Source organism: Camellia sinensis, chromosome 8 (assembly GCF_055761805.1).
Source record: "Camellia sinensis isolate YWXY chromosome 8, ASM5576180v1, whole genome shotgun sequence".
Lineage (NCBI taxonomy): Eukaryota > Viridiplantae > Streptophyta > Magnoliopsida > Ericales > Theaceae > Camellia > Camellia sinensis.
The window spans coordinates 39,463,101-39,535,189 of NC_138968.1; the positions used below are offsets into that span (position 1 = coordinate 39,463,101).

Here is a 72,089-nt window from a genome sequence, read left to right on the forward strand (position 1 = left end):
CCAATTGGTTTTATTTGATTTGGTTGGGATGAATCACTATTTAGAATTAATTATACCCAAACATATTGTTTTCTGCACATTTTTGAAGAAATTGACGATTCTCTTAGTATAGAAACTAGAATTGTTATCAGTTCTAATGACGCTGATTTGTTAATTTTCGGATTTATGCCTAAAGAGAACAACACTTCCGAAATTACTGTGTAACACCAGTTTTCCATACAGATTTGAATGCACCACTTTTCTGGACAGATTTGAATGCACCATGATATTCATAAACATTGCTGGCCAAGTACTCTTACGTAACCCACGTTTCACTCACAAGATTCACCATTCTTTTAAAGTTGATTTCAAAAGTTGAGATTGTAAATGTTTCTCAAAATATTACAAATCGAATATTCAAAAGTTGATTTTAAAATAATTCCAAATGACAACAGAAATTCAAATAGTCATACTTTTCCCGTTGATAGAAATAGTAGGTCGTAACAACGAATGATGCATAGCTAAGTGAAACACAACATTGCCTACATAAGCTTCATTTTTTAAAACATTGAGTAGTCAAATCGTGGAGAGACTTGTCATTGCGAAGTCATGTGACCTGGTGCATAGGCTTTGGTTTTCTCGCTATTTTGCTCGATTATTTGATACACAGTGACAACTCATCTCTTATTGATATATGTGGGATTCTCAATTCAGAAAGTCACATGGCAACAGTGAATTCACTGATTTACCTTACAGTGAGCATGCCCTTATTTTGTCCGTATATGCAGATGGATTGTCAAGTCATGTGACTTGGTGCACAGGCTTTGGTCAAGTTGATGTTTTGCTTGATTTTTTAATTACAGTGACAACTCATCTCTTATTGATATATGTGGGATTCTCAATTCAGAATGTCACATGGCAACAGTGAATTCACTGATTTACCTTACAGTCAGCATGCCTTTATTTTGTCCGTATATGCAGATGGATTGTCAAGTCACGTGACTTCGTACACAGTATTTGCTTTTCTCTATTTTTTTAGTCTAGTGACACTCATACCTTGTTCATATATGTGGGATTGTGATGCAGAGGCATCTTTCTAAAGCCGTTCATAACCAACTATATAAACGGCTAAAGGTGAAGACACAACCTCACAACTCATTTCGCTCTACGAAATTATCATTTATTTGTTTTAAAAAATTTGCATGGCTACATGGTTCATGGGAGGGAGTGAGAATCGCAGAGGTGGTAGGAACTTACAAAGGGGTGACAGTTCACGACGAGGAGGGGGAAGGAGAAGTGGCAATGCTGAAGATGAAACACCATTTTCTTTGTTAGATGCCTCTTGTGCTTATCATGATAGGTTTGGGAAGCGACATTTTGTCATGCCCAAATACTATCGAGATCCATGTGGTTTGGTGGAGGAGCCATCAGATAATCAAACAGGATATGGTTTAGCAAAAGCTAGACTTCTGAAGTGGCCTGCACTATTTATAGAGCGAGTGCAAATGGAAAGATTATGTCGGGAAAATCGACTGAAGGTGCCAAAAGCACGTTCTGTTGAGATCCAAAAGAAAGATCCTGATAATGTTGATCGACTATGTGAAAGACTACAACGTGAGATTTCTCAAATGTGCCGTAGGTTAGCCCGCGAGATGCAGCTATATATAGTTAAGAAGGATGCCCAGAAGAACAGAACAGAACCAAATGTTGCGGCTATCAACGGTATCATGGAGGATCCTGAGCTTGTCGTTGATGCTGAGCTTTCGGATTATTCAGACTCTGAGCCACCTGCCGATTTAAGCGCGAATTAGGTGTTAATGTCTACACTTCGGCAATATTAGGTTATGCATTAATATGTAATGTCTGTGTTAGAGTAAGTATAACTGTTATGTTATGTTTATGTTTATGTTTATATTTATGTATTGTGTCTGTCAAATGTTGCGGCTATTAATATGCAATATTAGGTCATGAATTAGGTGTTTGTCTGTCTAACTGTTATGTTTATGTATTGTGTGTTAAGTTTAGGATGTCTAGGATGTATGTAATGTGTGTTCAGTTCATGGTGTCCAGAATGTATTTTTGTGGGAGAATTATGTCTGTACTACCTATGTAACTGAAAACTATTACATTTGCAACTTCAGTTATGTTGTTTTCATGCTTGTATGAGTATTTAGTAAATTAGTGACTTCGTATATTATGTATTAAGATTTATTACAAAAATGTTGACAAAATTTATTTTAAGAGCTCTCGTTGTGGCCTTCGTCTTCTTGGCTTACTCCGCGGTGGTCTTCGCGTCTCACCCTTCGTTGTTGCTCGTCGAGCTGCACAGTGTGTAGGTGTGCTTCGGACTGTAGAGCATGTATATCACCTTCTAACCCATAACAAAGACGAAACAAAAAAACAAACTTTTTTAATGAAAACGGGCACAAAACGATTTTACTAAACTGGTTTTCTGAATTACATTATCACCTTCTAACCCAAAACAAAGACAAAAGGATTAATATATATGTATATTTAAATGAAAACAGCTTTCGTAACGGCAAAATAATTTTCTGAATAACACCTTCTAACTCAAAACAAAGACAAAAGAAAAAAAAAAAAAATTTACATGAAAAACGACTTTAATAAAGCAAAAAAAAAAAAATTATTAATTACATTATCACCTTCTAACCCAAAACAAACACAAAACAATAAACAAAAAAAATTTACATGAAAACGGCTTTAGTAAAGACCAAAAAAATTTTTGAATTACATTTTCTAAACCAAAACAAAGACAAAAGAAAAAATAAAAAATTTAACATGAGAACGGCTTCAGTACAGCCAAACAAAATTTATAAATTACATTATCACCGAAACAATGACAACAGAAAAAAAATATTTACAAAAAAAAAAATTAAATCTAATTTAAATGAACAGTGAAAGTGTGGTTTCAATCCATGCTTACAATAGTGAACAGTGAAACCATGACTTTTGTAAATGAACTTGATTTGCTTAATAATATCTAAATGAATATGATTTTAAAATTATATATATGAAAAATATTATGTAAAATAAATATATGAAAAGAGGTTTTTCTTATATTATGTAAAATTTTTGAATTACACCCTCTAAACCAAAACAAAAACAAAAACAAAAGAAAAAAAAATAAATTTTAACATGACAATGGCTTTAAAGCCAATAAAATTTTATGAATCACATTATCACCAAAACAATGACACCAGGAAAGGAATTGGCACTGAAACAGTTTAAACGCTATTCTAAATAGCGTTTTATTCAGAAGTGAACTCGCTATTTGCAATAGCGTTTTCTTTATAAAACCAATCCGCAAAAATCAGCAAATGAAGCGCTATTCAAAATAGCATTTTATAATTGAGGTTAACATCGCTATTCGGAACAGCGTTTTCTTAATTAAAATCACGATTCACAATAGTACCTTAACTATTCATCAAATTTTGGCCTCCAAACAGTTAAAGCGCGATTTGTAATAGTGCTTTAGCTTAGTTTGGGTATTTTGTCAAAACTAGGCCTAGTTTGGGAAATAGAAGGCAAAAGAGGCTTAGTTTGAGAAAAGACCCGTTTTTTCCACCTTGATTAAGAAGTAGGATGGGAATGAGTTTTGCTTTCCCGTTCTGTTTTACTTGAAACCTGTCCCGATTATATTTAATAAAATATAAATTATTTTAGTATAAATTATTTTATACTAAAATATAAATAAATTTAATAATTATAAAATTATTAAAATATTATAATTATTTTAGTATAAATTATTTTATTTTAGTATAATAAAATTACAATACTGAAATATTATATTTAATATTAATTTTTACTCATTTATTTGCTATTAAATATAAATTATTATTCATAATATACTATATTATCTATAATTTTTATTAATATTCTTATTCTTCAACTTACAAAATTAACTCATCTCCCATCTCGTTCCCGTCAACCCCTATCTCAAATATGTTATAAAGTGGGGACGGATTATAAACTCGTCCTGTGACCATCCTTAAGTTTGAAGTAGTTAATTGTTGAGTTTTAAAATTCAGAACGATAAAATGAAAATGATTCATAGTTTAAAGAGGTTTATTGTAATTTATCAAAAAATAAATGGCCAAATGTAATTTGACGAAAGAAATTGTTGCAATGGGACTCCCTCTTCGTTTGGAACCTCTCTCCGATCTACTTCTCTCTCTCTCTCCATACATATACACCCAAATCGAAGATGTATATGGCATATGGATGGCCAGAGGTCATCCCTCTCGAATCTGGTCCCTGTCCTTCTTCCGAGCGGATCATCTATCTCAAACTCACCGATCGCCTCTTGCTCGTTGTCGCTCCTTCTCATTTGGAGCTCTGGAGCTCTTCCCAGGTCTCTCTCTGTCTCGCTCTCTCTCTCTGTCTCTCTCTCTCTCTCTCTCTCTCTCTATCTCTATTCGATATCACTTAATTGATCTGCGTTGGTTATTGTGGTGAATTTGAATTTTTGGATTTGAAGTTGATGTTGTTTGGCGAGTAGTTTTGAATTTTGATATTTTATGATTTGAATTCAGCACAAGGTGAAACTGGGGTAGTACAAGAGAGATTCGGACTCGATTCAGAGAGGAGGAGAGAATATACAGGCCATTTGGAGTCTGTATGCCAAATTGATTGCTGTTCTTGTAGGCGGTGATCTTTGTCCCTTGCATTGTACTCCTATATGTTTTTTTTTTTTTTTTTCTTAATTATTATGGATTACATTATAATCTTTATGATTTGTTGTGAATTGTGATAATTCTTGTGCTGCTAATGTAGATACATGTTGAAAAATGTTAAAATGTGGATTAGGACTAGTGAGTTGATATCTTGAAATAATGTTAAGATGGATGAAGTGGATGAGAATTTAGCTTTATTGATCACTGCTAGTGGAAAGACTACCTTTGAAACTTACCTAATGGAAGTCGAAATTTATTTCCCATATTTTTGGGTCTTAAATTGAATGGTAATGGAGTGAATGCCATTAGCAGGTTATTGTTCATTCTTTGGCCAGTGCAATTTGGTTTGACTTTTCTTTGTCATAAATGTTTCATATTGGTCCAAATGACAATTGTATGTCAAAAAGCGCAATCCATGAGTGTTGTAACACTTGTGATTATTGAATTCGAATGTACTTCATAATCTAAAATTATAGACATTCAATTTTAAAAGATGTGACGATGCCTTTTCGTTGCTTGCCTAATTTTTGTAGACCTCTTCTTCCTATCTTCACATATTTAAGGTCCAGTTCACGGAAGAAAGAATACAAATTGGAGGGAAGCAACCATGTGGGTTGTTTCTTGCAACTATTTCTATACTCCTCAGTGAGCAGGTGTCATTCTCAAATAAGGAATTAGCAACTTAATCCATAAGTCGTTTAATTGCTGATTGTTGCATATGTTCAGTCTCTGTTTTGAGTTCAACTATCTGCTATAGTTATTATTTTCGCAAAGCACCACCCAATCATCAAAAAAGGAATGGCACAGTTGCAAGCTCTGTGTTTCATCAGGGATTGTTCATTTTCAGGGTGGATGGATGGATGGATGGATGGATGGATGGATGGGTGGGTGGGTGGGTGTGTTTGGAGATCTTCGAGTGACTTCTGAAACTAGCTCTAATGATTCCTAGCCCCAATAGATTAATCTATTTGAAGGATTTTTTCGTTCCTTTCAAAACATCTCTCTGTTCTATTTCATATGGACTGATGCTTTTGGATTTTTGTGGGATTTGATAATTTATAAAAAGTCGTCCTTTAGGGTGTCAAATCCTGAATTCAGTAGAGACAGTCTTTTGCTAGCTTTTAGGGCAGCAATTTCCGTAGGTCTATCTTGAAGGGGCGGAGGGTGCTGTTCTTTAGTTAATAAGGTTAGATTGGTTGGAGAGCTGTTTCAAGAATAGGAGCAGGTAAACTATTTGTGGAAGGGATTAGGACAAAGTGATGAGTACAAATGGATTTACAATTAGGACTGGGGGAATTTGAGGGAGAACTTGTTTGAGAAATTTGAGCAATGTACATAAACTCGAGGATTTATCTCTTAGCCTTCTCTGTGATTTCTATGTGGTCATTGACTCATTGCCAATTTTGTTGCTAGAGATTTGTGGTATTCTCAAAAACTACTTACAAGGTTGAGCAGTTGAGAAAGCTTAGGAATGGTGTTGATATGAGGGTTCAAAAACCACTCACCGTGTGCCAGCTCGGTACCTCTGAGAGTGTCAGCCCAGCACAAAATTAGCCCATTTTGGTTCGTTTTTTGGGTCTAATTTCAGGGAAGCATCTTGGGCACATTCAAACTCTGTTTATGCCATCCAGATATCAAAAAGCTTGGAGACTTTACTTTATTCTCCAGCTGGTTTCAACATCAAATATGTAGTCTTTTTTGAGTAATGGCCATTTTACCACCTCAGGAGGTAAACCAGTCATTTTCATAAAATGCTCAAACTCTTATTTGAAATCGGATTGAAGCTCATTTTTTATGCACGGAAAGCTATTTCAAGGTACTAAAGAATAATTTTTAAAAGTGAGTAGTTTTGCACATAAAATAATGGCCAAAAAGTAGATCTTTTTGGAAGGCACCTTGGGGTATTTTATCATTTTGCATGTTTCACTTTTTTAGCCAATTTCTAGCCTAGGGAACTGTTCCAAAGGGCATTATGATTTAGTTTTTGTGGCTGTAGGTTGGTGAGTTTGTTTGGATGCACAGAAAGAGTAACAGTTTTTAGTTATAATTAAGCAAAGAAAAGCAAAGTTTTGGGAACTGTGAATAGTAACAACCGTGTTTAAGTCTTGGTGTTCTGCCGGTGCCTAGATTAAGTGGTTGAAGGACAGATATTGGCATTGTTTTGGAGGTGTTTGGTGTGTGAGAGTTTAGGAATATGGTTCTGGGACTTTTGTGAAGTGCTGTCTTTAAGGTTTTAATTGTTAGAGAGAAGGAGAGTTGTTGTGCAGGGAAAGTACTAGGGCTATGAAAGATGAGGCTTACGGTGTAGGACAGTGTTTTTAAAGGCTTAAGGCGTACTAAGGCGCTGAAGGTCTCTCGGGGCCTAGGCACAAGGTGCAAGGTGAGGCTTGGGCTTTATTGAAGCAAGGAGCACAATCTTAGTAAAAAAATAGATAAATTAATATAGACTAATCATTCATAATACTAAGACAAATTTTTTTTTTTTTTAAAATAAAAAGTAATTAGATAAATTATAGAATAATTCTCAAAGCCATAAAAGTGCATATTACATAGCATTCCAATTTTCAAAGATAAAATAATTCACATTCAAAAAAAAAAAGAAAAAAAGAAAAAAAGAAAAAAAGAAAAAAAGAAAAAAAGAAAAAAAAAACATAAACACTTATCCAAAACATAAATATCCAACAAATACTAATGTATGTCTTAACACTTCAAAACATCAATATCGTAAGAAAGGGTAGGTTAGGTCAGTCAATCATCATCCTCAACATCAATGGCAAGCAAACCATCATCTTCTTCTTCTCCATCAGTTGATTTATATCTCTTAACATCTTTCTACTCTGTGTCATCTGTGCCCGCCTCCTCCTCATCTATTAATTGAAGTGGAGTTAATCTTGATGATTTAGATATTCTCGGTTGTGCGTTTGAGCATGAACTTCTTGTTTTACTTGCATGATTACTTTCTTCTACTCCAGAATCTCTAGCAACAGTGGCCCACGTCAAGCCATCATCATCATCATCATCATCAAACACTGGCTCATTATTTTCATCTGATTCTCCATCATCCTCCCAAGTAACCACTCATTGCTTTCATCAATATTTTGCAAAGATATGGGATCAAGAGTGTTGCGGATGTCATACCTAGATCTCAATGTTCTATTATATTTGACAAACACTAAATCATTGAGACGTTGTTCCAATCTATTTCTTTTTCTTGCTATGAAGCTGCAAGTATTAAAAAGATATCAAATTCTATATAATGAGAATAAAAAATATTTGAATTCACCAAAAATTATTTAGAATGTTAAATATTCACATGTTCAAAAACACTCCAATTTTGTTCACAACCCGATGAACTACATGTTAGGCTAAGGACTTTTATGGCAAAAATATGCAAGTTTGGGGTTTTAGAACTATATGATGCCCACCAATCAGCTGCAATAATCACTAGTTAGAAATAATTGTTACCAAGTATTGAGTTTTGCTAAAAGTATTACTAAAAATAAACTCTATGAGTGTGTAATATATTACTTGGTGCCCTTGTATTTCTTTGCCTAATTGCAACAGGCTTGCCAAAAAGGCTCTCAGCCTTCGTATAAATACTCATCTCACTAGTGATCAAATCTTGAACAGTGACATTTGGGACCAACCCATTCATAAAACCCATTCATCACTTCATGATCTTTTTGCACCTCTAATGCTTTTGGGTAAAAGAATTCGGGGTTAAGAAAGTGCGCAGCTACGTGTAAAGGCCGATGCAATTGGATATTCCACCTTTTGTCAATGATTTTGAAGATTTCATCATATTTCTCTTCTTTATGATCAAACGAACTTGCAATGCATTCTTTTGCCCTATCCATTGCTTCATAAATGTATCCTATGGGAGGTTTCTTTTCGGTATCAACCAATCTAAGCACTTTGACGAGAGGACCCGAGACCTTAAGGGCAAACACAACATTATTCCAAAATGAAGGCATCAACAAAGTTTGTGCCATTCTTTTACCTTGTGGCTCCTTTGCCCATTTGCCTGAGGTCCAGTTTTTGGAGGTGACCGTCTTTCTCAAATTGTTTTTTTGTTGCATCCTAGACAAAGTCAGAAAGGCGGTTGCAAATCTAGTTTTTGTAGGCTTGATCAAATTCTTTAGATTTGTATAGCGCCTCATCATGTTTAGCAACGTAGGCTAGTTGTAAATGTAGCCATGTACTGCAATGCCTCTTTCAAATGTCTTTTTCAGTCGGGGTATCTTGAAAATTTCTAACATCAAGTCCAAGCAATGAGCAGCATATGGTGTCCAATACAAGTGTTCATACTTGGCTTCCAAAAACCTCCCTATAATGTAACAATTACAAAGAATTATTATTTTCAAGTTTTTAAATTTTAACTACAAAAAAAACTATGAGTAAACAATTTTGAAATAAGGAAGGAGGAAAAATTCTTACTCGCCAACACATTAGCTGCAGGCTAGCCTATAGTACTATCAGTAATAACTTGCACCACATTCTCTTTTCCAACTTTTTCCATAAACTTGTCTAGTAATTCAAATAACTTCTGCCAATCCTTTGAATAGCTAGAAGCATCAACCGACTCAACAAACATGGTTCCTCTGGGACAATTTACTAAAACGTTAATCAATGTCCTCCCTCTCTTATCAGTCCAGCCATCAGCCATTACGGAACACCCGTATTTTGTACAATCCTCTTTATGATTCTTCATCAAATCTTCAGTATGTTTCACCTCTTTTTTGAGTTGGGTAACCCGCACTTCATGGTAAGTTGGTGGCTTCATACCGGGACCATATTGTCTAATGGCTTCAATCATTGGTCCAAAACTCTTATAATATGCAGCATTGAAAGGGATATCAGCATCATACATCCACCTTGCAAATCTTTGCATTGCCCTAGCTCTCATTTCTTTTTTGTAAGGGTCATTCTCATTAATTTCTGTTTACTTCCCTTTTGCTTGGTCTCTTTGATTTTTCACCAGGATTGGGTGTGAAGTAAACATCCATAGGCCCTTTTCTTTTTGGCATTTTTTATTTGGATTTGAATAAATCTTGGTTGCTACTTGTCAACTTACGGCGTTGATTGACATTGATCTCAACATCTTCATCTTCCTTGTCCATGTCATCGAAATCAGGCAACATGTTCATTTCTTCTTTTTGCGTCTTCTTTTTTGACATGAACTCTCTAATCTCTTCTCTTACATGAGTTGGACACTTCAGGCAAGCAGTGACATTCCTATAACCTCATGCGAGGTGTTTCGCCCGATAAACACCTCCATTTGATGCTTTACCACAAAAATTACACTCAAAACTTGTTTAAATTATTGGGCTCTACCAAATGGGCATGTTGCCACGCCGGATCTCTTCTATTACTTTCAGATGTCATTTTCTACACAACAAATTTAATAAATGGAAAATAATTTCAGTGTAATGTAATGTGTGATTAATTAATTATTTGTAATTTTTTTTCCTAACAGAGAAAGGAAAAAAACAGACCAACAGCATAGCAAAGGAAAAAAATAAATACTAACAGAGACTAATATAAGTCTTATTTGTATTTTTTCCCCCCTCTAACAGAGACTCTACTCAAAGAAGAAGAAGAAGAAGAAGAAGAAGAAGAGGGGAGAGAGTAGTCGAAGTCGAAGTTCGAAGAAGCAGTTGAAGTCAAACTTTGAAGAACCAGTCGAAGTTGAAAAAAAAAAAAAAAAAAGAAGAAAAGAAGAAAAAAAGAACAGTGAAGCAGCAAAGAAGAAGCAATCAGTGAAGCAGCGAAGAAGAAAAAACAGGAAAAAAAAAAAAAAAGCAGCTAGCGAAGCAGAAGAGAAGGAGAAGAAAAAGAAGGAGAAGAAAAAGACGCACTAACCTGATGAATCGAAGTTGAAGTCAAAGTCGAGAGAGGAGCCCAGAGAAAGAGACGACATAGATTTCTTTTTCGATAGATTAGGGATTTGAGTCGTATATTGATTTCGGTTGGGTTGTGTTGTACTGTATGAGTTGTAATCCTATGTGGTTGGAGCCTCTCCCACACAGATCACAGCTGTTAGATCAGAATCAAGAAGAAAAAAAAGCCTCTTAGGCTTGCGCCTTGAGCCTCGCTGCGCTTAGTCTAAGTTGCGTCCAAGGCGCTTGACTCATCAAATGCGCCTCGCCTTGGTTCGCTTCAGGCGCGCTCCTTGCGCCTCGCTGCGCCTTGCGCCTAGGCGCGCTTTTCACAGCACTGGTGTAGGGAAAGGACAAGGGCTATGAAAGAAGTATTTTTGGTTGAAAAATTGATGAAATTAGTGGATGCTAGCGATTGAATTAGAAAATTTTGCTTTTAGAGAAGAATTAGAAAATTTTGCTTTCAGAGAGTAGGGGAAGGAGGACAATTTTCATTTATGAGATTCGCTTCAGGCGTCGCACCTAGGGTTAAAATTGCATTGAATGATGCCCCATGGCTTCAAAAATATATTTCACTAATACTCATTCTTGGTAATCCAAACACAAATATGGTTTAGACTCCAGTTTGGTAACAGTAAAACATTTATTGACCAATAAAAAATCCAAAACCATAATGTAGACATCCCATGTTGACTGACTCTAAGACTTTGGACACTTGTAAGCCTCCCGATGATGAAATGGTAAATTACTTCATCTTTGGAATGTTTAAGGACTTTTGTAGTTGCTATGTAAACTTGTTTTTAGCCAAAAAATCAACTTTTTAACCCCAAGAAACAGAGAAGAGTCCGATAAAATGTATTTCCCAAAATTAGTGACTGGTTTTATCAAAAACATTTATCAGAAGACAATTCGGACTTACTTGGGCCACAGGCAAGCCAAGAACATGAAATACATGTAGGGATGACACGTGTACCATGGCAAAAGGGTGCGTGTGCACAAGAATAGTGTGTGTGCACATCCAAGTGCAGCAAAGCCAAGTATGAAAACTCAATCTTGGTGTATTTTTGGTGAGAGGTGGAGGGAGAAAGCGATGGAACCCTAGAAAGGGTTCTAGAACCTTCCCCCTTGCCTATGAATAAAGCCCTTCCCCTCCCTTTCAAAAGGGTTAAGAAATCTTGAGCTTTTAGAGAGTTTTAAAAACCAAACACTCCCATCCTTCTCTCCCTTAGCCTTGGCCCCAAAATTCCTCCACTCACAGCAACTCTGAACTTTTGTAAATCATCCTAAGGTGTGAAGAACCCGAACTACTTCAGAAACCGAAGCTTGAGGGAGGCTTGCAAGCAAGAAACTTGACTTTTCTTGCTATTTCTTGGTGTGCTCTTTGGTTTAATCAAACCAACATGCAAAACTCTTTTACCTTTCTGTATTCCAGTATTTTCTTACTTTATTTTTCAATACTTATCCATGCTAGGTTGTTAGTTCATCATTCCATCTTGTAGTTCTTTTATTTCATTAACTTTCTTGCCTCTTTCTATGCATGTTTCTTCTATGTCATTAGAACATGTTTTAGGTCTTATTTAGACATAATAATTATGCATGGTTCGGTTTGATTATCATGTAGTTTAGTTTATATTTATGCTTTTTTATTTTTTTCAATACATATCCATGCTAGGTTGTTGGTTCATCATTCCATCATGTAGTTCTTTTATTTCATTGACTTTCTCGCCTCTTCCTATGCGTGTTTCTTCTCTGTCATTAGAACATGTTTTAGGTCTTATTTAGACATAATAATTATGCATGGTTTGGTTTGATTATCATGTAGGTTAGTTTATATTTATGCTTTTTTATTTGTTAGTTGTATCTTTGTGCATATTCATCATTAGTAGCCTCAATCTGTGCCTAGGACCATCATTGTGTGTATTAGTTGCATATGAGGACATTTATTTTATGCATGCATGTAAGACATTGAAAGTGCGCGATTGGGTTAAGTCATCTTTTCCTCCTTGGCATATGCTTGTTTCTTGTATTGTTTTTAAATTATGCAATTTTATTGCTTTTCTATACAAAATTGTGTGTTTTGTATGTTTTTATGAATATTGTTCATTTTAGATTGAGTTTATGGCCACGTTATGTTAAAAAATCTTTTTTTATTTTATTTTATGAAAAATCATTATTTTATAAGGAACGTGGCTTTATTCTTTAAATTTAAAATAGACGGTATTTATTTTCTTCAAATCACATAGTCTAGGTTAGTTAAAGGTTTTAGATCTAAAAATGAATTTATGCGAATAATTAGCCACTAAAATCATAAAATAGGAAATTAGTAGAGGCCAATTTTCGGATTGGGCAAAAGGGGGTGCTTCCATGTAGCTGGCCTTCTCCTTTTCTACCTAAGCTTCTGAACCCGAAATTTTCTTGATTATGATGAACTAGGCCTTAATTTAGTTTTCATCGTTAAAGGTTTTTTAATTCCTTTTTAAAAATTAAGTAGCGACTCTTTGTTGGTCAAAGTAAGTCGGTGTGGGAAGCAATGTCTTAGACTCGAAAAAGGCACCGTGCCTACAGTTGGCGACTCTATTGGGGAATTAAGTTAGCATGACTTGAAAATTTCTATTTCATGAAATTAGTGGTTAATTGTTAATTGCATTGCATCATTTTAGATTAAGGAAACTTGCTTTGTTGCATAATATCCCGGACACTATTCGCAGATTATGTTATGTCAACAAGGCAATTGTCAGATTATGCTATTAGTACCGTTTGATCATTCCCTTGTGGGATGAGAGGTATATTGATAGTAATAAGTAATGTACTCTTTTTTAACCAAACCTACCTTTTGAATATAGAGAGCATTAACACCTTCCAAACTAGGACATGATACCCTCCTTTCTAGGATTGTATTGTTGCCTTTATGTAATCCTAGATCTCATTTCCAAATTAGGATACGACAACCCTATCCCCAAATAGACATGAATGCAAATTATGTGCTTATGGAATATTTTGGAAATGATTTGATTCTGGAGATCAACAATCAGAAAGGCAATGATTACATTCCAAAAAAAAGTCTGGAGTGTCTGATATGGCAGTAATTTGATTTTGGAGCAATCTGAGTTATTTGGGGCAGTGATCCAATTACAAAATTTGGGGCTACAAAATTTGGGGCTTCAATTTAGGCAGTGATTCAAATTTTGATTATGAATTGAGCAATCAGTGGGAAATTAGGGGGTAGTTTCCCAATTTAAAGGTGAGTTTAAATTTGAATTCTTGCCTTAGTGATTAATTGAGAATGATTGCCTTTCCAAAATTTAAATCCCCAAGCAAATATGTGATCAAAGAGTAACTTCTAAAAAGAAAAAAACTTTCCAACTTAAGTAGAGCATTGGAGATTATGGAATGCAAAACTCTTTTACCTTTCTGTATTTCAGTATTTTCTTACTTTATTTTTCAGTACTTATCCATGCTAGGTTGTTAGTTCATCATTCCATCATGTAGTTCTTTTATTTCATTAACTTTCTCGCCTCTTTCTATGCATGTTTCTTCTATGTCATTAGAACATGTTTTGGGTCTTATTTAGATATAATAATCATGCATGGTTCGGTTTGATTATCATGTATTTTAGTTTATATTTATGTTTTTTATTTGTTATATTTATGCTTTTTTATTTGTTAGTTTTATCTTTGTGCATATTCATCATTAGTAGCCTGAAACCGGCCCTAGGACCATCATTGTGTGTATTAGTTGCATATTAGGACATATTTACTTTATGCATCATGCATTCTAAGAGGCTGAAAGTGGGCAATTGGGTAAGTCCTCTTTTCCTCCTTGGCATATGCTTGTTTCTTGTATTGTTTTTCAATTATGCAATTTAATTGATTTTCTATGCAAAATCGCGGGTTTTGTTTGTTTTTATGAATATTGTTTATTTTGGATTAAGTTTATGGCCACTTTATGTTAAAAATCTTTTTTTTTTAAAATTTTATGAAAAATCATTATTTTATAAGGAGCGTGGCTTTATTTTTTTAAATTTAAAGTAGACGGTATCTATTTTCTTCAAATCACATAGTCAAAACTTGGTTGGTATGCATAATGTTTTGAAAATAAAAACTAGTAAACATGCTTGGTGATCGGCAGTGGGGGTGCCGAAGTTGTTGGGCAAAGTGTTGCCAATGATCATAAGACAGTGACCGTTCAATCACCGGAGCTCATAGGAGGGTGGTGGCAGGCAATTAAAACATATTATTTTTTTGAAGAAATTAAATCACATGAACAATTATAAATATTTAAATATGTAACTTCATCCTAGCTCTAGCAATTAATTTAGTTTCGCATACTTCGTACTAAAAGCAATAATTAAAAGAAACTTACTTGAATGCATTAAATAAACCATGTACAAAATATAATCCGTTCTTCTCCTTTGATACTTAGTATACACAAGAAAGTTTCAAAGTTGTAAAAGACTTTAAGAGTTACATATTGATTGGAAGTTAGACATATCTATAAACTGTTGGATGCTACCTAATCTCTTCGGATAGAAACCTAATTTCTATGCTTGCTATTACATATATAATGGAAGTTTGTTGGATGTTGCGTAGTCACTCTAGATAGAACTTCCACGCTTGTTGTGATCAATGCATTACCACCTGGCTCCTTTCGTTAAACAATAAAATGCTTCGAATGTTGTAATCTATGATACCTGAGAAATTGTAGAAATGCTACATCCTAAAAGGCTTGAAACCACCTAAGAAAATTGCTGCTAAAAAATTGAAATTGTAGAACACTTGAAAAGCATGAAATTGTAGAAGCGCCACTGGAGAAATTGAAATTTGTAGAAACTTGTTAGAAATCACTTAAGAAATTAAAATTGTAGAATAAAAGCTTTAATCAATGACCCTAGTGAAATGAGGTACAAAGCTGCACTAATTACGCTAGGCACCGTGGTATGATTTGTTGTGCCTATTCAATTATAAGAATAAATGCGATAAGACTAAATAAAATATAAATTAAGAGTAGAAAATACACACTATATTGCGGCAAGACCAATACTTGTCTTAACTCTTAACATGCTACTTAAGACTAAGCGACAACACATTCTCCTAACATAATTTGTCAATATAATTGAGGCATGACCACTTGAGACTTTCAAGCAAGCAAAGGTTGCTTCTAACAAATGTGTACAACAATGTATTTTGCACGTGGTAGCTGCGTGCAATTGTATTTGAGTAAAATCCTGAAAAGCAAAGGCTTTGTTCTATTTCTCTTTTTGTCAATTCAAGAAAGGAGGCAAAGAATAAGCCAAGATGGAAGCTTATCAGTAAGGCACGATATTGATGATTAATTACATCTCAAATTCCAGAGCTCTTGTTTTTTATTTTTTTATTCCAGTAAACAACCAAAGACAATAAACATGTTTATCATGCTTTTGAATAAGAGCATTAATCAAGTTGCAGCGCATGAAAATTGTAAACAATCCAATATGTAATGGAACAATATGAGAGAGAAAAATCAGAACAAAGAGATGAATTCAAAATGAGGAAGTCTCGAAAGTTTACATTATAAAAAAAAAAAAAACTGTGAAATTGTACACAATTGTATTACCTTATAATTTGAGCCATTTGAATCCATAGGATCCATGTCTCAGAAGTTTTGGCAAGTCAGCGCCAAATTTTTTATTGCAAAAACAATCATTATAAAAATGGTTGACCAATAGGGAGCCCTTTGAACCCATAGGGTCCATGTCTCAGAAGTTTTGGTAAGTCAGCGCCAAATTTCCGATTGCAAAAATGATCATTATAAAAATGGTTGACCAATAGGTAGTGAATCTTCGCCAAAGCGTCAGGGAAGATCTCATGTAATTCTTTCACCGTTCTACCCAGCCAAATTGCCTGGGGTTGATGGTCATCGCAATGGGCTAAAACAATCCGCAAATAAAGAGTCACTCTATAGGCTGGCTGATATGTGAACCTTATCGGAAGTGGAGACGTTGGTACTATTGGATTATTGCGGTAGTAAAGCACATGACGGAGGGGTGACTGATGTGGATCATAATCTGGAAGGTGAGCGTTAAGGGGAATTCTTGTCTTTCAACCTGTCATAGCAACCGGATGGAAATCCAACCTTACATGACGATCGAAATCTCCATCATTTTTCTTCCTTATCTCATGTATTTTGAATATTAATTTTGCCATGCCGACGCTATCAAAGAAAACAGGATGAGTATAATTGAATAGAGCAACTTTCTTCATATCTCTCACAATCTTGGGTCAAAAGTATTGAGGAGTATACCTGTAATTCAAGAATAAATTCCACACTGGTGGATACTGGTCTTGTTGAAATCTCGTACCCGCCATTCTTATCATGCTACGAAGATCCAATATATCTTGCCTTATTCCATCTCTTACTACTGTTGGATCATGGGATACATTTTTAGGTCTATCAATCTTGAACGACAATTTAAGACCCACAGAAATAAATGTGATTTGCATGGTAGTCAACAATTTACCATTATACTTATCCCCTTCATGCATACTCTTCAGATAGTTTATAATAGCACCCGGCAAATCAATAAAAACATTACCCATTCCAATAATTATTTGACCATGTCGTTTCCAAATCTCATCTTTTGTTCGTGAAGCATAATATATCCATTGATTGAAATCCTATAAAAATAAATAAATAAATAATAATAATAATAATAAATCTATCTATTATTACTATAAATTAAAGTACCCAAATATATATATATATATATATATATATGTAATATATAGAAAAGTAAATAAATTTAAATATTATAAAAACAATGCAAATATAGTGTATTACCGTAGTAATTCTCATAAAAGTCTGCGTAGAACTAGGTGGAAGGAATGTGATATAAATCGAGACAACAGAGATGACGGAGACAAATTTGGAGTGGAAGGAATGTGATATGAATCAAGGCTACAGAGACGACAGAGATAAATTCGGAGTCGATGAAAGATACAAGGGCTTAGCAACCCGGATTAGCCTCCTCTCCTGCCTTCTACTGTCCAACGGCTTCCAGCTAAATCTACTGACGCCGGAAGCCTTCCATTGTTGTTGTTGTTCCACTAGGTTTGTTGATGGAGAGAAAGGAGGCACAAGTGTAGGAAGAGAGAGAGAGGGGGATTGTGTTATGAGTTTCTAAAAAAGGCGTGAGACAAAGGGGTGAAAGCATCTGGGTATTTATTTCAAAATAAAATAAAATAAAAATTTTTTGTTGCTTACCTCCGTTTTGCCAAAATGACAGAAATCGGCGTCGTTTGGCTAGTCTGTTGAACTCCACAGATGTGGCTCCCTCTTCGCTGTTGTCTTCATGCGTCTCTATCTGGTAGATATGGCTGGAAACTGTTGGACAATAAATGGCAGGAGGGGATTTTTGTTGGCGAAACGGAGGTAAGTAACGGAAATTATTTTATTTTATTTTGAAATACATACCCAGATGCTTTTACCCCTTGTCTCATGCCTTTTTGAGAAACTCACAACCCAATCTCTCTCTCTCTCTAGACCTATATGCTTGTTCCTCCTCTCCATCAGCAACCTAGCGACGACGGTGGAACATTGATGATGGTGGAAGGCTTCCGGCGTATGCATTCCGGCGTCCTTGGTAGATATGGCTGGAAGCTGTTGGACAGTAAAAGGCAGGAGAGGAGGCTAATCCGGGTTGTTGAGTCCTTGTATCTTTCATCGACTCTGAATTTATCTCCGTAGGCTCTGGAGCCTCGATTCATATCACATTCCTTCCCCTTCGAATTTGTCTCCGTTGTCTCTGTAGCCTCGATTCATATCACATTCCTTCCACCTAGTTCTACGCTGACTTTCACGCGAATTACTATGATAATACACTATATTTGCATTGTTTTTATAATATTTAAATTTATTTACTTTTATATATTATATATATGTATATTTGGGTACATTAATTTATGGTAATAATAGATAGATTTATTATTATTATTATTATTATTTATTTATTTATTTTTGAAATGATTTCAATCAATGGATTTATGATGTTTCACGAACAGAGGATGAGATATGGAAACGACATGGTCAAATAGTTATTGGAATGAGTTAAGTTTTTATTGAATTGTCGGGTGCTATTATAAATTATCTGAAGAGTATGCATGAAAGGGATAAGTATAATGGTAAACTGTTGGCTACCGTGCAAATTACATCTATTTTTGTGGGTCTTAAATTGTCGTTCAAGATTGATGGACCTGTAAATGTATCCCATGATCCAGCAGTAGTAAGAGATGGAGTAAGGCAAGATGTACTGGATATTTGTAGCATGGTAAGAATGGCGGGTACGAGATTTCGACAAAACCAGTATCCACCAGTGTGGAATTTATTCTGGAATTACCGGTATACTCCTCAATACTTCCCACCCAAGACTGTGAGAGATTTGAAGAAAGTTGCTTTATTCAATTATACTCATCCTGTTTTCTTTGTTATCGTCGGCATGGCAAAATTCATATTCAAAATACATGAGATAAGGAAGAAAAATGATAGAGATTTGGATCGTCATGTAAGGTTGGATTTCCATCCGGTTGATATGACGGGTTGGGAGACAAGAATTCCCCTTAACGCTCACCTTCTAGATTATGATCCACATCAGTCACCCCTCCTTCATGTGCTTTACTACCACAATAATCCAACAGTACCAACGCCTCCACTTCAGATAAGGTTCACATATCCGCCAGCCTGTAGAGTGACTCCTTATTTGTGGATTGTTTTAGCCCATTGTGATGTCAATCAACCCCAAGCAATTTGGCTGGGTAGAACACTAAAAGAATTGCATGAGATCTTCCCCAATGTTTTGGCGAAGATTCACTACCTATTGGTCAACCATTTTTATAATGATCATTTTTGCAATTAGAAATTTGGCGCTGACTTGCCAAATCTTCTAAGACATGGACCCTATGGGTTTAGAGGGCTCCCTATTGGTCAACCATTTTTATAATGATCGTTTTTGCAATCAGAAATTTGGGGCTAACTTGCCAAAACTTCTAAGACAAGGATCCTATGGGTTCAAAGGGCTCAAATTATAAGGCAATACAATTGTGTACAATTTCACAGTTTTATTTTTTATTTTTTATAATGTAAGCTTTCAAGACTTCCTCATTTTAGATTCATCTCTTTTTTTTGGTTTTTCTCTCTCATATTGTTCCATTACATATTGGATTGTTTACAATTTTGATGTGCTACAACTTGATTAATGCTCTTATTCAAAAGCATGATAAACATGTTTATTGTCTTTGGTTTTTTACTGGAATAAAAAAAATAAATAAAAAACTCTTGAACTTAGATTTCTTGATGTGTGTTTGACATCTTGGCTTATTCTTTGCCTCCTTTCTTGAATTGACGAAAAGAGAAATGGAACGAAGCCTTTGTTTTTCAATATTTTCTTCAAATGTAATTGCACGCAACTACCACCTGCAGAATACACTATTGTACACATTTGCTAGAAGCAACCTTTGCTTGCTTGAAAGTCTCAAGTGGTCATGCCTCAATTATATTGACAAATCACGTTAGGAGAATGTGTTGTTGCTTAGTCTTAAGTAGCATGTTAAGAGTTAAGACAAGTATTGGTCTTGCCGCAATATAGTGTGTATTTTGTACTTTTAATTTATATTTTATTTAGTCTTATTGCATTTATTTTTATAATTGAATAGGCGCAACAAATCATATCACGGTGCCTAGCGTAGTTAGTGGAGCTTTGTACCTTATTTCATTGATTAAAGCTTTTTATTCTACAATTTTAATTTCTCAGGTAGTTTCTAACAAGTTTCTACAAATTTCAATTTCTCCGGTGGCGCTTCTTTAATTTCATGTTTTTCAAGTGTTCTACAATTTCAATTTTTAGCAGCAATTTTCTCAGGTGGTTTCAAGCCTTTTAGGATGTAGTGTTTCTACAATTTCTCAGGTGGTAATGCAACCATCAATCACAACATTCGAAGCGTTTTATGTTTTTAACAAAAGGAGCCAGGTGGTAATGCATTGATCACAACAAGCGTGGAAGTTTTATCCGAAGTGACTAGGCAACATCCAACAAACTTCCATTATATATGTAATAGCAAGAATAGAGATTAGGTTTCTATCCGAAGAGATTAGGTAGCATCCAACAGTTTATAGATATGTCTAATTTACATTCAATATGTAACTCTTAAAGTCTTTTACAACTTTGAAACTTTCTTTTTTATATCTATGAGCATCTCCAATGCTAATAGGCGTTTTACCTATCTAAATGTTGCTATAAAGTATAAATTTTACTTTGCCTATTAACTGTTTCATATTTCTACTCCAATCATACTTTTTATTTTAGCTATTCATTTATATACTATTAACTTTATAGAATGCCACGTTAACAATAAAGATGGAGGGAGATGATCATCATGATTAAATACAATTTGTCTAACCTTTGAATGCAGCTAGTGATTGTGAGTTGAGCTAAAATACCTAATCATATGCCTAGTGTATTGTAGTTTAAAAAAGTAAATTATGCTGGGCATTTTAACTAACAAGCATATATGCCTAGTGGATTGGAGATACTCTAAGCATAGAAGGAGAAGAATGGATTATATTTTATACGTGGTTTATTTAATGCATTCAAGTAAGTTTGTTTTAATTATTGCTTTTAGTATGAAGCATGCGAAACTAAATTAATTACTAGGGCTAGGATGAAGTTACATATTTATAATTGTTCATGTGATTTAATTTCTTCAAAAAAATAATATGTTTTAATTGCCTGCCACCACTACCAACCCTCTATGAGCTCCGGTGACTGAACGGTCACTTTCTTATGATCATTGGCAACACTTTGCCCAACAACTTCGGCACCCCCACTGCCGATCACCAAGCATGTTTATTAGTTTTTATTTTCAAAACATTATGCACACCAACCAAGTTTTGGGTTTTTCTTTCTTGTTTTTCTATTTTATAAAAAATAAACTAAAATTGAAACATAAAACAGGCAACTGACAACGTTATCCAATGAGTGAACTTGTTCTTTTTTCCTCCCTTTATTCTCTTTCTTATAAGATGGGGCCATACAGAAAACAAAAATACTCTTGTAACTATCCTTTCAAATTCTTTTAATTTTCCTTTCATTTGATCTTTATAAGCCTAGTCCTGATCTTTATAAGCCTAGTCCTAATCAGTTACAGGTCTTGTTTGACGTATGCCAAAACGATCAACATATAGAGTTCTATTGTGCTGGACAATGACACTTGCTTAGTGTCATGGTCGCATATGTTTATGTATAAGCATATAATAACTCTTGCAATTCCTTTCCAGTGTTTTTGAACACAAACGTTCCCAATAATGAAGATGATATTTCCTATGTTATTTAAAAGAGAAGCAGTAGTTGATTGTAGGTCAAATTTTAGTATTCGTCTTGGTTTCTCTATTCACATTTTTAGCATTCTTTTCCCACTGCAACCAGTTAACTTACAATGTGTCCCCATAACTGATTGGTTCCTTACCTGTGGAGGATTATATAACTCTTTTAGTTATGAGCTGAGAAGATGAAGACTATAATTTGAAACTACAAAATGTACTGCATGTTGGGCATTCTATATTGAGTGACCATTGCTATTTCCTTTTCTCTTGACCAGGTTAAGCTTTCAGACAAGTTATCACATGGGCAGTTTCTCTGTATTCATGAGATGACAGTACAGGCTTTTAAATGCGTTCTGCGGGCAGTGGTTGCTGCTACATTAGATCTGATGCTTGGAGAGCCTGAAAACGGGCCAATTAAATCAATCCTGTAAAAAGTTTAGTCTCTCGTCTGGAGGCAGCTGGACATAGTTTTAAAGAAGAAATATGAATGGAATCTCTGCAGCTTAAAAAAATAAAAAGAAAGCGAGGAAATTTGCAATTCTCTCTGGCTTATGCCATAAAGGTACTTGATGTTGGCTTCTGAGTTCCAAACTTTTGGCAATGGCCTGCATTTTTAAAAGAAGTTATCCTCACCCATTTTTGTACACATGAATCTGTTTTATATGAGTATCAATAACCATGACTAGTGCCTAGTAAAGAAACACATTTTGGATGGTTTGAAGCTGGAGAAATGAAGGCTGCCATTGAACTGGTTAAGTTGATAATTGTCTCATTTTTTATTTTTGAGCTAAGCGACCTTCTAATTATGTGTTAAAATTTTCACACGACATTGAATACTTGCAAATCGGATGCTTTTGTGAAGCAAACTCCCACATTGCCTAGGCACAAAAAAAGAAAAAAAAAGTGTAGTAGTAGATAAGCATGAGGGCACCTCACCCAAAGAGCTAATTATTGGATTGAGTTTTATCCAAGACCATGTAAGGTGATATTAGAGCCAGAGTACCTAGGGAGGTAGGGTGTGTGTCCTTGGTCTGCATGCAAACTCCTCCGATGATTACCATGTTACATAGTATTGGGTAGAACTTAACCCCAAAACCTAGCTATTGAGGTGATGATGCCCTCAAGCTTATACTGCGCATTACCTTTGTACTCGGGCAATGTAGGACTTCGCTTGATAGCTTTGTCCATCCAATCAAATTCCAGTCAGACCTCTTTGTTAACAGCAATCAATGGACATATCACATGTTTCTTGATGGCATGGAGGACTTTGGACTCACCACTGTTCATGACTTCTTGGTGAATGCATATGAAGTCACTAACTTACGAGAAGAGTTCTTGCTTGGTGAAAAAAATTGTAAATATATGCAAAGAAACTGATGTATTTCTTGAAAACTTTAATGAGTGAAAAGAGTTTTGTATGATATGTCCAAGGGTAAATAAGGTAAAGCGGTGATGGCCGAATGGGTTAGGATCAAATTTGAAGGAATATCAGAGAGAGCGAAAGGAAGAGGAGAGGGAGATCGGAGTAACTTTTTATATAATGATAATGTTTACGTAATTTTATAAATATAATCTTAACTAACTAATACGATTACATTTGTGCATAAATAAAATATAATTTATTTTACAGGACAACGCGACCATAGTAATAATTTTATTAGTTAATCTCACAATATTCGTAATTTCATTCAACTTAAGTCAACAAGCCTTTGTTGTTTCTAAAGGCACCCTATTTTAATATTTGGACACCTCAATTTTAACATTTTCTTATTACAATTCTAACCCAAACTAAAATGAATAAAAAGGACAAAAATTACTTGTTTAGACACCTACCCGTCTCTATCTCCGACCACACCACTATTCCGATCACTTCCTCCACCTCTAGTCACCACCTCTTTTATTTTTTTGGGGGGCTGAATAAGTCACCATCTCAATCCTTCTCTTCTCTCCATTTGCCACCATTCAACCTAGCCTAATTTTGATCAGTCAAGAGGCTTCCCTTGCCCCATTTTAGGGAAAAATTATCTCGTCATTTAGGAACACCATGCAAGGGCGAAATTAGGAATTTTATTGATAAGGGACAATGTATATATAAGCAAAATATAAAATTAATTCTATTACACTACTAATTGAACATAATTTCATATATAAGAATTGCAAAATAAGTATTTGACAAGAAAGCTAAATAAATTTAACAAATATATATATTTTTTCAATTTTTGAAAGTTTTGAATTGACTAGGTCTCAATATATAGTCGGTTAAACTATCGTTTTAAACTATATTATTGATCAAAAATGTTTAAGACCCCCTTTCCCCTCACCCCCTTTGACCCTCTCTCTTTTTTGATTGGCTACTTTTTCTTTTGCTTTTTATTTTTTCCCATTATCCTTCAATCACCATCCGCCACGTGTGTGTGGGGATTGTGGGGGTGGTGATTGGAGGGGGTCTCTATCAATGCTCTTTATTGATTGATATAATCTAAAATATAAAAAGTGAAAGAAGATTAAGTCTCCTAAAACACAATGCTTAAATTTATACTTAAATGCTATTGAATGTTATATGTTAGTTGATATTTAGAAATTAATAAACTAAAACCTAACCCCTGCCATGTTAGTGTGGATAAATAATTTAGGGGTAAATTTTTCGATTTTCTAGTATTATTACTCACTAAAAAAGTATACACACCATTTAATTTTTAAAATTAAAAAAATAAGTGACATGTAACTCTTATATTAATAAAATCAACCCAATAAAATTGATACTATTATTTAAAATGTGAAATAATTATAGATAATTTCATTATACATTATGAAATACTAATGAAATAGAAAATTAATAAAATAATTTTTATAAAATTAAGATATCATTCCATTATATATGTTATAAATACTCATAAATATAGAATTAATAATAAATCATAAAAAATTAAAGGGGTACATGGTTCCGCCACTGCCATCACATGGCCATATCCCTAACCAATCACAAATCACCATATCCTTAATTGTTCCCTAATCACCCAATATAAAATTATAAATTTTACCCTCTTTACTAATTACAATACTCTGTGACCGTACCCTAGACCACCAAATAACTTCTCCCATTTTAGGCTTCAATTCCCTCTCTTCCTTGGTTAATCTCCCTCTCATGTGATTTTCCTGCTCAAATACAAGAGAAAGAAAGAGAGGATAGCCCTCAACCCCCTCCATAACTATTGAACTCGTGGGTTTTTTCTCCATTTCCCCTTTTGGGTTTTCTTTCATCCTTCACTCCATCGTAGTAAGAAACCATTTCTATATATGCTTAACCACCCATTACATTAGCTTCTCATGTAAAGCAACAAGAGACTACCTAGAGCTCAGTTGAAGCTCAACCTTAGGGGAGCTCTCCTATAATTGAAGGAGAAAAAAAGAAAAAAAAAAAAAAGAAAAAAAAGAGAGGAAAAATTACATGCAGGTGGGAGATAGAAAAAAATTTACAAATACATGGGGTCCAAGTGTGTCTATGGTGGCATGCAAATAAAAAGTTATGGGGGTGCAAGTGTCACTTGCACTTGCAGAGGTAATTTTTTTTTTTTTCTTCCACTTGCATGTAATTCTCCAAAAAAGAGTTTAAACCTTATAATAAAATAAATCTTAAATTTTGTAATTTTATCAATTTAAATTCTAATATTTTTTATTTATGCTCAATATAAATAATCTGTTTATTTTCGTTAAGTTAACTTAATTGAAAAAAATGATATTGTAGCATTAAGCTCAATGTAAAAAGGTATTTTAGACAATTTTTATATATTTTTAGTACACCTCATAACTTTTACTTAATAAAAATAAAAATAGGATTCAGATTAAAAATAAATGAAAATATTATGATTTAAATTGATAAAAATAAAAAATTCAAAATTTATCTTGCTATTAAATCAAATCCCCCCCCCCCCCCCCAATTTTTTTTGGTGATTTTCTCTTTCATTATTTTATTTTATTTTTTATATTAAACACAAAGTAATAGGATTCAAATTAGAAAATAAATATAGAATTAACTTGCTTATATTTAGAGGTGAAATAATAAAATAAAAACTAAAATTATAAATAACATTTACTAGAAAAGAATCATGATATCGAAGTATCACACACAGGTAGCAGCAATGAAATTGCCGGTGACCTTGTTAAGGTTTGTTTTGTGGGCCATTGTGGAGCTCTCTATTGCATATCTTTATTACTTTTTTTTTTTTGAATTTTTAAGGTAAAATCGTTAGCACAAAATAAGATAAAGTATTATCGAACATAAATAAAAAAATTATAAATATAAAAAAATGAAAATATACTGAATTTTTATATTTAATAATTTTTTTAAAGATATATATATATATATTTTATAAATTTTATATTTTTAAATATTTCTAGATTAAGTGAATCTAAAAATTAAAAAATTTGTTTAAAATATTATAAAATTCATTGAAAAAAAAATAAATTAAAAAATCAAAATCTGTTTTTGAAAATTTCAATTTTTGCTTTTCCGAAGTTTCTATTTTACATATTATATGTAAATCCAGTACAGACAAATGTTAACAAGTGTCCTAAGAATATTGTTTAATATTGAAATTGTTGTAATTAAAAAATTGAACATAGAAAAAATTTGGGAATTTTTTTTTTCAAGTCCATGATATTAAGATTTTATAACATAAATGACATACAATATTTTCATAATAGTTAAGATCTTCAATATTTCTACACAGAAAATTCAACTTAGAGAAATTTTGCCCGACTCAGAGAAATTTTAATTTTCAATTTCAAAATTTCTCTATGATTATACTAGAGAATTTTGAAATCTCTCTGAGTTGGGACCGAAATTTCTCTGAGTCAAATTTTTTCTGTAAAAAGGTTGAGGGACCTTATCTAATAAAAAAAACAACTTTGACATCTCCTACTACATAAAATTGGAGAGGGATGTTTCACTAATTTTCTCAAAAAATATTAATTTTTTTAAATCAATAAAAAAAGTAATTTGAAATTAGTAAAAACTATTTTTTATGTTTTTATTTGATATATTTTTGTTCTTGTATCTTAGGAGCACTTGAGTACAACATTTTCGGGACCAAATTCTTTATCCCAAAAAAGAAAATTTTGTTGTAAAAAACACTTGTCGTCATAAGAATAGCAGCTAAAAGATCGTTTTGGAATTTTTTTTAAAAAAAAATAGTTACAAAATTTTAAAAATGTCACTAATAAATGTTTATTTTAGGGATAAAATAATTTGGTGCCAAATTTTTTATTTTTTTTAGACAAAAAAGTTGGTTCAAAATAATAGTAATTCATCACTAAATGTTTAATTTTGTCGCTAAAATACAATAATGATACTTTTTAACAATTAAAATATTTTGTTTCTAAAAATAATTTTATTTCTAATTTTTTTTTTTATTATTTTTTTTTAACAGGGAAATCTTCCCACCCTTCCGCAGGTCCAAGGCAGCGCCCCATGAGGAGATCACCAAGGTGTCCTGTTGTTTGTTCCGAGTAATAGACTATAACCTGGAAGCTTGTCCCGACCTCCCAAGGCAAGCTTCGATTAAGTCGTTCCTAGTAAGAGACTATAACCTGGAAGCTTGTCTCGACCTCCCAAGGCAAGCTTCGAAAGGCAGCAGCGCCCCATGAGGAGATCACTAAGGTGTCCTGTTGTTCGTTCCGAGTAATAGATTATAACCTGAAAGCTTGTCCTGACCTCCCAAGGCAAGCTTCGATTAAGTCGTTCCGAGTAAGAGACTATAACCTAGAAGCTTGTCTCGACCTCCCAAGGCAAGCTTCGAAAGGCAGCGCCCCATGAGGAGATCACCAGGGTGTCCTGTTGCTTGTTCCGAGTAAGAGACTATAACCTGGAAGCTTGTCCCGACCTCCCAAGGCAAGGTTCGATTAAGTCATTCCGAGTAAGAGACTATAATCTGGAAGCTTGTCCCGACCTCCTAAGGCAAGTTTCGATTAAGTCAGGACTCGCACAACGGGGGAGCATTAAACCCACACAAAGTAGCTGATTAGGCATCCTTGAGGTTCAACCTCCTAACCAACAATGCTTCGCCTAGGAGATTGGCCCAAGAGGGAAATTGAACTTGTGACCTTGGGGCTTAAACCCAAGGCCTTACCACAATGCGACAACCCCTTGGGTTATTTCTAAATTTTTATTTCTAAAACAATGTTGTAATGATATGTAAGGCATCGTTTTTGGCCTATTCTTCCAAGATTCCTTGAAAATACGGCTGAAATGGTTTGTACTGTTGATTGGTGGGGGATGACTTGGGTGACTCCTAGTTCAATCCAAAATCTCTTGGAATGGTGGCATGGAACTGCAATCAAGAAGAAATTCAGAGACATTTCGAAAGTACATCATTTGGACCATTTGGAAAGTAGGAAACCTGCTGATTTTTGAGAAGATTCAACCTAATTGGGGCTGCATTTTTCAATCGATCAAGGCACATTCAAAACACAAGGATTACTCCATCAACGTTTGTTTCGACCAACTGAAGCAAATTATGTCTGGGCCAGAATGACTTCCTTTTGTTTCTTTGTTTTTATTGCTACTGGGTGGGTGCTTTCTCCTTTTTCCGTTCTTAGCTCTGTTGCTTCTTGTTGTTGGTCTCCCACCAACTTACTTTGTTGTTCTTCTTAGGAGGGTTTGCACATGATTTGATGCCTCCTCTTGTGCCAATATAGTTGGGATAATGGGAGGTCACTATGATGCATTTCTTCCCTTCCCTCCATGTATCGATGTCTTTCTTTCATTAATAAAGAGCTTCTTTATCGCTGAAAAAAAAAAGAAAAAAAAAAGGGCATGATTTACCCATTTTTTAAGCTCCAATAGACAAATATACCAAAGTGGTGCTATAACTTGGAGCCTATTATGGAGGATATATCATGTTCTAGGCATTGATGATTTTAAGTTTTAGGTCATTTACCTCATTACTTAAAGCTCATAATGAAAGTTAAAAAAAAAAAAAAAAAAAAAAAAAAATTGTTGAAGGCCCCAATTTTTAAGAAAATGCAATAAGATAGATCCTATTTTAGTGTTTGGTCTAAGATCTCAAAAATTCTTAAACTATTATTTGTAAAAATGAATATGTTAGGGATTCTTAAATTTTGTCCTAAAATGATATGGATAATATAGATTTAAAGTTGGTGGGATTTGAGTCATACCTAAAATAATTTTGGTCCTTAAAAATATTTTTTGAATAATTTTTCACAGTATTATTATTTATAAAAAGATAAATTTACACACCGAACAACAGAAATAGAAAAGAGTAAAGCTATATGCTATCTTATGTTTTATATACTCATTTTGTTTGTTTGTCTGTCACTTGTTCGGGTTTTTGCTGCAATTGGTTTCTCATCAACCTTTTGTGATTGTACTAACAAATGATTGGGTGTTCTCCTCAATGCCAACCTAATTAAGATTGTGGCATTTTGTTTTAATACTTTTTGTACTTTCACTTCTTTATTAATGTAATCTCATATGAAATGTATGTTTTTTTTAATCAATAAAAGGTTCTTTTTGCTGATAAAAAAAAATAAAGAATTAAGTCACAAAAAAATGGTTAGAACTATAAACTTGGGTATGATGATATCTCTGGTGATTTTTATTGTACTAATACATGCATTCTTTTTGTGAGTGTGTGTGTGTGTGTGTGTGTTGGGCAATATTCTAAAGTCTCCCTCAATGTCGCCAAGAATGTTCACAGGCTGTGTGCCTGGACCATTCAAACATCAAGGTCTCATTACTGGAGGATCTCTTGAACCTCTTAATAACTGCCGTTAGATCAGCCACCTTGGCACTAATACTCCTACAAAGTGGAGGAGGGAGGGGACCTCTTAATAACTGCCGTTAGATCAGCCACCTTGGCACTAATACTCCTACAAAGTGGAGGGGGGGTGTCCCAGCCCCTGCAAAGTCAACAAAAATCATACATATATATATATGTTAAATATATATTTTTTATGTAATCTCTTAACAGTGGCCCCCTTGTTTGTATTCACCTCTGGTCTTCCTTTCCTCCCATTTCAAAGTTGGGCCCCACCTCATCCAATGATACAAACAAATATCTGTGAATAAAAAAAACTAAAAAATAAATAAAAGTCATGTGATACAAATTACAACTTACAAGTGAGTCACGTGGTGGGATGGGATGTCAAGCTTATTGAGGAAGTTTGGAGCTTTAACAAACAAGCAAACATCTCATATTAGAGCAGTTCAAAAAATAAAATAAAAAATAGAGCTCTCATTTGAAAGGATTTTCTCTTCTTTTTTTTTCTGCTATGAACTAGGAGAACCAATAACTCTTAACGGCAAAACCCACATTTTAGAGAGCAATTGACAAAGAAAGGTAACATTCAATAACTCAAGAACTCACTTTGTTTTTATTAATTTATTTTAAAATTAAAATATTTAGTTAATAAATAGAGAATGAGATATTCATTTTTATTTTGGTTTTTTTCCTTATGATTAGTAGAGAAGATGACTCCCAACTTTTGGACATGTTCTCACTTATCACTATCATCAGTATTTCTCCTTTTTTCTCAATAGAAGGTAAGTCTCCCTGTTTTTATGTTTGTTAATTTTAATCTGTTTATATAAATTGTATATTTTATGTTTGAATTTATTTAATGTTTTGTATATTGTTAAAGATGATATGTGCTTGTAATATAAATAAAATTTGAAGTTATCAAAAGTTTAGATTCATAAAAAAAATAATGTATAAATAAAATTTTCAGGTTATCAGAAGGTTAAATGTGTTCATGTCATGGGGAAGCTAAAAACAATTGATACATTCTTTAAAAGAAAGAGTGTTGATAATTCAACATCTGATGTGCCTAACTTGAACTCTAATATTGAGACTTCAATTCCTGATCAACATCCTTCAAAAAAATCCACGAGTTGAATGTCAAGATGTAGACACTTCTTCTTTAGAGCGTGATCCTGGGATACGTCCTCAAATATGGGATTATCCAACTAATCAACAAGATGAAACTCGAAGGGCTTATATCAAGGCAGGACCATATCAGTTTCTTTTTTCAAAATATCCTCCGTTTGGGTCTATAAATCATCCTCATCGATTTCAATCATCTTGGTTCAATATATTTCATTGGTTGGAGTACCCTCCTTCAAAAGATGCTGCATATTGCCTACCATGCTATCTTTTTAGTAAAAAACCAACTGGTCGGCTTGGAGCTAATGCATTCACTATTGATGGATTTCGAAATTGGAAAAAAGTGAATGATGGAATTAATTGTGCCTTTCTATGCCATATGGGTAAGGATCCGTGTTCAACTCATAATAATGCCGTGAAATGTTGTGATATTTTGATGAAGCAATCCCAACATATTGATAAGGTTATAGATAGGCAATCTTCTGAACAGATTATGAATAATCGTTTGCGACTAAAGGCGTCAATAGACGGTGTTCGTTGGCTAACTTCTCAAGGTTGTGCTTTTAGAGGCCATGACGAACGTCCCAATTCAAAAAATCGAGGTAACTTTCTTGAGTTGATAAAGTTTTTAGCCACATGCAATGAAAAAGTTGCTGATGTTGTCTTGAATGCCCCTAAAAATGCCAAATATACTTCGCCAACCATTCAAAAAGAAATGTTACATATTTTATCAAGTATGGTGCAAAATAAGATTCGTGAAGAATTTGGGGATTCGAAGTTTTGCATAATTGTAGATGAAGCTCGAGATGAGTCCAAAAAGGAGCAAATGGCTATTGTTTTGAGATTTGTTGACCAAGATGGTTTTGTAAGGAAGCGTTTCTTCGATCTTGTACATGTTAAAGATATTACTTCCTTGACTCTAAGTTGGAAATAGCTAATGTCCTTTGTAGAAATAGTCTTGATGTTCAAAACATTTGTGGACAAGGATATGATGGTGCTAGTAATATGCGTGGCGAGTGGAATGGATTACAGGCTTTATTTCTAAATGAATGTCCCTATGCATATTATGTATATTGTTGGGCTCATCGACTACAATTAGCACTAGTTGCGGCATCAAGAGAGGTAATCCCAGTTCATAAGTTCTTTTCTAAGTTAACTTTCATTGTTAATATTGTTGGTGCATCTTGCAAGCGTAATGATGAACTACATGAAGCTCAAGCTATTGAAATTGCACACTTGATTTCCATTGATGAACTTGAGACTGGAAGAGGGGCAAATCAAATTGGCACTTTGCAACGAGCTGGAGATACTAGATGGAGCTCACATTTTAAATCAATAGGTAGTTTAATAAAGATGTTTGGGGCAACTTGTACAGTTCTTAAAAACGTAATCAAGGATGGATCCACTTCTTCTCAACGTGGGGATGCCGATGCAGCGTATGATATGATTTCATCCTTTGAGTTTGTTTTTATTATGCATTTAATGAGGGAAATTATGGGTAGAACTGATATTCTTTGTCAAGCTTTGCAGGAAAAAACCCAAGACATCTCAAATGCTATGCATTTAGTTGCAACTACAAAAGCACTTATTCAAAAGTTGAGAGAAGATGGTTGGGACAGTCTCGTTGGGGAAGTAAAATTATTTTGTGAACGATATGAGATTGAAATACTTGACATGAGTGCTCGATACATTGCGAGTTGAGGTCCACCTCGTAATCAACAAAATCACATAACAATCGAGCATCACTATCGAATAGATATCTTTACTGTTGCAATCGACTCTCAGTTACAGGAACTAAATCATCGGTTTAGTGAGCAAGCAATGGAGCTCTTTAATCTTAGCTCAAGTTTGGATCCTAAGGGTGCATATAATTCATTAAAAATTGTTGATATTTGCACTCTTGTTGAGAAATTCTATCCTCAAGATTTCACAGAGCAAGAAAGAATTCATTTGAAATTTCAGTTGCAACACTTTGAGCTTGATGTGCCTCATCATCCGGATTTACAAAATCTCTCCACAATTTCTGAACTATGCCGGGGGTTAGTTGAAACGGGAAGTCAAAAACTTACCATTTGGTTCATAGATTGATTCTTCTCATATTGACACGTCCTGTTTCAACCGTTACTACAAAAATGAATATTGACACGTCCTGTTTCAACCGTTACTACAGAAAGGGCATTTTCAGCAATGAATATTGTAAAAACTAGCCTTCGCAACAAAATGGAAGATGAATTTCTTACAGATTGTTTGGTTGTTTACATTGAGAAAGAAATCGCAGAAAATTTTAGCTCAGAAATGATTATAGATGATTTCTATTCTCTGAAGCATCGTTGAGCACAACTTTGATAGGAAATTATGTGCCTTTTTGTTAGTTTTACAGTAAAGGAGACAAGATATAGTCATTTTGTAACACATCTTTTGTTATATCATGCTGTTAATGTATAAAGAATTTTAATCTTTGTTGCTTCATAAATGGTTATAGCTAGTGGATATTTATTTATTATTTAAGTCCACATTTATAATATTAATTTGGCCCCCCCAATTAAGAAATCCAACCTCCGCCCCTGCCTACAACAATTAGAGTGGATTGTCACCACAACCCGAACATCGTTACTGTTTCGAGAAAACCCACTAAAATAGAGGGTATCCAAGAACTTTACCCTAAGCCTTAAACCTCTAAACACGCCTTCGTGCATCATCTTCTGAAGAACATCTTGTTCTTTCATTCCAGTGGAATTGTCTTTTCTCGCATGCCATTCATCAAACAATGCAATGGTCTTATTGTTCAATCTGATCATGTAGAAACTGGTGTTCATGTAGTTGGCTTCGGACCACTGGTCGCCATTGAAATGATCGACACTGATTTGGAGGTCGATCGTTTCGTTTAGAACTAGTCTTGAAAACAGATTCCTGAACCACATTACATCAGTGTCCTGTCAGTCAAAGAATTAATCAACTAGTTAGATCATGTCTAGTAATGGACCTATTTATAATGTAGACCCAAAACCTGTGTCTAACAATATATATATATATATATATATATAAGAAAAAAAATGAAAGAATTAAGCAACTGGCTAAATCATATCTATCAGTATCAGCCTTGTTTGATAGTACTCATAAGTCAACTTATTTACCTTATATGCTTAAAAAAAAAATAATTTATTGCTTTTGGTTGTAATTTTAAATTATAACTTATTTGACTTTTTAAAATTTATTTGGCCTAAAAAAGTAAGATTTTCTTAAACTACAATTTATAGCTTTTTTTCAGCTTATTTGAAAGGGATTTTTATTGATAAATCCATTTTAGAGTTGTTATAACCCATTAGGTCCACAAATGAATATTATAACCTGATTAGTCCCATAAACTTTTCTTTTTATTCCATTAGGTCCATTTTTCTAATTTACTATGTTTACTTGGACTATTTTGCCTCCATATATATATATGTACAGTGTTAATACATATTACGTGCCTGTTTCCACGCTGATTCAGTTTGGCAGTTTCTATTTTACGCTTTTCATCACCATTTCATTTCGAAGGGATACGTTTCTATTTTGCATGCTTGTTCCAAGGCTTGGATGTGCTAGGGTTCATTCTTGCTGTTGTAGTCTGCTTTTGCGATTTTCGAGTGAAGACGACGAAGAGGAAGGTGTTCGGTTGTCACATTTGCTGGACTGTAACTAGTTCAAATCAGTTTTTTTCCAGTTTCTGGACGATTGTAGGATTGCGTGATTAAGGTTAGTATCAATTTGGTTATGAATACATGTTCATTCGTATGATGGATCAGATGCTCTGTTTTTGGATTGATATGGATCGGATACTCTGTTTTTTCAATTATATGCATTTTACGTGGTCCTGTGGAGAGGAGTTCATTCAGATTATGTGAAGAATGTTTAGTTCTCATTTTACTTTGATGTATCCATAATGAGGCTCTGTCTGGATGATATAATTGAGAGTATATGTATCAATGTGAATGTTTATATTTTGTTAATGTGCAATATGTGAAGAATGTGGATGTTCTCATTTTAAATTGATGTTTGCTTAATGAGGCTCTGTGTGTGTGATATAATTTAGAGTATATGTGTCAATGTAAATGTTGACATCTTGTTAATATTGTGTGAAGATTGTTGATGGTGTCATTTTACTTTGATGTTTGATTTATGAGGCTCTGCGTGGGTGATATAATTCGAAGAATATGTATATGTATCAATGTGAATGTTCACATCTCTTAATGTGAATTATGGAATTAGCACTTGAACTGTACACATAGTCATCTATTTTCTGCGCAATGTGAATGTTCATATCGATTTTGATTACTGTTCGTTGTTGTGGTTTTATGTTTTTACAGGAGATGGATACCTTTATGATGTTGGTGTGTACATATGGTTGTAGTACAACTGTAATAAATGTTGCCCGCGCATTGTGTTATTCTCGTTTAGTGGAGTGTTTGTGTGAAAAGTGGGATGAGTTGTCTGCTTGTTCTATTTCATTGTTCTTTGAACTACCTGGGATTAATAGGTGTGATTTGGACAATGAGGAAGAATTTCAGAACATGTTACTGCTTGCTAAATCAATGGGGGTACAACATGTAGAAGTTGTGGTTGAGTTGAAAAGTGATATTGGGCAGTCAAGTAGCTCGGGATCGTTGCGTGTGGGGGTTGAGGAAGAAATTGATGCACTATGTAGATTTTGCCACCATAAGGAGAAGGTGTTGTTGTCAGCCCCGTGGGCAAATGGTATTATGCATGTGGGACAACGGTTTGTTGAAGGTGCACAAGAATTTCGTGAGGTTTTATGTAAGTATGCCATCCAATGTGGGTTTCAGTTTACGTACGTCAAGAACGAGACAACAAGAGTTACTGCTATGTGTGCGCTGCGGGAGGAGAGGCTGCTTGTGGGCTATACATTGTAGAGCACAATGAGCAAATGGTTTTTTCTACATGAAGAGGTTTAGTGATGTGCATAGTTGTGGTACGGATGTCCAAACATCGAAGAATCCACGAGTTAGTTCGGATTTGGTGTCGAGTACCATATCTGAAATTGTGAGGGACAAGTCGTTGACTCGGTCGTGTGATGTGGTGACTATTTTGAAGAGGGATTATGGGCTAGATGTGAGTTACCATGTCGTATGATTGGGTGTGGAGAAAGCAAAGGCTGATATTCATGGAGATCACTCATTATTGTTTGACCAGTTGCGGTGGTATTCGAATGCTGTGATGCGGTACAATCCGGGGAGTTATGTCCATATTGGCTATGATGCGAGTAGTCAACAGTTTTGTTGTTTCTTTGTGTCATTCGCTGCGTGTATTTCTGGGTTCAATTCTTGTCGGCCTTTACCATTCCTGGATGAAACATTCCTCAAAGGAAAGTACAAAGGTCAGCTACTTGCGGCAACGGCGAAAGACAGAAACAATGGTTAGTATTTTTTTTAGCTGTCTATTCATGTCAATATTCACATTGAGTAGCATAGTTTGGACAAATGAGTGATTGACAAATTATAAGTAATGTGAACATTGACATTAGTATGCACTGATATGAATGTTCACATCTGTGTCTGCTAATGGCAGTAATGTGAACATTCACGTAAGTATACATTGAAGTGAATGGTCACATCAGTGTATACTACTATCAGTTGATCCATTAATGAACAGTACTGTGAATGTTCACATTATCAATGACTCAACAATCAACAATGAATTATTAATGGTCGTTAATGTGAATGTTCAGGTCATTGATGTTTATGAACTGGAATCCAAAAATAACAATAGTAATAGGGCAATGTAGATATGAACATTCACATGACCTGTTTCGTTTATATTGTTTTCTATTCACTTTCGAATATTGTGAACAGTTGTATATTGGTGTTGTGTTGTAGGTCTGTTTCCTGTTGCATTTGCGATTGTTGATTCAGAGACCACGGCCAATTGGTCGTGGTTCTTGCATGAACTTGGGAAGGTTGTTGATGGTAAGCTCCAGATTACTTTTATTTTGGATCGTAATCTTGGTCTGTTAGAAGCTATGCCAAAGGTGTTCCCATCGGCTCATCACGGTTATTGCTTACAACATCTGAAGAGCAATTTAAGAGACTGGATGAAAGGAATTGATGATGGATTCAGGGATCACCTAGTAAGTAGTTTGGGTGACTGTGCTTACGAGCCAACTGTGGTAGGGTTCCATGAAAAGCTTGCAAAATTAAAAGAGGAGGGTAAACAACGAGCACATAATTTTTTCAAGAACTTGGCACCTGAGCACTAGGCAAATTCATACTTCAGGTAATAATAGTTTCCTAAAGTGTTCCAATTGTCAAGTTTAGAATGGTAGCGATATGAATTTTCAGTTTAGAATGGCAACAATCTTCCAATTGTGTTTCATGTTTAATGTAAATGATGTGAATGTTCAGATCTGCTAATGATGACTGATGTCAAAGATGTGAATGTTCACATCTGTTAATTTGTCAAACAGTCATGCAATGTATTACAGATTTGAATGTTCACATCTGTCATATTTTGTTGTTGTTAACAGTCAAATCTGTCTATCATTTAAGTTGATGTTAATGTTCACATCTGTCTATCATTTAAGTTGATGTTAATGTTCACTGCGAATGATGTTAATGTTCACATCTGTCAACGTTAATGTTTAGACCTGTTAAATTCTGTATTGTAAAATGTTTGTGATGTTATGCAGGGGCATGCGTTATGGGGAGATGACATCCAATGCGGCGGAGTCATTTAATAACTGGATTAAAGAAGCACGTAATCTTCCTATAACTCAAATGGTGGACACAATTTGTACTCAGTTGATGGGGCAAATGTCTGCACGGCGTGACCAAGCAAACAAATGGAATGAGCTTATTTGTCCTACATTCGAAACAAGGCTTATGGATTCGTTCAACGATAGCAAGTCTTGGCAAGTTAGCAAAGCCAATGAGGATGTGTTTGAAGTTCATTCGATACCATCTGTTACAGTTGATGTTGCGAGGCGTACATGTTCTTGCTTCAAATGGCAAATCAATGGATTCCTGTATGACCATGCTGTTATTGCCATTCAGAAGAGCCGCTACAATCTCAATGATTGTGTGGAACATTACTTTCATGTAGAGACATATCGTGCAGCCTATTCGGGTGCCATATTCCCTATACCATCGGTGGAGAAGCCGACTTTTGATCCGACGAACTTCACTATATACCCGCCAACTGTGAAAAGACCACCCGGAAGGCTAAAAAAGAATAGGATCCCATCAAGGGGTGAGAAACTGAAGCAAATAAGGTGCGGGAGATGTGAGAAGTTGGGGAGCCATAATCGGAAATCATGCAAGGAGCCGATATAGGATGTACATTTTTCATTTGAACATTGTGTTTTACATTGGATTCTTATATTCATTTTTGAAATAAGATTGTGTTGTGTTGGCAAGCAAAATAATAGTTTGGCAAACTTAGTAATTCATTTGTGTTTTTCCTTTTTCTTTTTGGGTACGAAACTGATATTTTGTTAAAGTTGTGATGATGAATTCATGATGTGGACATTCACACTTACGTAAAAGAATCATATTATGTGAAAACTTGCACATGGGTTGAATTTTTTCCCCTTATTGTTGTCAATGTTGACATGAATATAAGTTGTGATGTGAACTTTCACATGCATAGAGATTGACATGGTGTGAACATTCACAACTGTTATGAATGAAAAGAAATGTGAATATTCACACCTGTGTATGTTATCCGTAATGATGTCATGTAAACAATGTGTATATTTATGCATAAAGTATGTGTATTACAGAAAAATCGGGTTCCAAAAATCGCATCAATTATGCTCATCACAATACGACATTATGAATATCATAAGTGAATATGAACATTCACATTATTATAGTAACTGTGCACATTCACATCTGCAAACATTAGTGAATATGAATATCATAAGTGAATGTTGACATTTCGCAGAGAAGAATAACATTCACAACTGTTAGAAACAAGAACAAATGTGAATATTCACACATGTGTATGTGATCCGTAATGATGTCATATAGACATTCCTGCAGAAAATATGTGTACTACAGAACAATCGGGTTCAAACCATCGCATATATTATGCTCATCACAACACAGCAGTATGAATATCGTAAGTGAGTATGAACATTCACATCAGTGTTGCAACTGTGAACATTCACATCTGTAAAACATTAGTGCATATGAATATCATAAGTGAATGTTCACTTTTGGCAGAAAAAAATACTATTCACAACTGTTAGAAACAAGAACAAATGGGAATATTCACATGCGTATGTGATCTGTAATGATGTCATGTAGACCAAGTGTACACTCCTGCACAAAATCTGTGTATTATAGAACAATCGGGTCCAAACAATCACATAAATTACACTCATAACAACACAGCAGTATGGATATCGTAAGTGAATGTGAACATTCACATTAATGGTGCAACTGTGAACATTCACATCTGTAAAACATAACAACACCAAAGGTAGTTCAAAATTCGCAGGAGGCTTTTTCCTATTAATAGATGTTGTATCACTGTTTTACAATCAGTTGTTGTGTCAAAATGTCAAAGCATTCCATATTAACATTCATATCGAGTGTTGGTTAGTTTGTAGGTGGACACCCCCCACCTATAGGTTTTAATGATGCTCTGATTTCTTATGATTCAAAAAACTATGTACTAACAAATCTCGTAGTCCACACCATTCTGCACTAGTGAGGCTGCCCATAATTTCTTCATAGTATATGTGTGCCCGCATAATGTAACATACTACAGGTCCGCAGTCCACTCTGTAAAAGCGAAATGGTTTTGATTAGCAGTTGACATGTATGTTTACATAATGGTTATGGAGGATTTGTAAAAAATGTATGTTTGCATAATGGTTATTGAGGCTTACGAGTCGTCGCCTTGCTGAGGACAGACATCAACTACTATGATTGGTTGTGATGGATTTTGGCCTCCTAACTTAGTGCATAGCGGTGATGACTCGCTAATAACACGCACAACATGCTCGATGTACTTCCTCCGTGTAGGGAATTTCAAATTAGGCAGCAACAAACATATGTGTGTGTACAGTCATTTAATGCATGAGAACAAGTCATATTTGTGTTAAAAAATAGCCACTTACAACTTCCTGTGCTTGGTCGATATGTGGGTCATGTATGCTTGTCCTTGGGCGCAATGAGTTGTAATGCCTCCACAAATTGTCTTTAGCATCATACACAACTATCGTCCAATGGTACTCATGATGTAATGGGAATAGTAGGTATCTCTCTCCTTGGTAGTTTTTGATATGTGCATCAATGTGTTTACTTCTTTTACGAGGATGGTACTCTCGTATCACTTTCTGTACACATTAGACAAGTAATTAATGGATTGTGAAGTTTCACATTAACATTAGAAATAATGAAATGATAGATTTTACCAAACACATGCTCATGAAGATGAATGACGCTTAATCAGAAGTTGGGTTGACGACCTCTTGTTGTTCATGTAATAGTTCGGCATATGCATCTATGAGCTGCACAAACATGGGTCATATTATTTTATTTGTGGTGGGTGAAGAATGTGTGTCTGTGGCTGTGGGTGTGTGTGTGTCTCTATGCGTATATGCATGAAGAGTGAATCATCTTTGTAATGGCATACATTGCTGTGTATCGATTCCTCGTTAATACGGTTGACAATGTCATCAAAATACACATGTGTAGCCTTTGAATCTCCTTTCCACACCAGCAGCCTGTGCATTATGAACAAACCAATGTGAATATTTACATTGCACAGATTTGAACAAACCAAAACAAATAAGCACAGTGATGAATATTGACAATTGTGGAATGTGAATGTTAACATGAGGTGTTTGTACAGCCACTTACTCATCGCCTCCACTCTTTTGTAAAGCTTGGACTTTTTGCTTGTCTTGTTTGGACATCTTGCTCCAGACTTTGAACTTGTTGGTCAGGGTTAATTTTTTTGGTTGCTTCGCTGGTGGGTGTTTCTCGACATCTTCAACCATTTCGACTGTATGGGGCTGCTTTTGGCCAGGTAAGTTTGGGTACTGGAAGTCAGGCAAGCGATGTTCTTTTCAATCTTTTTCCTTTATACGCTTCACCCTAGAAGGTGGGCTGATATTGTGTTGCATTGGGCTTGGGGGTTGCTTCTGTGCCACAGCCTGTGTGACAATGTGGACTGACTGGTTATCGTAAAGGTCCTGAAGCATTGTTTTCTCGCATTCTAAGTCGATGACCAGCTGCGTTAAGCGTTTTATTTCTTCATCCTTCTGCTCCATGCACTTTTTTATTTCGGTATTCATGTTGGGTGGGTTGGACTGGTCGAACAATATACGTTCAAGATCAGCTATGACTCTTGCCCTTAACTCCCATGAAAATTGAAGGTGTTTGTACTTTGCTTCCCATTGCCTTATGACGCCCTAAGCCTTCCGATTTTCTTTGATAAGCACATCAATGAAATCAGGTTGTTTTGTGTTTGGTATGACAATAGCTCTGTCATCATGTGGGCTACTGAATGGAATGTGAATGTCCTCATCACTGTCCTTTAGCTCCACCCCATCCCCAGAAAAGTGAGAGTTGCTGCCATTATGTTGTTCTTCCTTCATGTCAGATAGGTTAGGAGATGTTGTGGCTGGTTCATAAATTTCAGGCTTCACCTTCAATGTTTTACGCTGGAACTTTTGTAATTCTGTTAGGATTGAAAAGAGTTCACTAGCATTAACCTGAAAATTAAAAAAGTAATGTTACTTAACGTATATATTTGGGTGGTGTTATAATGTGAATGTTTTGATCAGTAATTGAAGGCTGTACCTCATTAAAACCCAAATCAGCCAAAGAGGTGGTTCTCATCTTCTTTTGTAAAGCAGTCAGATCCCACTTCACACAGCGAGGAAAAACATTAGGCTTGTGAGGCTATAGGATAGTTGTGTGCTCACACAACCAATACTTCAATAAAACAACAAACACATATTGTTATTTACCATTTGCATAGTAATGTCAACATATGTGAACATTAATAGCAGTGGCACTGTTATGAACATCGCAGTAGTATATTATGAGTGAATGTGAACATTCACATCAGTGGTTCAGATGTGAACATTCACATCTGTCAAACATAAGTGCCTATGGACATTCACATCAGTGGCACTATTATGAGCATTCACATTAGTATATTTATGAGTGAATGTGAACATTCGCATCGGTGGTTCAGATGTGAACATTCACATCTGTGAAACAAAAGTGCTTATGGACATTCACATCAGTGGCACTATTGTGAACATTCACAGTACTATATTATGAGTGAATGTGAACATTCGCATTAGTGGTTCAGATGTGAACTTTCACATCTGTGAAACATAAGTGCCTATGGACATTCACATCAGTGGCACTGTTGTGAATGTTCACAGTTGGCTTTGATAAACAACACTGAAGGACATATGAATGGTATTATTTGACAACATGGGTACTTACCATCAATAACATGACACAGCCGGTGACTTTTGCTGTCTTTTTGTCATTTTGGGAAATGGACGATGTCAACGTTGTTCTAATTTGCTTCGCCCAATCATATTCTTGCATGCTTTCCAATGAGACCATGTGTACGTAGTAGCCCTATCCTATTGTCTCTCTGCTTATTGAGAAAAAAAGCTTTTGGCAAGCATACATGCACACTAGTCGGGCGACTTCTTCGTTGTCATCTTTCTTTTTGCCTTTCAATGCCTCGGTCAAAAGGGTGCGTATCCATTTTGAAGTCAACCGGCTGACATTTTTGCATCTTTTTTTTATAATGCAAGTCTTTGGTTTCGCACCATATGATATGTCCATCGGCTTGCTGCCACAGTCGACACCAAAAATCAGCTTGATGTCGCTGTTGTGTATGTTCATCTTCTTCTCTCCAATGTAGAAGGCATCTTTTGAAGCTTTGTGCGTTTGTAGGACATGCACAACAACATCATCATACTTCACATTTGTCAAGGTCGATCTGATTGTTTTTCAATGCATCTAACAAATTCCAAAATGGTGTTTGTTGCAGGCAACCAAGCTGTGCTTGTGTGAACTTGGTGCTTTTCATTAATTTTACCAGTCCGGTCATGTTAGATCTATAGTTCATATGGCGCATGTCGACATTGGTGCTAGTATTTGTTTGTGGGGTTTCTTCCTTGACATGGTACTCCTCTTTGTTTCTCTTTAAGGTTTTCTTTTGTGCAATATCTGTAAAATAGAGCATTTTAAAAAAATTAAGTCAAGGCTCATGTGATTTGCATAATGGAACAGATGTGAACATTCACATCATTGCCACTGATGTGCATGTTCACAGTTGTGTGCATGGGTGTGAATAACCAGAATTTGTGTGTGGATGTGAACATTCACATCTGTACATGGATGTGTATGTTGATTGTGTCAGCATAAACACAATGTACATATTGTGTGAGTGTGTGAAAAACAATGTATTTTTATACAACCATGAACACCATTGAAGAACATGTGGATGTTAACACAAACATATAAAATGATTTTCAATCCATGTGAATGTTCACAGCATAGAACAACAGCACCAATAATATATGATTTTCAAAAAATTTCAGTCAATGTGAATGTTCACATCTTTCAACAACAAGAACAACAACAGAATTGGCCAAACATTTTCAATCAATGTGAATGTTCACAGCATAAAACAACAACAACTTTAATCCCTGGTTACCTAAACATTTTCACTCAATGTGAATGTTCACATCTTTTATCAACAGCAACAAAAAACAGAATTGGCCAAAACATTTTCCAAACCATGTGAATGTTCACAGCATTGAATAACAACCGAATAACATCTGGAAAAACTTGATTATGCAACCATTTTCAATCAATGTGAATGTTCACATCTTTCAACAACAACAACTACAACAGAAACATTTTGGAATGTTCACAGTTGTGAACACAATGTAATGGCAACTGTAATGTTTTTGACTGAAAAAATCAATATAATTAGGGATTACGATTGAGGGGTTCAGATTAAATGTTAGGGTATGAACAATATGGACTCCTATATATTGTATGTATAGAAACAGGGGATATTTGTAAAAGTTCATAATGTTGGTTGTTGTTAAAGAGGTTTAGGGTTTAAATACACGAATGAGTAGAATGCTTATGTTTTTTGCCCATTTCGACGAAGAAGATGATGAGACCACGGGATGATGCGACAAAGGAACGAAGACAGTCTACTGGGCGTAGGGACGACGAAGAAGATGATGAGACGATGCGAAGATGGAACGAAGATAGTCTTCTCGGCGTAGGGACGACGGAGAAAATGATGAGACGATGCGACATTGTGACGATGGAACGAACACAGTCTTCTGGGCGTTGAGGCGATGTGGAATATGGATTTTGATTTCTGGACTGTAGAGGTACTGTGTGTGATTTCCTGCGCAAGAATAGAGAGGGGAAGAGAGACGGTTATTACATTCAAAGAGAGAGAGCCGCGTGTTTGTTCGAGGGTTTTTATGGTTTTTTTGTATGAAATGGACTTAATGGAATATTATAAAACACTATGGGTCTTATGGAATAACACTCTTAGATAATGGATTTACCGAAAAAAGATCCCTTTATTTCTTCTCCTCTCTCTCTCTCTCTCTCTACAAACCCACAAACCTTCCTTGTATGTGAACAAAAGGAATAACTCTATTGAGAAATCTATTCAAGGGTTTTTGAAAGTTTTTTTTTTTTTTTGGGTCAAAATTATAGAATAAATCTTATTGATAAAAGATGAAAAAACCATCAAGATTAGCAAGCATCTTTCTCCAAAGAAGAGTAAAGCCAAAAAGGAGGTCTGAACTCCCCTGTAAGAGTACCAGACAAACTCACCCGACGTCTTGCCAAACAATGTGCTACACCATTAGTTCATCATTGGGCGTATTTAATGGTTTTTTGAGTGCAAATAGAATCCTTCCATTGTTGTTCGGATTTTTAGATCCAAACAAAGTCAGCATGTTTGGATATGAAATTCCAAACCAAATAATATTGTTCGGCATTGTAAGTCCGAACATGATAACTTTATTCTTATTTAAGTGTACCTTCAAGGATAATTTAGAAAAAATTATAGGGCGAACTGAGAGTAACATAAAATCCTAAATAATTGAACATAGTGTACTAAGAAATTGTGAGTATTTAATGATTTTTTGAGTGTGAATAGAATCCCCCATGCATGTGCCGACTTTGGAAGATTCTATTTACACCCAAAAAATCTTTAAGTGAGCTGAATTTTTCAGTACACCCTATTAAATTATTTAGAGTTACAATTTATTCTTAGTACACCCTATTTTTTCCCCTCAAATTACCCTTTTGAGGTACACCCAAATAAAATAAATTAATAAATTCAAATTACTTATGAAAAACTTTTCTTTTGTTCACGTACATATATTGAATATGATTAGGAAATCTAACACCGGCGAAGGTGGCACCAGCGAAGGAGGACGATGAATATTCAACCTATTTTTCGTCATTATTGTTTAGACTTTCAGAATCAAATAAAGTGAATTTGTTCGGTTATGAAAGTCCGAACAATAATAATGAAAAACATGTTGAATATTCGCTTTTATGTATATAAAAAAAAAACACAAAATTCAATAATTGTGCTTTGATATTTATGTGAATACTTACCTCATCTTTGATGGGTTGTTTCAAAAAACTGTTTTGATTATTACTCTTATCTATTGTTTGATTTTATTCATTCTTTCTTCTATTTACAAGTAACAAAATAATAAAAAACAATGATATTAATGATAATGGTGAGTTTTGGTGGAGTGGATTAGAGTTTTGGAGTGAGGAAAAAGAAGAAGAAGAGAAAATAATTGAAAATTGGGGAAGAAGATGAAGAGATTTGAATAGGAAGAATACGTATAATTGATTAGGGTGTACCATTAGAGAAAAAAAATTATTTTAATGTTTAATATGTATTGTCCTTATTAGTAAATTCACATTAACGTATAATAAGAGTTAAAATTTTAAAATTTGAATTGGGCGTATTGAGATAATTTTTGGGTTCAAATAGAATGGCTCGCTATGTTTAGACTTAGACTTAGTTTTGGGCATGGGTTGGGCTGTGTTGTGGTACACAGGGCTTGGTTTATGCATGTGTTTTGATATTGGGTTTGGATCGAGTTGTGGTCCAACACCCATATATGTTTTGCGATCTATTTTATTTGAACTCTCAAAATGATGCATTATATACACATTATGATATTTATATAATGCACATGGGGTTTTTAATTGTTGTTATTCTAACCCTAATGGCTAGAGTTGATGGCCTTGGTTAATGACAATTGGATGCTATGTTGATGATAGCCTTTATGGCCAGGGAATCCCCTACAAGTATAAAAGTAGCATTCCCCTCCAATTTTGAGATAGAGTTTTTTTAGATGAAAATATGGAGATGATTTTTACACCAAAAAATTTCTAGAATTTTTCATCTTTTTCTTTTATGGTCCTTTTTCTTTGGTTCTTATTAGAGAGAGTACTTATAATGTTGAAGCTCACTGGAGCTACTTCAGTGAGTGCTACTGTAGCAAGCGTTCAACCGTTTATCTTGGGAGACAGATGCCGGTAGACCTCCAGCACTACCAGTGAGGCTGCAAATCTATTTTAAGGACACCGTGTAAAACATGGGCCTTGGTTTGCATCCCTTATCATTCGTTCTTCAATTTTTCAGAATTAATTTTATTTCGACGAATTCTAATTTTTATTTATCCATGTTACTAATTTCTTCTAATAATCTGGTTTATTCAAATTCCATGTTGTAACTAGTTCGATTATGTATTTTCAGTTTTGTAGTTCATTCTCCAATTCTATATGTTATTTTATTTTATTTGTAAATAAAAACAAGATTACTTTATCTTCTATATTTCATTTTATCTAATTTATTTTTCTATTATTATGAAAAATACCAACAACATGATCTTTGGGGGATTGATTGTTGAAGGGATGGAGAATGAAATTTATGGCCTGTTTGAGGCCATAAATTGCAACTCCAATAGGCAAAATGCCTCAAATACTCAATTTGCCTCTTCTCTTGGAGTTGCTCTTATACTCATATTATATTGAGAGTGGGACAAATAGATTGGTAACGGTATTGGTGATGGAACTAGTTAATTTTGTAATTTAAAAAAATAAAATGTAACATGGGAAATAAATGTTAAGTTTAATATTTTAGTGTCTTATTTTTATTATATTAAAAAAAGGATATATATTATACACATAAATATTTTTAATAAATATAATTGGGGCTGGGCGAGAAAAGAGAAGCAAAACTTATCCCCCCATACATTCATATCGGGTGTGATGGAAATAAATGGATGAATTTTGATCAATATTGGGTGTGATGGAATAAATGGATGAATTTTGATCAATATTGTAGGCAAGATCAATTAAATTGAAATTTGATAAAAATAGAAAGATCAAAGTGGGGACGCCGTTAAGGGAGCGGGGTCACTGCTGTGCCCGCTCCCTGCTGTGTTCTGCCGTGCCGTGAAACGGCACAGTTTCATCCCCTTTTTTTTTTTCACACAGTTTCATCTTCTTCTTTTTTTATTTATTTTTATTTTTTTATTTTAGAGTTTAGAATTTAGGATTTAGGTTTTAATTTTTAAAATTTATTTTTTAATTTTTTTTATTTTAGGGTTTAGGATTTAGGTTTAATCCTTAATTTTTTTTTATTTTACGGTTTAGGGTTTAGGGTTTAATTCTTAAATTTTGTTTTTTATTTTATTTTAGGGTTTAGGGTTTAATTCTTAATTTTTTTTATTTTAACTGCTGTGGCCCCTCCCTGCTGTGTTTTTTTTTTTTTTTTTGTCATGCTCTCACACAGTTTCATCATCTTCTTTTTTTTTTATTTTAAATTTTTTAAATTTTATTTTAGAGTTTAGAGTTTAGGATTTAGAGTTTAATTTCACTTTTTTTTTTTCCAACCCCAGACCCTGAAATAAAATAAAAAATTAAAAAATTAAACCCTAAATCCTAAAATAAAAATAAATAAATTTTAAGAATTAAACCCTAAAATAAAATAAAAAACAAAATTTAAGAATTAAACCCTAAACCGTAAAAGAAAAAAAAAAATTTTAAGAATTAAACCTAAACCCTAAACCCTAAACCCTAAAATAAAAAAATTAAATCTTAAAAATTAAATCGTAAATCCTAAATCCTAAAATAAAAAAAACAAATTTTAAGAATTAAATGCTAAACCTTAAACCCTAAAATAAAAAAATTATAAAAAAAATTTAAGAATTAAACCCTACACCCTAAAATAAAATAAAAAAAATATATCCCTAAACCCTAAAATAAAAAAAAAATTAAAATTAAACCCTAAATCTTGAACTCTAAACTCTAAAATAAAAAATAAAAAAAATTAAAAGAAAAGAAAAAGATGAAACCGTGTGAGAGCATGAAAAAGAAAAAAAAAAAAAAAGGGGATGAAACTGTGCCGTTTCACGGCACAGCAGAGCACAGCAGGGAGGGGGCACAGCAGTGACCCCGCTCCCCGATGTTAATGAGTGGAAAAAATTGTCACAGTTCATCAAGGTCAGATAGGCAGATTGAAGAAAGGGTGACAATATAATTTGACTTAAAATATATAGGTTGATTACAATGAAAAATGAAAAGTGAAATAGTTTTTTATTTTAAATTTTTTCTTTCGGCCACAAAGTAAGATATTAGTAAGTGTCAGGACATATTTTGTGAATGAAAACATATGGCCAAGGTGACACAGAAGTGTCAGCCGAGGTGCCATGTGGCCTGGTCTTGATGCCGAGGTGATTTTGTCTAGGCTGAGGTTGCCTGCGGAGATGTCGGAATTCGAGATGAGCGGATAAGGGGCAAGAGTCCTAAAACAAAGGAGGATCTCAGTCTGGATAAGGATAAGGCTCAAGAAGAGTTTATCTCTATCTAGGTGAAGGTCCAGGATGAGCATTGAGCTTGAGTCCATTGAGGTAAGGCCAGGTCAGAGCTGGCTATAAAAGTCGGGCACCCTCGTGGGTCTGAGGTATGTTTTGATCGATGAACAATAAGTCATTTCTTGTGAGTTTAAGCACAATTTGCTATCTTTGAGAGATATCGATTACTGACTTGACTGTCAGAGTGCCTCCGGGTGAATGAACCACGGTCAGATTCTTATCTTTCTGTGATAGGTTGTTTGGGCTTAGTCTATTCTGCCGGTGCTCTCTAGCTGAGTTCCCCATTTGGTTGTGTGGTCAAAAATCAACACCCACAATTTGGCGCTGTCTATGGGAACGTAAAGAGAATAGATGGCCAACGACGAGCAGAAAGAGAAGATTGAGGACGACATCCCTAGTGGGAGTGGTAAAAATGCCAATCCTAACATAGAGGCGGAAAGCTATGATGAAGGACCACGGGATCAAAATCCCAGGGAGAAGGATGTCAGCTAAGAGGCAGATGCACCAAAGAAGGTAGGTCGAGATGAGTATTACAAGGGACGGCGAGATGAAGGGAATGGCAAACAAGTTGGCAGACCTACAATTGGTTGTCAACTTCATGATACAGAACAACGTTATGCAACCATCGTTTCCATTGAAGGACACTCCGATTCCAATGGCCAAGAACGACATCCAGAAAGGGGGGTAGAAAGTAATCCCAGCAATCCCCCAGCATGATAGGGTGAAGGAACACTCACATCGACCTTCACGGGATGCCGGGCAAACAGAGTCGGTGAGAAGAGAGTCTCAGAAGACGCCTCGTACTAAGGGAACTTATGTCAAAGAACATCGACACGTTCAAGGGAAGGAACTTTGCTTCGATACGGTGAATGAAGAAAAGTCTAAGAGAACACATAACGACACCGGGAACAGCTCACCAAAAAGGCTAAAATCTATTGATAGCTGAGCTCTTGGTCGGACTAAGGTGGATTTGAGGGACTACCTCCAGAGGAAGCGACAGAATGCCGAGGTCACATCGGCCGTCAAGTCGAGAACACCGTTCTTGGTAGAGTTGGATAGGTTTGAAGCCCCAAAAAGGTTTCATATGCTGAGGTTTCAGATATATGACAGTAAGTCCAATCTGAATTTTCACGTCGACTTATATTTAAATTCAATGGCTTTGTATACAGGGAATGAACCGTTGTTGTGCAAGGTGTTCCCCTCATCCTTTGGGAAAATTGCATTGGATTGGTTTCACCAGTTGCCAAAAGGAACTATGAAGAGTTGGGAAGGCCTGGCCGAGATGTTCGTGGCCAAGTTTGTTACGAACAAGTTGCAACCATTAAGGGTAGACTCCCTGATGGCTTTGAAAATTTGCAAGGATGAGAGCCTTAGGGCTTATGCCAAAAGGTATTATGAGGTGTTCAATCGAATACCATGATGTAACTAGGAGTTGGCGGTCGTGTCTTTTAAGAACGGCCTGGAGGATGACTACATGCTTTGGAAGTAACTGGAAAAGACTCTGCCAAAAAGTATGGAGGAGCTCATGGCAAGGATTGAGAAATATGCCAGAGCAGAAGAGGATACGCCTAGAACAAAGGCACCGAAGCAAGAAAAGAGAAACGGCTCGCCGAAGCAAGACCGAGGTAATACTAGATTTAATAGACAAGAAATAGGTTTGAGGGTGGCACAGGAAGTCACCAGTGTGTTTCGAATCCTGGTTTATAAAGTTCTAGAAAGGATCAAGAACCAGCTATATTATAGCGCGCCGAAGAGGATTCCTGGCGAATTTATGGAGAGAAGTCTTGGGAAGCACTGTGCTTACCACAATGAAGATGGGCACTTGACTCAGGGGTGCAGAGCCCTGAAGGCGCATTTGGAAGATCTGGTTAGACAGGGTCACTTGAGGGACCTAGTAGATGAGGCCAGAACGAGGGAAAAGCAAGCGAGACTACCCTAGGCACCAGTAGCACCACCTCTGCCACAACCACCGCAAGAAGAACCTCAAGTGATCAATGTGATCCACTCGAAGGTTAATGAGAATGATACTAAACACTAATAAATTCATTGCCATGTGCTTTTGAAATATATTAATCTTTTAACACATTGAAGGATGAATTTGAGTTCTTGTATAAGGAAACAAAATTATTTGAGTATAATCATCAATAAAGTGCAATTGTGAAAGTAGAAGTACTAATGGACATTATGTTTTACATGCTTTGGACATATGAGGAAGTGTGAAACTCTTTCAATCGTGCCAGAAAAGCAAACAAAGTAAACAGTGAAAGGAAATCAATATTTATTTTTTGGAGGTGGGTTGAACCAAATGGGATTGATATACTTCCACTTGTTTAAGATATATGAAGCAACTAAGTTGTCTAAAGTAGATGTCATTGTAATTTTTATTTTATATATATATATATATATTTTTAATGTGGGATATGTAAGTTAGATTACAATTAATTTTTATGAGTTTATGTTGTTAGTTTCATGGATGTTGTGTTTATATTTTATAAATAAACCCAGAAGATGAAACACTTACAACACGTGTGTCAGGTCCAGCAAAAGAGGCTTAGGACAAACGAGTACTAGGTACCAATGGTGTCCTTTACTGATGCAGACTTAGACATGTGCAACATCCCCATAACGAGAATACCAGGTAAGGCGCATTCTGATCAACCAAGGCAGTTCTTGTGACATCATTTATGTCAAGTGTTACAAGGAGCTTGGCCTTCATCACGATGATTTGGAGCAGTCCAACAGCCCAATGGTCGGGTTCAATGGAACACCGACATGGCCTTTGGGAGCAATAAATCTGGAGGTGCAGGCGGGCACTAGGAAGGTAAGCACGGAGTTTACAATAATTGACACTCCCTCCCTCTACAATGTTATCTTGGGGAGGCCAGGGTTACACGCAATGAGGGATGTTCCCTCAACGCTGCACCAACTGTTGTGGTTCCCAACAGAGCATGGAATTGAGAAAGTTAGAGGGAAAAAATTGCTCCATAGAAGTAATGAAATCCGCCTGTAATGTACGAGAAACACAAGCAGCAGAAATTGAAGATGAAGACATGGAAGTTATAGATGATGTCAGCAGAGAACTAGCCGAGAAGAGTGAAAAAGCCTTGATGAAAATTCTGGTCCAAAAAGGGAATGAAGAGCGCTTCTTCCTTCTCGGCTCAAGCTTGGCCGAGGATGAGGAAAGGGAGTTGGAAGCTTTCTTACAGGCCAACATAGAAGTATTTGCTTAGACGCTATATGAGATGCCAGGCATTGACCCCGAGGTCACATGCCATATGCTCAATATGGACAGGTCGGCTAAACCTGTCATCCAGCGAGCGAGGAGGCCGACATTGATGCATGTTGAGGCCATGAGGAGGAAGTGGACAAACTACTGGAAGCCAAAGGCATTCGCAAGGTGAACTACCCTACTTGGTTGTCCAACACTGTGGTGATAAAAAAGAAGAATAGCAAGTGGAGGGTTTGTGTTGATTTCACAAGCCTGAATAAGGCTTGTCCCAATGACAGTTTTCCACTTCCCAAGATTGACCAATTAGTAGATGCCATTTCAGGGCATGGAAGGATGAGCTTCTTGGATGCTTACAAGGGATACCACCAGATAGCAATGTATCCCTTGATGAAGAGAAGACTGTATTTATCACCCCAAAAGGGCTGTACTGCTACAGAATGATGCCTTTCAGACTGAAAAATACAGGGGCAACCTACTAGAGGTTAGTAACCAAAATGTTTGGACATATGATTGGCAAGACAGTAGAAGTGTACATTGATGACATGGTCGTGAAGACCAAAGAACCTGAGAATCATCTGGCCGACTTGAAGGCATTTTTTGACATCATGAGGACATATCAGCTCCGACTCAATGCTTCAAAATGTGCATTTAGAGTTGGGTTTGGTAAGTTCCTGGGATACTTGGTTACCAAAAGGGGCATCGAAGCAAGCCCGGATCAAATCAAGGCCATCCTTGACTTAAAAAGCCCGACATCGGCAAACAAGTGCAGATGTTGACTGGAAGAGCCGCAGCCCTGAACAGGTTTATAAGCAGAAGTTCGGATAAGTGTAAACTATTTTTTAGTTTGTTAAAGAAGGCCACAAATTTTTTGTGGATAGAAGAGTGCAAAGTCACCTTGGCCGACTTGAAAATGTACCTGACAATAACTCCAGTTCTTTTGAATCCAATACCTGGGGAGGAACTATTCTTATACTTGGCAGTTTTAGAGCACGCAGTGAGTGCAGTGGTAATTAGAGAAAAGAAGGGAGAACAAAGGGCAGTATACTATGTGAGTAAAACCCTAGCAAGCGTAGAGACCAGGTACTTACCCCTGGAAAAATTGACACTAGCCTCGGTAATGGCTTCAAAGAAATTGAATCACTACTTCCAAGCCCACAAAATCGTGATACTGACTAAGTATCATTTGAAGTCCCTATTGCAACAAAGAGATCTGAAAGGCATGGTAGCCAGATGGGCAGTAGTACTGGGCCAATATGAGTTGGAATTTAGGCTTAGAACAGCAATTAAAGGCCAGGTTTTGGCCGACTTTGTGGCCGAGTTCACACCTGGTGCCATTCCACGTCGGAGTCCGGTGAGCCGCGGCTTGAGGTGCCCAAGAGAGCAAGAAGAAACCCAGTTGGAACCAAAGAACCCCACTCAAGCAAAACAGAAGAAAGAATAAAAACCAAAGCCCTGTGACATCTACATCGGCAACTCCTTCTGCCTGTTTGTTGATGGAAGTTCAAACTGTCAAGGAACAGGGCAGAAGTAGTATTAATATCACCAGATGGCCGAATGTTAGAACAGTCTATTCGTTTTGGGGTTCAAGGCCTCGAACAATGAAGCAGAGTATAAGGTACTAATCGCAGGGTTGAAGTCAGTAGCAACAATGGAAGCCGATGAGATGGTAATCTTCTGTGACTCCTAACTTATTGTGAATCAGGCAACAAGCGAGTACGCAGCTCGAGATGAAACAATGATAGCTTATGTCAAGGAAGTTGTTAGACTGCTAGCATTGTTCCAGGATTACTAACTATAACAGGTTAGTCGAGATGATAACAGCCATACCGATGCCTTAGCTAACCTGGCTAGTGCAATGAAATCAAAAGAGGCAATGACAATAATGGTTGATTATTTGTCAGGCCCAAGTGTGGAACCACTAATCACAGAGTACGAAGCAATGTGTATGGAGATGGGACCAAGTTGGATGGATGCAATAGTGATGTTCCTTAGGGATGGCAAGTTGCCAGACAACCGAAAAGAGACACATAAGACCAGGTTGAAATTGGCCAGGTTCAGCCTAACAGCAGATGGCCATCTCTATAGGAGATCTTTCACTGGTCCTCTTTTGAGATGTGTGCATCCCTCCCAAGTTGAAAACTTCTTGTTCGAAATAGATGAAGGAGTATGTGGAAGCCATGTTGGGGCAGATCACTTGCTCATAAGGCCATTACTCAGAGGTACTGGTGGCCCTACATGCAGAAGGATGTTGAAGCCTACGTTAGAAAGTGTGAGAAGTGTCAAAGGTTTGCACCTTTAATACATCAACCAGCAGCAGATTTGAACCCAATATCCACCCTTTGGCCATTTGCCCAGTGGGGCATGGACCTTGTTGGACAACTGCCCCAAGCAACTGGCTAAGGAAGTTTCTACTAGTAGCAACTGATTACTTCACAAAGTGGGTAGAAGCTGAACCCCTTGCGAAGATTCGAGATATTGATGTGAAGAACTTCATATGGAAGAACATCATCACCAGATTTGGCATCCCAAGGGAAATAATAGCAGATAATGGTACACAGTTTGATAGTAAGCTAATCAAAAGCTTCTGTGCAATGTACAAAATCAAGAACTACTACTCTACTCCAAGTTTCCGTCAGAGCAATGGTCAGGCAGAAACATCCAATAAAACTATCTTGGATGGGATCAAAAAGAGACTGGAAGCAACAAAGGGAAAATAGATGGAAGAGTTGCCTAATGTACTCTAGGCATATCAGACTACGCCGAGAAGATCAACTGGGGAGTCTACATTTGCCATGGCTTATGGCACTAAATTAGTTATCCCACTGGAAGTCGGCATCCCAGGGATTAGAACCCAAGGAGTAGAGAATGAGACTAATGAGGCATTTTTGGCTCGAGATCTAGACCTGCTGGAGGAAAAAAGAGAGAGAGCAACAATTCGGTTGGGGGCATACCAGCAACAACTTGCTAGGGCTTACAATAAGAAGGTCAACCCAAGAGAATTTAAGGTTGGAGACCTCGTCCTAAGAAAGGTCGTCCGCAACAAGAAGAATCCCAGGGTGTGAAAACTTGGCCCAAACTGGGAGGGGCCTTATAGAATCCTCTCGGCTACTGGCAATAGGGCATATCGGCTTGAAGACACTGAGGGCAAAGAGTTGCCAAGACCCTTGAACACTTGCGACTTGAAGTTTTTTTATCATTAGTTTTTTGTTTTCGAAGTTTATGTTATAATTTTATTAGCCGAAGTAATAAAAGCATGCTAGTTTGATTTTTACGATTTTTAAATTTGTGAGATAGGACTAACCAGTTCTATGACGATGTTTCTGATTGAAGCATGACGAATAACTTAGACTTATTATATGGCAAAGTTAAATTATACTTGCATATAATAGAGTTGAACTAAGTTGGCGATATTTCTAAACAAAACATGACTAATAACTTAGACTTATTATATGGCAGAGTTGAATTATACTTGCATATAATAGAGTTGAACTAAGTTGGCGATATTTTTGATTGAAACATAACGAATAATGTAGACTTATTATTTGGCAGAGTTAAATTATACTTGCATGTAATAGAGTTGAACTAAGTTGGCGATGTTTTTGAACAAAATATGAGGAATAACTTAGACTTATTATATGACAGAGTTGAATTATACTTGCATATAATAGAGTTGAACTAAGTTGGCAATGTTTCTAAACAAAACATGATGAATAACTTAGACTTATTATATGGCAGAGTTGAATTATACTTGCATATATTAGAGTTGAACTAGGTTGGCGATGTTTCTGAATGAAATATGATGAATAACTTAGACTTATTATATGACAGAGTTGAATTATACTTGCATATAATAGAGTTGAAATAAGTTGGCGATATTTCTAAATGAAACATGACGAACAACTTAGACTTATTATACGATAGAGTTGAATTATACTTGCATATAATAGAGTTGAACTAAGTTGAATTAATCTAGGTTTGCTATGTCGGCAGAGTTAAACTCAGAATGGAGCTAAGTGTGCTTTCGTCAGATTAACAGAGAAACCAAGGTTGAACACTTCGGCTAGTCTTTGTTTGAATCTGACTTCGGCGAAAGACTATAAATGCATAATGTGAACTTAAGTGGAACTTAGGTTCACATTAGAGGGCAGGGAGCTGGAATGATAAACTTAAGAGTTGAGGACAAGTTGAAATTTTTAAGAAGAATTTACAAGTTAGAGTTGGCTTAACACTTGTTAAAATCTCAGACAAAGTTACAAGTTGAAGTTAGCCAAGACGACCAACCAGGTTGCCAAGCTTGGAAAGGTTGGAAGGGTGAAGTTTTGATAGAAGATAATAACTTGACTAAATAAGTTTAAAGAAACAAGCACTCGTAAAAATATTTCGAAATATTTTTAAGTGTTAGCCGAGGTATTCCAAGTGTTGGCCGAAACAAATAGTCAAGGTTTATATCTGAGGTACCTGTAGCTTGGCTTCTCGCGCTCCCTTTCGGAAGAATGAATAGCCCTTACAGTTCGGACTCCACTTGTGTTCGTTCTGAATCTGATTTCACACGTGCAATATAAAGTAGTGGAAACACAAAAAGAGTCCAAATCCGACAATTTCTTTTGAAAAATCGATGTTTGAATAAAATGCCAAAAATGGACTGCTTTGCCAGATTTCAGAGTCGCCACCTAAATATTTATTTTGGGAAATTTAGGAAACCCGTGACTCGTGCCAAAGGCCATTAGTCCGTCGTCACCAAAGTGTCTTGGTTCGAGAACTTAGGTATGAGAGGGGAAGGTCAATAATTGAACACCCCACTCGCCCGATCAAAGATCGGCCTTTACTAATCATGATGTGGTTTTTATGTATAGTATATGCTCTTTTTCTATACGTAACATACAAGTATAGACTAATTTCACGAAAAGTTGGAACATTTGATTTCATGTTTGTTTTGAAAAAAAATATTTTGAATATGTATCACTGAAAATGGTGATCTCATAAATACATGAATCAAAGTATCCCAATTTCAAGTGATTAGCCTTCATCCACATGCATTCAAACAGCTATATCAAATAAGCAGTTAGCCTCATGGTAGTATGTTTGATATGACAGCATTCACACTTATGCAATATGCTAAAGTAAAAATGTTTACGTTAATGTCCGAAGGTGAGTCCGAAAAGAAAGCAAATAGTTAGAAAAAAATACATGATCCTAATTTAATGACAAATGCAACACATACAACGTGCAATTAAGGTTCGGCTACTAGTATGGCATGTGAGTCAATTCAAGGCATGTGATAGCGCGTGTATGCAAGTAAGGAGTTTGAATTTGACATTTGAATAATATGATGAGCCGAACTTTTATGCATGTAAACGAATGGATGCAAATCATGGAAAATGCTAATTAAACATGATGTCCCTAATCTAACCATCATAAGCAATGAAAATAAAAAGGGAGAAAGAATGGGGGTTGAAAGATATACAACTTATTACATATTTGTCCTCGCGATGGAGGGTCCGAATATCCAAATGTCCGAACAAATAATTATTACAAAGTAGAATGAATAATAAATGAAAGGGGCTGTCTAATTTATTACAATAATAATATGCAATGATTGCTCGATGCTCCTCAGGAATTATTCTGTCTGCCTTGCTGGGATTTGTTCTGTTTCACCCCTAGTTACTGCTTTTGACCAAAAGTGTATTGTTTTGCAATTTATTGGAGCCTTGCTGACCCCAAAATGCAACTCAGTCGAGCCCCAAATAAATCCAACACTTAGTTTTCTTGTGGAAATCTATTTTTTGTACCTGAGGTGAAACAATGCAGACAGGGTATTCCTAGCCATATTTGTTTTTTTTTTTTACCCTTCTCTATCATAAAAATACTCAAGAGAGGGTTGGAATCATCTCCAAAACCATCAATTAGCAAGTTGATTGCTTGATGATCTCAGATACAATTTGGACAATGATCAATAAATTCAATGAATAAACAACCACCCCTCCCTCCTATCATGAAGTGAATTCAAGAAAGGAAGTAGGGACACTTCAAGGTTCATCAAATTATCATGAATTGATGTAAGACAAGCCTTGACACAATAAACTCGGTATAACGTCCGACTGAATTCAATTAATCATATTGGTTCAATATGTCGGTTGTAATCCAATTTTAACCAATTTTATTAGCCTTTTTTATTACCTTTCCGTTTCTTTATCTTTTTTCCTGTTTGTGCAAAAGTGATATTTACGTTCACTAAGTCCAAAACGCAATAAAGAGAAACAAGCATCAACTTAACTCGAGAAACAAATCTTATTTTCTTCAGCGGAAATTATAAAAGAAGAGTCAAACTTATTTACAAGCGATAAGAGATTCCAAGTGAAACTCAAGATGTGCAACAAGGACTAGTCAAACTCAAAAGAGTGATAATGACTTAGAAAAACCCAAACTTGAGTGATAAAGACTTGAAATCCAAACTTGATAATAAGTGATAATGACACTTTTCTTGGTGATTTCCAAGGGTCAAGTAGTCCCTTAAAAGTAAACACACTGATGAATAAAGAGAAATGAAAAACAAAAGAATGTACTTTAGTATAAGAACATGTATACATTTGGGGTATTGAACCTCCAAAGAATTTAAACCGTTAAGTATAGAACATTTTATGCATTTGGTAGTAAATCCCCTAGGAGATTAAATCAGTAAGCATAGAGTGTTGTATACTTTTGGTAATGAACCTCCTAAGCATGAAACGTTTTATGCCTTTGGTAGTGAATCTCCAAAGAGATTAAATCATTAAGCAGAGAACGTTTTATACCTTTGGTAATGAACCTCCTAAGCATAAAATGTTTTATGCCTTTGGTAGTGAATCTCCAAAGAGATTAAACCATTAAGCATAGAGCGTTTTATACCTTTGGTAATGAACCTCCGAAGAGATTAAACCATTAAGCATGGAAGAGTTCATTTCTTATACTTGAACCACAATCTTAATTTTTCACAACTTTTTAATCGAAATAAGTAAAGAATGGAGGGAGGTTGCAAAGATGATCTGCGAAGTTGATTAATTGGTTAGTACAAACAAACTTGATATTTAAAACATAAATCATTGAAATAAATTAAACAGCCCCCTAATGGCATACAATAGTGCTGAAATTAAGCTATAGAAAGCGAGCAAAATTAAATAGGATCAAGTTAGTAAACAAGTAGAAGGAAGGGTGGCTAATCCCTCCACTTTTATAACTTCAAATCACATAGTTTAGATGTTGAAAAACAATCTCAAATCAGCCCCAAAACAGTGGGAAAAATTAGCGAAAGCAAGTGGGAAACACAAGGATTCAAGCTTGGAATAAGGTTCAAAGAAGGGTGATTAACCCCTCCACCTTTGGGTAGCTTTTAATCACAAGTTTCAGCCCTCAAAACAGTACCAAAATAATATGAAAACACAAGAAAAAGATGAACAAAGGAGGCTTCACCTCTTGTAGAGAAGTGTTCTTGTTGTAAATCAAACTTGATTCCAAAGCACCCTCAAGTTTGAGTATGATTTTCAATTCTCAAATCAAGATCCAAGTTCAAGCTCTTGTATGGTATGGATGGATGGAAGAACAAGGAAGAACAAAGATGGTTTCAACTTCTAACACCTTGATATTTCTCTTTGTTGATATTTCTAACTTAATATTTCTCTTTGATATATGATATTTCTAGCTTGATATTGTTTTCTTTACTCTTGATAATGTTTTTTTTCTCCCTTAAAACATTACTTTGAGCCTTGTATTTATAGGCCTTGAGCTGCTACTCCTCAAAATATCAGCACATTTGGACAGCTTTGAAAAGTCAAAAGGGGCGGCATGACCTCGGTGAGGTCTGATCGGACTTTAGAATCTGCATTTAGGCCCGACTTCAAACAGGCATATCTCCATCATCTAGACTTCGTTTCAGGTGATTCTTGAGTCTAAAATGAAGCCCTGGAAGTCTTCTTTCCAATGGAGGTGTCCACACATCTAAATTCTAAGTGTGCTAAAAGATATGTCTATTTTAGTAAAGGTTGCTCAGTTTTGACCTAATCAGATTTATGCCTAACTTCAAACAGCCATATCTCACTCATCCGGACTCGGTTTGAGGAGATTCTTGAGTCTAAAATGAAGCCCCGGAAGTCCTCTTTCCAATGGTGGTAGCCTCACAGCTAAACTCTAAGCGTAGAAAGAGATAAGCCTGATTTAATGAAGGCTGCTCAGTTTTCTCTTAACGGTTTTATACCTAACTTCTCCCCAACTAGTTTCCTTCACTTACCTCCAATTTTCTTCAACTCCAAACCTTTAACCAAGATGTTTTAAATATTTTTTTATTTTCAAAGAGTTCACCTCCCTTTCATTTATTTCCACTTTGTCCTTTCTCGGTTTACCGACAAGTGCAGTTTTAAATGAAATGCGAGCCTCGGAACATCATAGAAGCATTTGGACAAATATTTAGAAAAAGGGTTTTGGTTTAAAATAGTTTGGCCAAAATGGGGTGCAAGGTTCGGGATTAGAGCTTGAATCCAAATTTCTTCGCTGAGTATTCAAAAGATTGCATAGTGTAACTTTCATCATCGGGTGTTCAGAATAAAGTGCCTGAGTCTTACGAGCGGTTAAAATTGGGGTGTCTACAGTACCCCACCCTGAGGTGATTACACAGTTAAGCTGTGCTTTGAAGAAATGTAGAAAATATTCTCAGTATAGAAGCATGCATAGAAGAAAAATAGTAAGCATACATGAAAAAAAGCATTCAACATTTAGAAAGAAATATAAGACTTGGATTCAGAAGATGAAACTTGTTCACAGGCAAAAAGGCACTTCGGCCTAGCAAAAAAAAAACTCGTTCGAGTACAAAAGAAGGCACATCGGCCAAATTGAAACTTAAAATTGTTCAAACAAAATGAAGGCACAACTGAAAGAAGAAATGTTTAGATTAAAAGAAAAGAAAATTCTATATGTTTGAGACATGGGCACTGGTCTCAGATTGCTCAACCTCGGCTGTTGGCGTTGTGTGGACCTCAGTTGGCAAGGTGGCTTCCTTTTCCGCCGCTATCTTGGTATCGATTTCCAGCAAGGTCTGGTCCAAGCTCTTCTCGGCAGCCTGGACATCGGCCTCAGAAGTTGTTTGTTTGGGAGAGGAAGCCTTGGAAGCCAAGTCTTCCTTCTCATCATAAGTCAAGTCCAGGACTTGATCATTCAATATTGGAGACTTGGCCCCAACAGTGACCCCCACCTCTTCTTCGGCATCCTCTGTGTCAGTTTCCTCCTCGTCGGTCTCCCTGTTTGACTTTTTGGAAGTTGGAGGGAAAGGCACTTGGAGTTTGCTGATATCTCAGTGGTCGGAATCCATGGGGACAGATAATTTGTTGAGAGTTATAGTCCAGCCGAGGTAGAAGCCTCAATTATAGGCTTGGTTGACTTGATCTTTGTATACGTCAGGGACTACAGCTTGCCTCTCTGAGAATGCCTTCTCATCAGTCGTCTTGATCTCGGCTTTCTTCACGGCTAGCACTTCCTGGAGCTCTGACTTGACCTTGACAGTTTTTTCCTTGGCATCCTTGATCTCAGATCTTAACACTTCAGCTACAGCCTCGGCCGCCTCAGCTTTTTCCTCGGCCTGGTCCTGGGCTCGTCTGGCTGCCTTGGCCTGATCCAGCAAAACCTTGATCTTGGCCTCGACATTGTTTAGAGATGAGAGAAAGCCAGCAGCTTCCTTGGTTTTGTGCACTAACTCTTCTTTGAAAGCCTGGGCTTTTATAGCGAAAGAATGGGCGTGCTGGATAGCCTACAAAGAAAGAAACGAACAAGTTAGTATGATGAACTTAAAATACAAGCCAAAAGTACCAAGTGTTGGGTACTTACCAAAACGGAATGCTGTATCATCAGAGCAAAATTTTCATATTCATTGATCTCGGCCATACGATTGAGATAAGTTGGAAGGAGCACGGCTGTGGAGAGAGCGGCGCTGACCTCGATACTGTCGATAGTGCTGTCTCCAGCCTTCATTGGCCAATCCCCAATCATGATGGCTGGGGCCCAGGGTTCATCAGCTTTAAATGCACCCGAGGTTGCCACAGCTTCAGACCTCGGCTTCTTTGATCGAGTAGTATCAGTTAGATCGACCTTAGCAGGTCTCTTCTTGGTAACGGAGGCTATTTTCTCGATTTCGGCAAACTTTGAGATTGGTACTGTATCTTTAGATTCAACTTGGGTGGCAGAGGCTTTTGCCTTAGCCCTCTTTACCCTTTTTTGTTTTGGTTTGGGTTGAGATTGAGATGGTGAAGAAAAGGTGACGGTGACCACTTCTGGCAAGTCGGCCAAGAGGTCCTCAATAACAGCTTTTTGGCCCATGTTTTTGGCTATAGCAGCGAGGGTAACTTTGGTGCCGAAATGAATTGCTGGCAAGGTTGTTGGTGGGTTTGCTGGATCGTAAACCGATGCCTCTGAGTCTTGACGTTTACGGCTACAAGTCCTGCCTGCTGGTACATTTGTCGGGGCATGATGTCGGCGTCGGTGCTGGGATGTCAGGATAAGTTGCAGGGCAAAGGTTGATGGCAACGCAACTGGATCTGAGGAAGAGGCCTGGTTTGGCCTAGGTGATGAAGAAGCTGGAGGAGTTGTGGCAAAAGAAGGAGTCTTGCTTCGGCAGGGAACGTCGGGCGGGGCCAACTTGTAGGTCGGAATGTAATCGAGCAGTAATGGGGCCTCGCATTTTTCAACTGGCAAGTCTAGTAGCTTTTTCAGGTCCTTACTAATGAAAAAAGTTTGTCAAAAATCCTTCGTCGACTGAGGAAGAGCTGCAAAAGAGAACAAGAAGAAAAAACATTCAGAAAGAGATATATGAGTTGACAAGTCCTAACAGAAATAGATTAAAAGGATGACTCAGTTCTTACCATCACCCTCTTTAAGCACCAATCGACGCAGAAAGAAGAGATGAAGATCATCATCAGGAGCAAACTCCCAATTGCCCGAGGCGATGAGGTAATTATCTCCAACACCCTTGTTGGAGTCTAGGAGGTCGGCTATGATTTGTATGCAGTAGATCTGGGTTTCAGGTAGTAAATGTAGCCTTTTTCAGATGGTATAACAATACTGAATGTCGGCTAAAGCGATCCTAGCCTTTTCTCAGTGTGTCAGTTTGATTATACCATTGATAACCCTATATGAGTAGATGGCAAGTTGCATGGGGTTAAGTTTGTAATAATGAAGGACCTCACGAAAAAGAGTGTCTAAGGGGAACCGAAGTCCACACTCTATAAAGGCAACTACGAGGAAGGGCATAGAGTCTCCGTCAGACATGATGGAATCCTCCTCCCTAGTTAACCTAATCTGGACGTCGGCTGGGATAGAAAACTCTCTCCTAAAGTGCTCAAGTTTTTCTGGGGTATCTACCCTTCACCTGAACCTACCCATTATCTCAGCTATAAGTGGTTGGATAACAGAATGATGGATATAGGTTTGAATACCTTGGCTAAAACCTAAAGAGGGACTTGTGCAAGGGCTTTTGGAGGTCTAAGAGGGACTTGTTTCGATTTTCCTAAAAAAACAAGGTTCTAAAGGCAAATCCTAATCCTAGAAACTACAGAAATAGGGACTGAGGGAAAAATTTAGAAATACAACAAGAAAAAGCAGAAAAAGGAGCATGATTCAGAAATCAAGAAGGTAGCCAAGATTTAAGAGTCAGGAAAATCATAAATTTGCAGAACAATGAGTGAGTGTGTGCAAGGCAGTGTGCAAAAACTAGAAGCAATATGCACACTCTCAAATTCAAGAACATATTATGTTATGGTAAACAGATTCAAGAAATGAGAAATGTTGACCAAAACATGAAGATAGAAACAGAAGACAACTACAAATGCATATACAGATTCCACAGAAATAAGTGTGAAGTGAAACGTATAGCAAAATTCAAAAGGAAGTCATATAAGCATGGACAAGGATAATAAACAGTAATGAAGAATTAAAATAAAAAGGAATCGGAGGACTTACCGATTGAAGCCGGAGTAAGATACGCTGGAGTTAGACAATGTGAGCGATCAAAGTCAAATGATGAGTGGTGTGACGGCGGCAACAAAGAATGTAGTTGCAGAGAGCTCGTAAACGCAACAATGGAGGATTTGAAAATGTTAGAGAGAGAGAGTCTGAGGGTGAGACGAGGCAAATTGAATTTGTGAAAGTGAAAAGACGGAGGGAGAAGAAAGAGTTTTGTTAAAACTCGAAAAGGTGGCAAACAATATTGAAATGCCTTGGATGGCGTGCTTGTTAGGCGGTATGCACAGAAGCGACGCGACCTGATAGCGCGTGTCAGGTATGAACTGATAAGGAAAGGACGCGTGGCGGAAACAATTGAGAAAAATCGTGCATGATAGCTCATGAGCAGATAAAACTCTTGGAGTTCTTGATTTAATGAAGCAAAAACCTTGGTTGAAGGAACGATTTCAGTTTAAGAACTCAAGGAACTTGGTTCTTAAGTCTTGATCATTGTTAAAAGTGGACAGTTGAGCCCTGAATACTTGAAACCGACGAGTCATGATCTCGGTTGAAAGGGAAGAATGAATTTTAGCCGACATAAACATGCAAATAGGCGATGTAGATTCCATCACCTTAGGTTGCTGAGGTAATAGAACCTAGGGGGCAGTTAGGGGGACATATTTTGTGAATGACAGCATGTGGCCGAGGTGACACAGAAGTGCCAGCCGAGGTGCCACGTGGCCTGGTCCTGATGTCAAGGTGATTTTGTCTAGGCCGAGGTTACCTACAGAGATGCCGGAATCCGAAATGAGCGGATAAGGGGTAAGACTCCTAGAACAGGAGAGAATCTCAGTCTAGATAAGGATAAGGCTCAAGAAGAGTTTATCTCTATCTAGGTGAAAGTCCAGGATGAGCATTGAGCTTAAGTCCATTGAGGTAAGGCTTCTACAGGGATCAGGTCAGAGCTAGCTATAAAAATAGGATACTGTGGACGTGCCCCGAACGCCCCGGGAGAACCCTGTCTTGTTCGTTTTGGGCTTACCACAGTTCGGACTCAAATGTCAAGGTTCTGAATCTAATCTCACAATGTGCGATGTGAGATCGATAAATCACCAAAGAGTCCAAATCCGACAAATCGTTTTGGAAAACTGATTTTCATAAAGAAGTGCCAAACATGGACTGCTTTGCCAGATACAAAGTCGCCACCTAAATATTTTATTTTGGGAAAATTTAGGAAACCCTGACTCGTGCCTAAGGCCACGTGTCCGTCATCACCAAAGTTGTCTCGGCTCGGGAACTTGGGTACGATTGGGGAAGGTCATTTAATGAGCACCCCCGCTCGCCCGATCAAAGATCAGCCTGTACGAAACATGATTTCTTATTTTTGAAAACACATGTGTTCTTATTCCAATTAATTAGCTAGAATTACTATGTGATGCGCACAACACACAAGTATAGACTAGATCGCCTAATTTGGAACAAAGCATTGCATATCCGTTTGTTTTGGAAATGGTTTGAAGTTTGCTACTCGCAAGTAGGCTAAAATGCGGATTTTAATGAATTGTCCCAATTCAAGTAATCCAACCTTCACCCACATGTATTCAGGCAAACATAGCATATAAGCAGTTAGCCTCATAGAAAACATGCTTTCATGGCAGTCAATAACACACATGCTGTATGCTAAAGCGTAAACACTCACAGTATACTCCGAGCCAAAACAAGAAACTAGTTAGAAATCATGCATGATCCTAGTTCATGTTAAGATGGCTAATGCAATACATGCGATATGCTACTAAAATAGGCTCAGCTATTCTAGAATGGCATATGAAATGAAACTTGATACATGTATTCAACTTGGAATTGAAATACAATGCAGTTAGTATGATGCACCGAGCCCGGTGCATGCAATACAGATAAATGGATGCACGCATGCAAGCATAAGGTATGCTAAATGAAATATGCCCTAAAACTAACCATCGTAAGCGGTTAAGTAAAAGGGAGAAAGAAATGGGGGTTGGAAGACATGCATCACACACACGCACGCTTATTACAACAATACGCTCTCTCGAGAGAGGGACCAAATAAGAAGCTAACTAGCTAATCTAAGCTAATTAAACTAATTATTACAACAAATTAATTAACTAATCCTAGTTAACTAATTATTACAAAACGAATTGAATAGCTAATGCATTAACTAATTAAAGGGTACAAACCAAAGCAAAAGCTAGCTATCTAAGCATGGCAGATAAGGAAAGCAATAAAAACAGGAGGTTCTCAGAGGGAGAAGACTGGATGCATGCTCGGTCGCCTCGTTCGGAAATCCAATGCGATGCCCCGATTTGCCTCTGTTTTCATTTGTTCACAGAAACTTGCACCAAGCTCCAGAAAGATGAAACTCCACCTTAGGAATCCAGTGGGAGGGTGGCCGACCACTTTTGGTCCCTAGAAACACTTGCCGACCACTTTTGGTTGTTGAAAAACCAGAAAAGTGATCGGTCAGCTACTTTTTCTGGCTGGCCAGCCAGTTGTTGCTGCTGAACTACAATTTGCTGCAACAGAGAGCAAGAAAGGGCATGGCAATGTATTTGCAAGATATGTGTGCATAACCACCCTCCCTATCATGTGATGAACTCAAGGGGGTGTGGTCTCGACCCTCGGGCCACCAATCGTGCATTTTCATGAATGATGGCCGAGAGGCAAACTTGCACAATTCAATGTAAAATGAATGCACAAGTAAACACATAAAGCCTAAAACTCTATCATGTATGATCAAGAGTGTCGGCGACCGGAAATTAAGGCATGTTTCATCACTTTAAGTATGAAATGTCCCTCGTTTCCCATTTCATCATTATATTCCAAACACAATGCAAGCAAGCATGGTATGCTCAATGCAAACAACAACTTAGCATACTCAATGCAACGTGACATGATCAACTTAACAAAGCTAATGACATGCGAATGATGCTACTGCATGCATGCCCAATGCAATACAATAAGGGCAACTTATCAATTTTAGAAACATGCATACTCAATGCGAAGAACAACTTGGCATACACAATGCAAATAACCGCATGGCATGCACAATGCAATATAAGATGACATACTCAATGCAATGAAAAAATATGGCATACTCAATGCAATATACATGGCATAATCAATGGACTTAAATCAAAAGGGGGGTAGACCTCAGTCATGCCCAAATTAGTGGCCATTGGTGATGAAATGAAGGCACATAAAGCAAGGCATGCATGCATAATGCATTGGCCATCAAAGAGGCCAAAGAGCACAACTCTTAAGAGTGCTTAATGAGTGATAGGAGTGGAAGTGTAACAACACTAAGTGCACTGAAATGAAGCAAGAAATGATGCCAAATCATTTAAACAACATAAGTAAAGCATGCTAGGGTCCTAAGGCATGAAAGCTAGCAAAGAGCAACACAAAGGAGGCATGCAATATATGGCACAAATGCATGAACTAAGCATGGACAGAGCTCAAGTAGGTCACAACAAGGACCAAAACATGTTGAGACGAGGGCTCGAAGGCCTAGGCATGCAAGCATACGAGCTAAGGCCATAACAAGGCCATAATGCATAACCCTTAAAAGCATTTAAATCATGAATGAAATGGGAACATAAGCATGCTATAAGCGCTGAAATGTCATGTTAAGTGATGCCAAATCATGTACACAACATAAATGAAGCATGCAATGGTGCTCAAAGCTTGAGGCAAGTAAGATCATTTGTATTACAACTATACAAAATATGAAGCATGTGACCAAGGCAACCCAAAATAGTCCTAGTATATGTTAGAATGAGTCTAAAACATGCATGGAAGGAAGCCAAAACATGCTAGCATGAAGGGCATAAGGCATGATTCATACAAGGCAAATAAGGCGAATTACACTGCACCTATTAAAACCAAGCATGGAATGACTTAAGCAATAAAAATTAGAGTTATATCATGGCAAAATAACCCCAAATAAACACTGAAATGGTGGCTCATAAGCAAAGGCATGAAGGCATACGCAATGATTCATGTTAAGGCATAAAGGGGGAAACTCTCCAACGCATTGAATGAGTGAAAGATGCAAGTGTATCGCCACACTACATGGATTGAAATCACATAACAAGTGATGCCAAATCATTCAAATAAGCCAAGTAGAGCATGCTAGTGGACTTGGTGTACAAAGCTAACAAGCTAGATTGAACTATAGCTATACAAAGCAAGTCATGCATGGCCAAAACAACCAAAATCAGAGCTAAAGCATGTTAAAACATGGGCAAAAGCTTCATGAAGTTAAGCCAAAAGCATGCTAGAATGACATGTCACAACACGATGCATGTTAGGCTATTTCATGGGATTGCACTACAAGTGCAAGGAGTATGCAAAGGCTAACCAAACCAAACCAAAACAGAGTCATGACATGGCAAAAAATCACCAAAAACATGCTGAAATGGAAAGAAAACAAGCTAGAATGACATGCTACTTCATGAGGCATATAAAGTTAGTTTGTGTGATTTACACTACAAGTGTATTAACCATGCATGGAGTGACCAAATAAAGCAAAATTAGTGGTATGACATAGAAAAATAACCACAAATACATGCTAAGAACAAGCTAACACAAGCTTAGTAAAGGTGCTCAAACATGAGGCATATTAAGGCATGTAAAGAAGACACAAGAAGAGGGGACGACCCTCTCCTTCTTAGAACCATAAAACACCATCCCCACCACTGAAATCCTCTTGGATTTTAGTGGTGAGAAGGCCAACACAATGTGGTCCCGAAGCTCACAAAAAAGGCTAAAAAACAAGGCCAAACAAGGCCTAAGAGGGGGTAAACAACCCCAAACACAAAAGTGATCTTACACAAACTTTTTAAGCATGAAAAAATAGAACTTTTATCAGTTATGAGCAAAGCTTAAAACAGCATGCAAGATAGGCTAAAAGCTTAAGCAAGAAAGGGGGATTTAAAGGTCAAAAGCTCACCCTTGAATACCCTCTTTATAACTGCAACTCCAACAGGTTTTTCAAGCTCAAGGCAACCCAAGAACACCAAAATCAACCCCTAAGCACCTTAGTAGCAAAAGGATGGTGTTTGAGTGTGTGTTTGTGTGTTAAGGTAAGACAAATCTACACTTTTGAACACAAAAATGAAGAATAAGAGTGATATAGAGACAAAGCTATATGTAACTCTCTTGGGGAAAAAAATCTAAACCTGGAGGAGGGAGGAGGAGCCTCCCTTTTATAGAAGAGGAAAGCCAAAGCTTTTTGGAGAAACTAAGCTTGAATGTCATCCCTCCATACACGTGTATGGAGGATGGCTCAAATGCTCTCCAGCTGTGCCAGCTGTCCTAAAATATCTCCAAAAAGGTGCCAAAAAGCAGCGCAAAAACTAGTCAGCCGACCACTTTAGGTGGTCAACCAGAGCAAAAACTAGTCGGCCATAGGTGGGAGAGGTCAACACACTAAATGCAAGGTGGTGGTGTGGTGGTGTGGTGGTCGACCAGAAAAGATGGTCCAAAGACCAAGAAAGCCAGTTATCTGACAAGAAAACTAGCTGGAAAAAGGAAAAGTGGTCGGCCAGGAGAAATACTGGTCTCCCACCCTTGTACCACCTTCCAAACAAGGAAAGCAAGGTTTGTACCAAAAACAAACCAAAGCGGATGCAAGACGAGAAATCGAGAGGCGAAACACGCGGCCGAAAGCCTCGAAAACTAGCTGACGAGCACCAAAAGTGGTATGCAACCACAAAAGTGGTCTCCCGGACCACAGTGTTCCTCTAGGCAGAGGCAACAAGGTGTGGTTCAAAAACCATGCCAAACGGAGAATGTTAAGCGGTCCCGAGACAAGGCGCGCGGCCAAAGGCTCCAAAAACGTACTAGTTCGAAGAGGCACAATTTGTTGAAGTTCATGAAGTTGTTTGATGATGCTCAACGCAAAGTATATCCAGAGTGTGAAAAGTTCTTCATCTTGTCCTTCGTAACTAAGATGCTTCATGTCAAGGTGTACAATAAATGGAGCAACAAATCTTTTGATATGGTTATGCAAGTTTTCAATGACATTCTACCGAAGTGTGATAAAACTGTTCCATGAACCCTTTATGAAGCGAAAAAGTTCTTACGTGAATTGGGTTTGGGATACGAGGCCATTCATGCATGCAAGAATGATTGTGCTTTATTTTGGAAGGACAAAGTAACATTAGAGAATTGCCCTATATGTACGGAGTCTAGATACAAGTTGAACGACAAGACGGGTAACAAAATTCCACACAAAATATTGAGGTACTTTCCTTTGACACCGAGGTTGAAGAGATTGTACATGTCGAAAAAAATAGCCGCATATATGAGATGGCACAAAGATAAGTGTGTGTATGATGGAGTATTACGACATCCAGCTGATGGTGAGGCATGGAGGGACTTTGATAGGCTGCATCCTACGTTCTCTGCGGATCCTCGGCATGTAAGGCTAGGGCTTGCCATGGATGGTTTCAATCCATTTGGAAATATGAGTACATCGTACAGCATGTGGCCCGTAATCTTAATGCCTAACAATCTACCACCATGGAACTGTATGAAGGATCCATTTGTCATGATGTCATTGCTTATTCCCGAACGATCCGCACCTGGAAGAGACATCGATGTTTACTTGCAACCATTAGTAGAGGAGTTAACCTATCTGTAGGAGCATGGTGTGCAAACATATGATGCCTCAAACGGCCAAATATTTACAATGCATGCAGCAGTCATGTGGACCATCAATGACTTCCCTGGATATGGTAACTTGTCTGGTTGAAGTACAAAAGGTTACTTGGCTTGCCCTAATTGTAACATGGATGCATCATCTCAAAGTTTGCGAAGTAAGATAGGATTTATGGGTGCTCAGCGGTAATTACCTGAGAACCATAATTGGCGAAGAAGTAAACTTTTCAACGATGAAATTGAGAATTGGTCCAAACCTGTGGAGTTATCGGGAGAACAAATACTGGAGCAAATTAATTTGGGGACTACAGACCGTATGAAAAACATCCAAACAACCGCAAAAGACAAAGGAATGAAAATCCAACTCCGAACTGGACAAAAAGAAGCATTTTGTTTGACCTACCCTATTGGAAAACACTGAAGCTTCTACATAACCTTGATGTCATGCACATAGAAAAGAATATATATGACAATCTGGTTGGGACACTTGAAAAAATGGTATATCAATATTGGCGAACTGAAGTCCTTGAGTCATTTCATAGTAAATTCTACTTAAAAATGCAAATAGGTACACTTAATTAGTACTAGAGTTAGTTAATGCACACACCAATCGGTTAACTAATTCCTAACTTCTATCTATTTGCAACAAAATAGGAGCTCAAGTTAAAAAATATAGTTGATTACAAACCCGATAAAGCCCCTTACAGATGCAATAATCCAAATAATTTAATTGAGACAATTGCATTTTGAGGAAAATTGAAAATTGACAAGACTTCAAAAGTGGGAAACACCAAAACATTATTCTCTGTTTAGAATAATGCAAATTAGGATGCAAGAAAAATAGATGTTTTGTCTAGAAAAGTGATAATTAAAATTTTATAATACTCTCTCCATCTCATTTTATGTTTCCAACTCCCCATTTTTGAAAATTCATTTTATGTGTCCTAGTTTAAGAAGTTAACAAAATTTTAACCATTACTTCCTTATTTCAAACTATATTTAAATACAATTGACATCCTTGCAATTTAACCATTCAAAATTTAAGGGTTTTTTTTTTTTTAGCAAAGTCAACTAGGACACATAAAATGGGATAGAAAGAGTATAAACCAGCAATCATCAATGTAACTAGAGATCACAACGTCGAAAAAGGCCTTTCGGGGCTGACTATGTTGCACAACCTTACATTGATTGTAATTTTTTAGGGGCTACATGTTTTCTTGTCACTGCTTAATATGCTGCACAACCTTAAATTGATTGTCATTTTTAAGGGGCTACATTTTTCCTCATAACTGTTGAATATATATGCTACACAACCTTACATTGATTGTCATTTTTTGGATGCCAATGGACTTTTAATCCTGTGCACTTTGCATTGTTTTGGTTCCTAACATTTCAATAATGTTAATTTCTTTTTTAAAATATTATGATTGAGGGATGAAACCACCTCAGCCAAAAAATAAAAATAGA

At 36.4% G+C, this 72,089-nt stretch overlaps 2 protein-coding genes, 1 long non-coding RNA gene and 1 pseudogene across 3 annotated transcripts; all 4 read left to right on the forward strand.

The window, feature by feature from the left end:
* Positions 1-3,973: 3,973 nt before the first annotated feature.
* Positions 3,974-4,788, forward strand: LOC114300869 (uncharacterized). Its single transcript, XR_014337592.1, has 2 exons — positions 3,974-4,351; positions 4,533-4,788. It is a non-coding gene; the product is annotated as an uncharacterized LOC114300869 (long non-coding RNA).
* A 12,650-nt stretch (positions 4,789-17,438) lies between these two features.
* Positions 17,439-33,138, forward strand: LOC114296360 (uncharacterized; annotated as a pseudogene).
* A 2,015-nt stretch (positions 33,139-35,153) lies between these two features.
* On the forward strand, positions 35,154-38,129 carry LOC145797713 (uncharacterized). Its single transcript, XM_082885125.1, has 8 exons — positions 35,154-35,591; positions 35,749-35,913; positions 35,995-36,217; positions 36,678-37,007; positions 37,203-37,237; positions 37,325-37,332; positions 37,487-37,712; positions 37,851-38,129. The coding sequence occupies exons 1-8, from the start codon at positions 35,154-35,156 to the stop codon at positions 38,127-38,129; spliced, it is 1,704 nt and encodes a 567-aa protein (XP_082741251.1).
* Positions 38,130-52,878: 14,749 nt separating this feature from the next.
* Positions 52,879-53,760, forward strand: LOC145797714 (uncharacterized). Its single transcript, XM_082885126.1, has 2 exons — positions 52,879-53,262; positions 53,671-53,760. The coding sequence occupies exons 1-2, from the start codon at positions 52,879-52,881 to the stop codon at positions 53,758-53,760; spliced, it is 474 nt and encodes a 157-aa protein (XP_082741252.1).
* Positions 53,761-72,089: the final 18,329 nt, after the last annotated feature.

Coding starts and splice junctions, on each gene's coding strand:
- LOC145797713 (XM_082885125.1), top strand. CDS start 35,154: ATGGATACCTTTATGATGTTGGTGTGTACATATGGTTGTAGTACAACT. Junction 35,592..35,748: donor GTGCACAAGAATTTCGTGAG/GTTTTATGTAAG, acceptor TTCTACATGAAG/AGGTTTAGTGATGTGCATAG. Junction 35,914..35,994: donor AGAGGGATTATGGGCTAGAT/GTGAGTTACCAT, acceptor TTGTTTGACCAG/TTGCGGTGGTATTCGAATGC.
- LOC145797714 (XM_082885126.1), top strand. CDS start 52,879: ATGTACCTGACAATAACTCCAGTTCTTTTGAATCCAATACCTGGGGAG. Junction 53,263..53,670: donor GAACAGCAATTAAAGGCCAG/GTTTTGGCCGAC, acceptor ATTGTGAATCAG/GCAACAAGCGAGTACGCAGC.